The 72,089-nt window shown below is 38.1% G+C and overlaps 3 protein-coding genes across 8 annotated transcripts; 1 reads left to right on the top strand and 2 right to left on the bottom strand.

Moving 5' to 3' along the window:
• The first annotated feature begins 34,558 nt into the window (after positions 1-34,558).
• LOC107823940 (uncharacterized) lies at positions 34,559-38,424 on the top strand. Of its 3 annotated transcripts, none has more exons than XM_016650652.2 (5): positions 34,559-34,789; positions 35,670-36,282; positions 36,433-36,576; positions 36,938-38,089; positions 38,175-38,424. In XM_016650652.2, the coding sequence occupies exons 1-4, from the start codon at positions 34,676-34,678 to the stop codon at positions 38,062-38,064; spliced, it is 1,998 nt and encodes a 665-aa protein (XP_016506138.2). In that variant the 5' UTR covers positions 34,559-34,675; the 3' UTR covers positions 38,065-38,089; positions 38,175-38,424. The 3 variants fall into 3 exon arrangements, with proteins under 3 accessions (XP_016506138.2, XP_016506137.2, XP_016506136.2); XM_016650651.2 differs by having other exon boundaries at positions 36,854-38,089; XM_016650650.2 differs by having other exon boundaries at positions 36,845-38,089.
• An 839-nt stretch (positions 38,425-39,263) lies between these two features.
• LOC107823941 (uncharacterized) lies at positions 39,264-46,763 on the bottom strand. 2 transcript variants are annotated; one of them, XM_016650654.2, is made up of 8 exons: positions 46,516-46,692; positions 45,022-45,166; positions 44,418-44,508; positions 43,474-43,589; positions 42,861-42,920; positions 42,710-42,775; positions 39,730-39,929; positions 39,264-39,651 (listed from the first exon to the last, which is right to left on the bottom strand). In XM_016650654.2, the coding sequence occupies exons 3-7, from the start codon at positions 44,500-44,502 to the stop codon at positions 39,738-39,740; spliced, it is 519 nt and encodes a 172-aa protein (XP_016506140.1). In that variant the 5' UTR covers positions 44,503-44,508; positions 45,022-45,166; positions 46,516-46,692; the 3' UTR covers positions 39,264-39,651; positions 39,730-39,737. The 2 variants fall into 2 exon arrangements, with proteins under 2 accessions (XP_016506140.1, XP_016506139.1); XM_016650653.2 differs by lacking the exon at positions 45,022-45,166 and having other exon boundaries at positions 46,516-46,763.
• Positions 46,764-48,760: 1,997 nt separating this feature from the next.
• On the bottom strand, positions 48,761-57,565 carry LOC107832607 (ERAD-associated E3 ubiquitin-protein ligase HRD1B-like). 3 transcript variants are annotated; one of them, XR_012704453.1, is made up of 9 exons: positions 57,292-57,565; positions 55,106-55,709; positions 54,213-54,389; positions 53,908-54,057; positions 53,630-53,820; positions 51,654-51,807; positions 50,205-50,310; positions 49,440-49,713; positions 48,761-49,147 (listed from the first exon to the last, which is right to left on the bottom strand). XR_012704453.1 is itself a non-coding variant. In XM_075242132.1 (8 exons), the coding sequence occupies exons 2-8, from the start codon at positions 55,636-55,638 to the stop codon at positions 49,573-49,575; spliced, it is 1,452 nt and encodes a 483-aa protein (XP_075098233.1). In that variant the 5' UTR covers positions 55,639-55,709; positions 56,157-56,318; the 3' UTR covers positions 49,222-49,572. The 3 variants fall into 3 exon arrangements, 1 of the variants encoding a protein (XP_075098233.1); XR_012704452.1 differs by lacking the exon at positions 57,292-57,565 and adding an exon at positions 56,157-56,318; XM_075242132.1 differs by lacking the exons at positions 48,761-49,147; positions 57,292-57,565 and adding an exon at positions 56,157-56,318 and having other exon boundaries at positions 49,222-49,713.
• Between the last annotated feature and the right edge of the window lie 14,524 nt (positions 57,566-72,089).

Genomic DNA, 72,089 nt, shown 5'->3' with positions numbered 1-72,089 from the left:
GTAAGTTGATGGGTCATTAGTCAAACCAAAAGACATCACCAAAAGCTCATAGAGGCCATAATGGGTCCTTAAAGTCTTATTAGGAATGTCCGAAGACCTAATCTTTAGCTGATGATAAACCGATCTCAAGTTAATCTTTGAGAACACCCCGACACCTTGAAACTGATGAAATAAATCATCAATAAGTGGAGGTGGATATTTGTACTTGATGGTAACTATGTTCAATTGCTTGTAGTTAATGCACATCCTCATCAAACCATCCTTCTTCTTCAAAAATAATACCGGCACACCCTAAGGTGAAACACTCACCCTGATGAAACCCTTATCAAGCAATTCCTGTAATAGTAGGATAGATATGGGTCGAGTTCCCGACAAAAGATCAATACCAAAGTCCTTATCCCTATCAAGTGGCATGGTCGGTAGGTCTGCAAAAAACATATCTGGGAACTCCCTTACTATTGGAACTGACTCAACAGTTGGATTATAAGCACTAACATCTCCACAAAGTCCAAATACACCAAACATTCATTCTCAACCATCTGCCGAGCCTTCAAAAATGAAATAACTCTATTAAGAGCGTGACCAAGTAAACCCCTCCATTCCAACCATGGCAACCCCAGCATCGCCAATATCATAGTCTTAGCGTGATAGTCAAGGATAGCATGGTATGAAGATAACCAATCCATACCCAAAATCACCTCAAAATCAACCATGTTGAGCAATAGAAGATCAACATTCGTCTCATCACCTCAACGGTAACCATACAAGATCGAAATGCATGATCTACCACAATAGAATCCCTAACAGTTGTAGATACATAAATAAGAATATCAAGAGAATTACGAGGCATATCCAAATAATGAGCAAAATATGATGAAATATAAGAATATGTGGAACCAGGGTCAAATAATACTGAAGCATCCATGTGGTATACTAAATTAATACCTGTGATTGCGGCATCTAAAGCAACTACCTCCAGTTTGGCCAGGAATGCATAACAATAGGAATGTCCTCTACCTGACTGACCTCCCCCTCTAGGATGGCCCCAAATAGATTGAGCTCCACCCCTAACTGGTTGTGTGGTTGGTGTAGCTGTTGGCGCTAGAACCATGGACTGCGTGCCCTGATGTGGTATACTACTCAGAAGCATGGTACAATCCCTATTGAGATGACTCAAGTCCCCCTACACTCAAAACAACCCCTCCTCTAACGAGGCTGTTAACTCTGCGACTAACCCTGAGGACCCAAACATCCGCATGTCGGACCCTAAGAAGATGGAAAACAATATGAACTCTATGTTGGCAATGCACTGAATGATGACTGGCTTAGGAGAGAACTATATGAGTCGTGGCTGACTAAAGAAGCACAAGAAATTTGATGAGTTGCCAAAGCGATCCCGAAATAACGGCCTCTACTATAATTTGACTGTCCTCCAGACGAGGCTCCTCTAAAACCACCCAAACCACGGGTCCTCTTGTCCTCCCGCTCCTGCCTACGAACATGCTCTAAGCGCCTGCAATTTAAATTACTTGGTAGAAGCTAGTATCAGTCTTGGACTCCCAGGACATACCATATCGGATACCATAGATGAGGCCCTCAATGAACCTCTTGATTCTCTCTCTCTCTCTCTCTCTCTCTCTCTCTCTCTCTCTCTCTCTCTCTCTCTCTCTCTCTCTCTCTCTCTCTCTCTCTCTCTCTCTCTCTCTCTCTTAGTACGGACCAAAAATATGGCATGACGAGCTAACTCCGTAAACCTTATCTCGTACAGAGTCAAAGTCAATCCCTCCTGGCATAGGTACTTAAACTCAATATGCAACTTATCCCCGGGAGTCTGGGGTATTAACTTCTCCAAGAAGAGAAGTGAGAACTGAGACCAAGTAAGTAGTGCTGCGCTAGTTGCACTACCCAACTCATAGGTTTGCCATCACTTGTAGGCTTGTCCTATTAGCTGGAAAGTAGTAAAGTCAATCTCATTAGAATCCATTAGACCCAATATGCAAAGAATCCGATGACACTGATCAAGAAAATCTTGTGCATCCTCTATAGGCTCTCCACTGAAATGAGAAGGATGAAGTCTCTGAAATCTTTCTAGTCTCTTCTGCTCCCCAGCAGTCAAAGATGGTCTAATCTCGAGCTGAACCACAGTAACTAGCCGCACAAGCAGAACCCCGATGTTTGATAATCACGAGCCATTTGCTCTGGTGTATGTGCGGTGGGAGTCTGGGCTCCTCCCTCAGCCTGTGCGGTAGCTGGTGCAACAGGGATCATGCCAGCCTGAGCCAAACTTGTATACACACTCAAAATCTCAGCCAAAAGCTCCTGAAGACCAGGTGTAGTAATAGGTACCTCTGACGCCTAAGCTGGTCCTACCGGGTCAACATAATCCAGAACCTGCTCCTCAACTGGAGAAATAGGTGGATCTACAATTGCTTCTCTAGCAGGGGCTCTAGCTGTGGCGTGTGCCCCACCTCAGCCTCTACCTCGGCCCAGCCTCTTGTAGCCTTAACCTGGGGTATTGATTCTTCCCACCCGTATCGGAAGATGGTGTCTTCACTAAATGTGAGAGAATAGAAGAGCAAAAATTAAAACTTCAGGATAAACAAATTCGTACGATAGAGAATGAAAGAAATAGAAGTTTTCCTAATTGCCCTCTAGCATCTTGAAGATAAGTACAAATATCTTTGTACCGATCCGCAAGACTCTACTAGACTTGCACATAACTCGTGAGCCCTATGCAACCCAGGGCTATGATACCAACGTGTCATGATCCAAAACCACCATCGGTTGTGATGGCGCCTAACCCATTTTCTAGGAGAGCCAGTCATAAAGTAAAAATGAAAATATGATAATGAATTATATAATAGATAAGTCTAAAAGACCAATAACCATAAATAATATCAAATCATAATGTAACTCCCCAAAACTGGTAACACTGAGTCATGAACTCTATAATATGGATACAAGTATGAAATACATAAATACTATCTGAACAATAAATGCCAAGGATTGCGATGAGGAAGTAGCTCTACCTCGGTCTCCAAAACTCACCAAACAGCTCCGCTCACAAAGCTCGATTGGGTCCAAATCCTGAATCTGCACAATTAAGTGCAGAGTGTAGTATGAGTACAACCGACCCCATGTATTTTATAAGCATCATGACTAACCTCGGCGAGGTAGTAATGGCAAGAATAACCTGTCGTTTTTAAAGCGAAAAAGCACATTCTTTTAAAAAAATGTATACATAAACTTTCTGGAAATCGATAGGGCTACGCACCCAACTCATAAATTATCAAATAAAGCTATGAGAGGTCTTGAAACATAGAAAAGGAAGCTACTACTAAAAATGACCTATCAGGTCGTCACATACTATTTCTTTTTTACAGCATCATTTAAATGTTCTCAGATCCCATATTATTTCTTATTTGTTATACTATATTATCCTATAGTGTTCATATGCTTTGGTATGATTTGTTGCTCCAACTGTATTTTATGGTTTCAATGGTAAAATTTCATATTCACATGTAGTATTAGTAATTAAGTGATAAGGAAGATTATTGCTTTAGTTTGTGTTTGGTAAATATTTCATTGCTGTGTTTTAGTTTGTTTGAGGGTGAACCAATTGTGATATTTAATTGCTTCTTTAGATTGACGGGGATGAATATTTGCAGTACAATGAATATTCTTGATATTTGATTAGTAAAAGAATTTGGCTCGGAGAAACAACTTCATGAGGTGCCGTTCTTTGAAATATTTGGGTTGTAGTATTCTCTCGTAAGAGATTGGCCTTTTAGATTAACAGAAAAGAAATGAATTTTAGACCCAACACTTTAAGTCTAGCTGTCCAAAGCCAATAGTAAAAGCTAGTCCAAAGTCAATCACTTTTAGCTGGCCCAAATCTTTAAGTCTTTAGTTATTAAACCAATTCCGAATCATTTAAGCACGTCAGCATGCTTTTAGGTGTGTTTCTAAAATTTAACTAACGTGACTATGTACACGTTTGCGTGACATAGTCATGATCTACAAGTTAAAGGCAAAGTACGCGTTCGTGCGGCTTGACAAACTATTTTTTTAAATAATAATAAAAATATTATTAATTATGTACACGCACACGTGGCATGATTTTGATACACGAACAAGACAAATACACGTACATCTGACTTATTTCAAGATAATTTTCATAAAGCGATAATTTAGCAATTAAAAGCAAAAATGCATAAGATCCCCAATATATAGAATATCCTGAAATTAGATTATGCCAAGTGTAAAATGTTAACCGACCGTACTAATACTGCAGAACTCGGGGAGTGTCTTACACCTTCTCCCCGGTTAGCAGAATTTCTTAGCCGGTCTTCTGTGTTAGCAGACTATAAATAGAGTCGAAACTTGCCTTGATTAGGGATTAAATAAAATGGTGACTTGGAACGCCGAAAATAAACAATTCCAAGTGATGACTCCTAAAACTAAAAAAATAACCCCTTTTCAAATAATATCACTTATATTAGAAAAACTCCTTTCCACTCGGAAAAGGGAGGTGTGACACATGGATGAGAAGCCCTCTACGAAACAGCGATAATATCCGGCCAAACCAAGAAAACTCTGAATCTCAGTAGCTGAAGACGGTCTGGTCCAACTCTAAAATGCTTCAAACTTCTTTGGATCTATCTTGATCCCCACACTCGACGCCACATGACCCAAATCAGATGCTGCTCATGATCTTCCCAACTGCGGGAATATACAAGATGTCATCAATAAACACAATGACGAATGAATCAAGATATGGTTGGAATACAATGTTCATTGGGTGCATAAATGTTGATGGGGCTTTGGTCAGCCCAAATGACATCACAAGTAACTCGTAGTGACCATACCAAGTCCTGAAAGCAGTCTTCAGAATATCCGGATCCTGAATCTTCAGTTGATGTTACCCTGACCTCAAATCAATCTTTAAGAACACCTTAGCACCCTATAGCTGGTCAAATAAGTCATCAATGCACAAAAATGGGTACCTGTTTTTCACTGTAACCTTGTTCAGCTATCTATAATCAATACACATGCGCATATAACCATCTTTCTTTTTGACAAACAGAACCGGAGCACCCTAAGGTGACACACTAGGCCGGATGAAACCCTTATCAAGCAACTCTTATAGCTGCTCCTTTAACTTCTTCAACTCTGCTGGTTCCATACGGTATGGTGGAATAGAAATGGGTTGAGTGTACGGCAACAAGTCAATACCAAAATCGATATCTCTATCGGGAGGCATGCCCGGAAGATCTGCTGGGAATACATCTGGGAAGTTTCTCACTACTGAAACTAACTCAATGGTAGGAGTATCAGCACTGACATCTCTCACAAAGGCTAGATATGCATCACACCCCTTCTCAACCATCTGATGTGCCTTAAGGAAGGACACAACCCTGCTAGGAACATAATCCAATATACCCCTCCACTCTAATTGCGGAAAACCTAGCATAGCCAATGTCACAGTCTTGGCGTGACAGTCCAGAATAACATCATAGGGCAACAACCAGTCTCTGCCCAAGATAACATCAAAATCTACCATACTAAGTAATAATAGATCAATTTTGGTCTCAAAATCACCAATAACAACTAAACACGATCGATACACACGGTCCACAACAAAAGTATCTCCCACAAGCGTGGACACATATACAAGAGAACTCAAAGAATCACAAGATATATCCAAATACGGAGCAAACGTAAGATGATACATATGAGAAAAGAGAGCCGTATCAAATAAGACTGATGCATCCCAATAAAAAATCAGAACAAAAGTGTGATAACTACATCTGATGCGACTACCTCTATCCTACCCGAAAAAGCATAGAATTTGGCATGGCCTCCTCTTCTAGGGCAACCCCTACCCGCCTGACCTCCACCCCTAGCTGGCTATGCAGTTGGAGAGGCAACTGGAGCAGCAACCACAACCTAAGAAGTCGGTGGACCCTATGGAATACGTGGAGCCTGAGTATACTATAAAGGCGCACCCCTCCTGAGTCTAGGGCAGTCCCTCACCATATGTCGGGTATCACCACACTCAAAGAAAACTCTTGGTGGACGTGGCTGCTAAAACTAGCCCTGGCCTAGTCAGCTAGACTGACCACTGAAGGCACCCCAGGTAGGAGGTGCACTAGATAGTGGCTAAGCAAAATGGGCAAACTGAGACCTCGGAGTAGTCGGAGCACCATTAGAACCTGGAAGTGCTGAATGAACTGTACAGCTCACATAGCCTTTACCATGGCGGGATGTAGCTGCAGCATGGCCACCACTAAATCCTATAGTACCTCAAGGCCTTTTTGTCCTCCCTATTCTCTATCTCATGGCCTCACATACCCTCCAACCTCCGCGCAATATCTACCATCTGCTAATATGGGGTATCTGTCTCTAACTCTCAAGCCATGCTGAATCTAATACCTTAGTTGAGCCCCTCGACGAATCGGCGGACTCGCTCTCTACTATAAAAACCAATGAAGGTGCATGTCTGGACAACTCACTAAATATGACAACATACTCTGACACTGTCATAGCACCCTGGCGCAGCTGCTCAAACTCTGTGCGCCATACATCCTGAAGGCTTTAGGAACAAACTCTCTTAATAACATCTCTAAAAACTAAATCCATGTAAGTGAAGCTGCACCGGCTGGGCTACTCTCCTCGTAAGCCTGCCATCTCTGACATGCTGCTCTTGACAACTGAAAAGTATTAAAAGAAATGGTGGCACTTCTCTAGAAAACCCTGTGCATCCCTATAGCTAGGCTGCTGAAAGTAGGAGGATGATACTTCTTGAACCTCTCAAGTCTAAGCTACTCCTCCTCAAATGACACTGCCCTAACCTCAGGCTGAACGGGAACAATATGTTGCGCTGGCATAACCTCTGGAACCTGATCATTATGGACTCGCTGCTCTAGAGTACGGGCCGTGGGAGTCTAAGCTCCTCCCCCGTCCTGAGATATAGCTGGAGCAAGTGGAATCAACCCCGCCTGAGCTAAAGTACCGAACATGCTCAAGAAGTTTGCTAGGGTCTCCTAAAGTGCATGGGTGACAACATGCATCTCGGGTGCCTGCCCCTCAACTGGAGCTACTGGTGGCTCCTCAGTCGCTGCTCGGGCATGTGCTCTAGCTGCACTATATGCCCCTCCTCGGCCTCTGCCCCGGTCTCTCGCGGCTCTAGCAGGGGGCGCGAGTGTCTGATCGTCGGATCCACCAGTGCGTGTCCTCACCATCTGTGATAAAATAGAAAGACAAAGATTCAGAATTTTAAAGTCAACAAGTTCGCACTATAAGAAATCAAAGAAGTGAAGTTTCCTAACAGTTTCATAGCCTCTCGAAGATAAGTACAGATGCCTCTGTACCGATTTGTAGGACTCTACTAAACCTGCTTATGAGTCTAACAACTATGAACCTATAATTCTGATACCAACTTGTCACGACCCCAATTTCCCACCGAAGGATGTCGTGATGGCACCTAGTCTCTAAGACTAGGTAAGCCTAACATGCATGGAGAAATACGGAAATAATAATAACACTTAAAATCCAAACCATCTAAATTATCATATTTGAACTCAACAGTACAACTGACAATAACTCTCAAGATCTGGTGGAACAGAGTCATAAGCTCTACATGAATATACTGTAAAATCCCTAGTACAACACTGTCTAGATAAGAGTAAACAATAACAAAATAAGGACAGAAGGTGACTCCGAGGCCTGCGGACACCGAGAAAGTATACCTTGAACTCTCCGAACTGTATGATCCACTCCCTAATGCCTAGACTAAGCTGAGGTACCTGGATCTGCACAAAAATGTGCAGAAGCATAGTATGAGTACACCACGATGGTACCCAGTAAGTATCAAGCCTAACCTCGGTAGAGTATTAACGAGGTCAGGTTAAGACACCTACTAGGATAAGAAAAGGAAACTGAACAAGTATAGTATACTCTAATAATAAAAATGAGGAAATAATGGCAATAAAGCAATACTACAAAGTAAGCTACAACTGAATTTAAAGCAATTAAGGCAACACAGAAGGAACACAAAATAAGAACATCAAGAAAACAATGCGGACTAATACACGTGAGGTAAATAAGAGATAACAACAAGAATCACAATCGAGGTACCACCTCATAATCTCATTTCAATATCACAATCACAATCTTTCCTTATACCGTAACGTGAGCCTTACATTTAGATAGTTTTGAAAATATTTTTACCGAAATAGCTACACGCACTTTAGCCCATCTTATGTCGTGGCTTGGCTTCAAGTAATTCCCTTACCAGCAATATGCACATAGACCCCACCATATGTCACCGCTTGCACATTAACCCTGATCCTTATACCGTAACATGCACATCAATATCACAACATAATCACAACTTGCACCACAAGTGCACATATGCCACAACTTGCCAAAATAATCAACAAAACCAATGTTTTCCAAATAAATAGCCCATGGCTCAACCACAATGTGTACAAGAGTCGCAACAATAATAATATAATAGAGAATAGCGGAACAAGAACGATATCTCAACAATTAACAACTTTGCCTCAAAGTGATAATGGCTTTTACAACTTCAATACCAAATACTAAACAAGAAGATATTCCATGAAATAACAACTTCAAGTAATTAATTCAACAATTAAAGAAGTAACAATATAATAAGAAAGGCAATAACTTCAACTAAAGCATATAAGAGCAAAATAACAAGTAAGAGGTGAAACAAGTGTTAACAATGTCAAATAAAGCATATGAGGGTAGATTAACACGTGTAACGGTAGATTAACAATGAAAGATATAACATGTTATAACAATTCAATTAAAGGCATATAAAGAGTCTAAATAGCCTAAATCGTTCAAATACCACATATAGCTTGTGTACCCACTCGTCACATTACGTACACAACTTCCACATATCACAAATAGCACAATCAACCCAAATCCTAAGGGGTAGTTTTCCCACACAAAGTTAGGCAAGATACTTACCTCAAACAAGCCAAATCAATCCCCTAATAAGCCTTTCTCGTGAAAATCCAACTCCGGACAGCTCGAATCTAGCAAAAATAACTTAATACCATAAATACTAACCATAGGAAACTATTTCGGATAATAAAGTTGAAATCTTTAAAGAAAGTCAAAAAGTCAACTCAAAAGGTCAACCTCGGGCTCGCACCTCAGAACTAGACCAAACTTATAGAATACGAACACCCATTTACTAGTGAGTCCAACCATACTAAAATTATCCAATTCCGACCTCAAATCGACCTTCAAATCCTCAATTTATAGTTTAGGAGGTTTTCACAATATTTCCCAAATTTTCAACTCAAAATAATAATTAAATGATAAATAAATGATGAATTCATAAATAATAATCAAATCAAGAGTCAAAAACACTTACCCAGATCAAATCCTTAAAAATCCCTTCGAAAATCGCCAAAAACCAAGCTCTCTAACTCAAAAGATGAAAATAAACTCTAACCCTCGATTTAGCCCCTTTGGTGCCTAGTTATTCCACTTTTGTGGTCATAGGGTTTCTTCTGCGACTCCGCACCTACGGAAAATCAATCGCAGGTGCGGCCTCAACTAAGTTAGGGACATTCCACTTCTGCAGAACAAAATGCGCATATGCGCTTCCGCTTCTGCAGACAATTGACCGCACATGCGGTCCTGAGGCTGTTTACCAAACTTTGCTTCTGTGGTGGGAAAACCACACCTGCGTAAGGATGTCCACACATGCGGACCCAGCATCAACCATCCCATTACACACATGCGGCCACTGGACCGCTTCTGCGGTGTCGCACCTGCAACCAAAAGTGCGCAGGTGCGATTGCACCAGAACTTCAGCTGTGCAGAAATCCTTCTAAGCCACAAAATGGACCCAAACCAATCCAAATCATACCCGGGGCCCCGTCCAAACATACCATCAAGTTCCAAAACACATAACGAACCTACTCGAGGCCTAAAATCACATCAAACAACATTATATCTACAATTCGCACCCCTTTTAAAGCCTATTGAATCCATGAACATTCAACTTCCAAAAGTAACGTTGATTCATACCAAACCAACTCCGATTGACCTCAAATTTGTACACAAGTCACAAATGACACAACAGACCTATTCCAACTCCCGAAATCGAAATCTAGACTAGATATCCATAAAGTCAACTCTTGGTTAAACTTCTCAACCTTCCAAACCTTTAACTTTCTAACTACGCCAATTCAAGACAAAATGACCTACGAACCTCCAAATCAATATCCGGACACACTCATAAGTTCAAAATCACCATACGAAGCTATAGAAATCATCAAAACTCCATTCTGGGGTCGTCTACACAAAGGTCAAACTCCGGTAAACTCTTTCAACTTAAGCTTCCAACCTTGGGACTAAGTGTCCCAATCCACTCTGAAACTCACCTGAAACCAGACCAACTACCTAGGCAAGTCACATAACCACTATATAACATAGATGAGGCAATAAATAGGGGAATTGGGCTAAAATACTCAAAATGACCGGCCAGGTCTTTACATCCTCCCCCTCTTAAAACAAATATTCATCCTCGAACGAGTATAGAGACATTCCTGAAGTGGTAAATAGATGAGTATAACGGCTACGCATATCATGCTTGGTCTCCCAAGTCTCTTCAACTGGTTGACCCTTCCATTGAACCTTCACTGAAGCAATATTATTTGATCTCAACTTTCGAACATATCTGTCCAAGATGGCCACCAACTCCCCAACATAAGTCAAATCCTTTTCTAATTGGACTGAGCTGAAGTCTAAAACATGGGACGGATCACCATGATACTTCCGGAGCATGAAAACATGGAACACCGGGTGAACTACAAATAAGCTAGGTGGCAATGCAAGCTTGTAGGCGACCTCTCCCACTCTCTCAGGGGTATCAAAAGGACCGATATACCTAGGGCTCAATTTGCCCTTCTTTCCGAACCTTATCACACCCTTCATAGGTGAAACCCAGGGCAAAACCCTCTCTCTAACCATGAATGCAACATCACGATTGCAATTGGGTCATGACATACATCCTACATAACGTAGAGGCTACTCAAGTAACCTCGGCTTAATCAGAAAAACAAATTGAAATCCTAGGAATTCAGAGTTAGCAAAATAATCATATCTGAGAAGAAATGGTCATATCTTGGGCCATATTAATAACTTTTGGGTAACATTTATATATAAATAGTAATACAACTCTAACACTTTAAAAATATTTTCCTTTGCAATAGAAACTATTTATTTTATTGATTGATTATGAGAAAATAAATAAGTTATTTTTCGAAAAAACAATTCATACCAAACACACCCAAAGGGGAAAAACTCTATCATTTTCACGAACACAATAACAACATCAAAAATTGCAAACTAAGAAAAGAAAGGGTAACATAAAAACCAAAATATCAAGAATAAAACAAGGAGAAAAGGTCTTATTCTAGGCCTTATCAATACTAGCTTAAGGTGCCACAACCCAAAATCCAACTAGCTGTGATGACACCTAACCCGACCCGCTAGGTAAGCCAAATAAAATTCAATACAACCCAACTGAGAATAATAAGAGTCAATAAATAAAATAACTAAATTTCTATACAAAATTCCAAGGATTGGTAGTACAAGTCATGAGCTACTAAGACTTCATATTTACAAAACTGGCATGAAAAATAACTACAATGTCTGTTTGAATATACATAAACAGAACTCAAATCTAGAACTACCAAGAACAGGTGGTAGCCATGTTCGGACAATGGGCACATATTCAATTCAACTTCCACCTTGTGCAACAATATCAGCTCCAAGATCTGCACGCAAGGTGCAGAAGTATAGTATGAGTACAACCGACCCTATGTACTCAATAAGTAACAAACCTAACCTCAGGTTGAAAGCAGTGACAAGCTTGGAAGAAGGCCAGTGTACAACACCAATAGCCAATAACAACTCGTAGTAATATAATGAGATTAGTAAAGGTAAATAACTCAAGAGATATATGCTCAGCTCATTCATAGTTACTCGAAAGTAAGCATGCTTTTCAATTATAACAGTCAGGTCCAAATCTTACCACTGAAAATCAACTAAACATCAGTTTATCAAAGACTGTATTCCAAATTCACAACACAAGATAAGAATCTCTGTTTATCAATTAGCATGAGGAAAGTACATATATATGCCTACATGTCAATATACATGCCACGTCATCAATTATCATATACCGTCTATCATGAGGAATATACATCTCTATGACAACATGTCAAATATGCATGTCAAATGAATGATTTCACGGTGATATCCCTAGGTACTTTCACTCTCAACATACTCAAGTTGTTTATCCCAAATGTCCACTTCATCACACACATACAATCACTCAACACTGTATGGGTGCCTTGCATCAATGCCCCTCACCAAAGCACGTGTATGTATGTCAATGTGCTTGCGTTCACTGCTACTATGTTAGACTCTAGAGGGTGGATCCTGCCCTAGCGCTAATCAAAAGCTAATAAGGCCCGCAGTAGCGTGTAGCCCGATCCACAATAAGGATCCCGCCTAAGCGCTAATCAAAAAGCCAATATGGCCTGCTGCGGCATGCAGCTCGATCCATAATAATAATAAAGCCAATAATAATAATAATAATAATAATAATAATAATAATAATAATAATAATAATAATAATAATAATAATAATAATAATAATAATAATAATAATAATAATAATAATAATAATAATAATAATAATAATAATAATAATAATAATAATAATAATAATAATAATAATAATAATAATAATAATAATAATAATAATAATAATAATAATAATAATAATAATAATAATAATAATAATAATAATAATAATAATAATAATAATAATAATAATAATAATAATAATAATAATAATAATAATAATAATAATAATAATAATAATAATAATAATAATAATAATAATAATAATAATAATAATAATAATAATAATAATAATAATAATAATAATAATAATAATAATAATAATAATAATAATAATAATAATAATAATAATAATAATAATAATAATAATAATAATAATAATAATAATAATAAATATGTAAATGAAGAACCATGATTGAGTGTATAATTACGGTTAAATCAGATAATTCAAAATAATAGAAATAGCCTCATTAGGTCTCGACCGAATGAGCACATAGCCTAAACGTGACTTCTAACATGAATCACAGCTCAGGTAATCAAACAAGTAGGAAGCATATGTATAAAATAAGACATGATGGCAAAACAGTACAAAAGTCAGCCCGAATCATGATTATCTGGTGCACGCCCACACGCCCGTCACCTAGCATGTGCGTCATCCCAACACATCACAAATAACATGGTTCCCAGGGATATTTACCCTAAATTCCAAGTTTAGAAATGTTACTTACCCTGAACAAGATAAATCCATTAGCGAGCAAGCCAAACAATACTCTAGAAATGTCATCCCGCGCATATCAACCTCAAAACGGCTTGAAACTAGCCAAAAGCAACTCAAAATAATCAAATAATGCCAAAGGAAACAAACTCAAACGAAAAAGGTCGAATCTTTAATCAAATATTCAAAGTCAACCAAAAGGTTAACCCCGGGCTCGTACCTCGAAACCTAACAAAACTTACAAAATCAGATAACTCATTTAATTACGACTCCAACTATACTAATTTCACTCAAATCTGACTCCGTATCGATATTCAAAACTCAATTATTCACTTTAGAAATGTTTTTGATAAACGAAAACCCCCAATGCTCCAACAAAAATATAGATTAATTCACAAATGAACTACTGTAATCATGTTTAAAATATAAAAATTAAGGTTAGATATTGACCCCCCATGAAAATACCTGAAGAACGCCGCAAAAATCACCTCAATCGGAGCTCTAGAACTCAAGATATGCTCAAATTACCAAAAGAACGTTATCTGATTTTTTTATACACAGGGATTTCCGCTTTTGAGCCCAAAAATCCGCACTTGAGGTTTTCCAGCTGTCATTTCCGCTTTTTCGGACCATTCTTTACACCTGCGGGGTCGCAAATGCGGACCCAACTTCGCATCTGCGAAGCACGGGCACTAGATTTCTTCTACGATACTAAAATGATCATAACTCCCTCATACGATGTCCAAATTTGACAATTATTTTTGCTATGGATCCGTAATTATGATATGGATCCAATGCTTCAATCAAAACATAATTTAGAGCTCGTTTTCTTAATGGGGTCCCACTTATGCTTGAAGAAACGATGCCAAAACATCAAAAACGAGCGCAACACAACCTAAACCTATCCGAAACTTACCCGAGCCCCTCGGGACCCCGTCCGAACATACCAATAAGTCCCAAAACATAATAAGGACTGCATGAGGCCTTAAATCCAACATAACAACATCAAAACCATGAATCGTCTATCAAGATCAATCTCTTAAGTCCATAAACTTCAAAATTCGAACCAAGTATCTGATTCAAGCCTAACCAATCCAAAATGAACCCAAATTTTGCATACAAGTTCCAAATGACATATTGAACCTATTCCAACTATCGAAACAAAAATATGATCATGATAACATTGAAGTCAACTCCCCGTCAAACCTATGAACTTTCCAAACCTTCAAATTGTCAACTTTCGCCAATTAGCGCCAAAACCTTCTAGAAACATCCAAATACAAATCCGAGCATACGCTTAAGTCCAAAATCACCATCCAGACCTATCAGAACCATCAAAACCCTGATCTGATGTCAAATACACAAAAAGTAAAACTTGGTCGTCTCTTCGAACTTAAAGCTACCTAATTGAGAAGCATTCCTCCAAATCAATCACGAATCACCCGAAAATTAGAACCGATAATACACACATGTCATAATATATTATACGAAGCTACTGATGCCCTCAAACCACCGAACGGAATGCAAATGCTCAAAATGATCGATCGGGTCATTACATTCTCCCCCACTTAAACATATGTTCGTCCTCGAACGTGCCAAGGGTCATTTCAAAGCCATAAAATCATCGTATAACCTCCTCTTACACATACCCGTGGGTGATCCCACATCACCCCAATACTTATAAGCCTGAAAACACAACGTAACTGAAGATCCTTATATCAACCTTAGTCTATAAACCTTAGAATCAAATCTCCAACATCTGGAACTCATTATAAGACCTGATTCTCGCATCTATGCATAGGGCAAGTCTGAACAAGCCGTATCAATTCATAACCATAACCCCAGATAAAATCGCATGATATACTACATAACCCAAATTCTCATAGCAATAACTTCCTACCACAATAGCTGCTCAATAATAAACCCGGTACCAGTAACAAACTTCATATAAAATATGTAATGATCCAACTGGTTGATTTGAGCATTTGTATTCCGTTCAGTTGTTTGAAGTCTTGAGTAGCTTTATATGATGTATTATGACTTGTTTAAATCATCGATTTTTGGTTTTCAGGTGATTCAGGATTGATTTGGAAGAATGATTCTCAACTAGAAAGCTTTAAGTAGGAAGAGTAGACCAAGTTTGACTTTTGTGTATTTGACCTCGGATCGGAGTTTTGATGGTCCTTTTAGGTCCAGAGGTTTATTTTTGACTTGGGCATATGCCCGGATTTGCATTTGGAAGTCGCTAGAAGGTTTCAGTATTATTTGGCAAAAGTTGGCAATTTGAAGGTTTGAAAAGTTTATAAGTTTGACCGGGAGTTGACCTTAATGATATCGGGTTCGGATTATTATTTTGGGAGTTGGAATAGGTTCTTTATATCATTTGGAACTTGTGTGAAACATTTGAGGTCATTCCAGTTGATTTGATATGGTTCGACACGAGCTTTCGAAGTTGAAAGTTCATAAAGTTTGATTTGAGGTGCGATTCACGATTTTGATGTTGTTATGTGAGATTTGAGGCCTAGAGTAGGTCCATGTTATGTTTTGGGACTTGTTAGCATGTTCGGACGGGATCCCAAGGGGCTCGGGTGAGTTTCGAATCATTTCCATGTTCTTTGGTACTGCTAATTTCTGGTGTTTTAGGCCTTCTCCGCGATCGCGAAGATTGGATCGCGTAGTGTATCATGGGAGCTGGGTATTTCCTTCATCGCATTCACAACTGGTTAATACATAGAACACATCAGAACACGAATAACATTAACTCTAATCGATGACAACACCCGCTATAATAATTGCGCTGAGTAAACAAGTTTGTCCCGATGTAGAATATACATTTTCATTAGGCCTACCAGCGGCCTCCAAATGAATTCTGATCCTTCCAAAATAGCTGGATAGCCTCTGAAAATCCCACAATAGCATATCTATAACACATATCATCAGTCTCCAACCTCTTAACATACATTTACCGCCCGCAACCGTGGAATAAGTTAGCTCTGAGAAACTTCTTAGTCTTCTTATCCTTAGAGTGCAAGAATCTCCTTATCCGATCCCAACTGCACTACTAAAATGACTAACACCTTCCCCATACACGATCATCCTATGATAAATATTCCATAATTTGTTCGTGCCATATAGAAAAATTTGAACATCAACGGTCGATCAATTAGGCAATTACCGTAATACTAGTCAAGCATCCGTTAGTCGAAGCACAATGTGCCTTCTCGAGTAGGCACCCTTCTCAGGTGGTACCAAATGATGCTAGAATTCTTCTAAACATCTGAAATTGTCCATGTTGTCTTCAACTTGTGACCCCATCCAAACAAAAATCATAACACGCAACATGTTCCTTCTGCCGGTAGCAGACATCTAGTTCAAGCCATGGTCGACACTATCAAGAACTCTTCGAGACCCGTATGCCACAACCAAGCCATTAGAACTGAACTTCCTCAACTCAACGAAGTCACGCAAGCCATCAAACCCAAGAGTACTGCCACAAAAATGCTGGTAAGGCATAACCATACCAAGAGAACCAATTACCTTTATTACCATGCTGACACAACACCACCAAGCTGACCCACTTCCTATAATCTTCCCCGACTTGTCTTCAAGTTAACACTTCTCCTCGTCGGTACACAATGATTCCAAATCAAAGCTCGCTGCAGGAGATACTAGCACGAACCACGTCGTCTGAAGGACCATAAATTTTTGTATTTCCTCTGAATCACCCAACAATGCTACAACTGAGATACCCACTCTGAAGAGACCTTCTATGAATCTAAAGATGCTCATCTAACCTCTCTGATACTGAAATGTAGATTTAGCAGTAATACATATATACCGCATATATACCTCAGACCCAAAGCTGATATAACACTTGTCCATGCAATATGATTGTCGATAGTTAACTCTCCACTTGGCGCGAAGCCATAGGACAAAACATCTGATGATCCACAATACCAACCTTCATAAGCTAATACAGCACCAGTCAAATACAAAAACCCGTTGCATCGCACACATGAAGAACTGATGATCAACAAAAACCCGTTGCATCCCACACATGAAGAACTGATGATCAACCAAAACGTACGTGTCCTCAGTCTAGACAACACCTTTAGACAATGATCGAGCATCCATGGACCCCTCGTATCCCATCCGTAGTATTCAGAATCATCGAAGCATAGGTGATACCGAGTGCGCATCATCATAGACGAGTGGATATAAAGGTGTTACACCCCATGTTTTCGTACGTAAAACTTTGTTGCAATCAATTTATGTAAGTTATGAAATGAGATCATCTTTGAAAGTACATAAATTAAGTTAATCATGTTAACTTGGAGGTTACAAACACTTAAGATCATGAACTGCAAGTACCAAGAGGGTTGGAAGGCTTAGAAGCTATATGAATTGAAGAAAATAAGTTTTGTCAAAAGTTGACAAGTTGGGAATGTTATAACATGTACTTTGGGGGTGAGACTAAGGTTCTCAACGTGATAAGGAGGTTATGTTATGAGTTATTGTAGTCTTTATAGTCTTGTGTTATGTTTTGAAGTTAAGCGAGTTGTGGAACAAAAGTTGGCAAAGGTCATCACAAGTTACATTCATAAATGTGCTGAACATTTGGTCAAATATAGTTGAGATTTTCTCACATTGTACTTAGAATTAGGGGATTATCTACCTATATCATTGAATATCTACGAGTCTAGTTTCTAACTCATTAAACCGTTCATTGATACGACATTGGAGTAGAGAGATATTCGCATTTGTGTGAGACTGCGCAAGCAACTCCCTTGGGACCCACAAAGTCGATAGAAAAGTCCATCTCTTATTTAAGTCAATTTTAACTCATTTAAACTCATTGTTTCTCAACCAAAACAGTTCCAAAACAGTTTCAAGGCAAACTACAAGTGTTTACACACCAACTTGAACACCAAAAGTTGATTCAAGAAGAGAATACAACACTTATAATGTTGTGGTGCCATTGAGGATAGTTGTGGGCTGTGTTTAGCTGCAATTTCTTGTTGTTTCTACTGTTTAAGGTGAGTATAACAGCCTACTACATGTTCTTGAAGTTTTTTGTATGTTGGTTGCATTATTTGTGCAAAATACTATAAGAGGAGACTTGAAATAGTTTGAGATGTTATTGTTTTTAATGGACTGTTTTGGAAAGGTTGTTTCCATGAAGTTTAAATGGTTTAAACCTTGGAAAATGACTTTATTATGATCTTTGTATTATAAATATATCGTCTACAAGTAAAACTTGTTGTTGGTACTGTGAATATGAAGAGAAAGGACAACATAATAATGGAAAGTTATAATTGTTGTTGTTGTTACATTGTTGGGCTGTTTGGGGGAGAATTAGGAGATGAATTGGAGGTTAGAAGACCTCCCATTATACTTAATATCATGCTTGATATGTTGTTAAGTTAATGAATTTGCGGTTAAAGGGTTCAAAAGATATTCAATCCGAGCTTGTCGTTCGTCGTGTTAAATAGTGATTTCGTTGGTGTTGTTTATGCACTTGTTATTGTGTAGCTTGATTTGTGTTATGGTGCTGAAAGTATATATGTGAAGGTTGTATGGGTTCTTGTTAGTTTATGGACTTGGGAATGCAAGAAAAACAGGGGAGATGCCGCCCGTTTTAATACAAAATAAGCTTGTCGTTCATTGTTTGATAGTTGCATCTTTCGTAGCTTAACGATAGCATTATTATCGTTGCTGTAGATTGAAGTGTGGCGAGACAATTTCAACATGGTTATTGGACATCGTGTGATAAGGTATGTTAAGTCTAAACCTTTCCTTCATTTTGGCATGATCCCATAACTACATGCGTTTGATAACGAGACATAATGAGAAGTTCGTATTCATGAATTTATGAACATTATCCTTGTCTTATAAGTTATCGTATTCTCCCTTATCGGGACTTTATATTCAGTTAAGTATTGTCTTCTTCCAGTCAAGAGAGTAGATGGTCTATAAATAAACATACAGTATTACAATATTTTCACCACCATTGAGCTATAATCGGCGGGCAGACCCCTATTGGGCGTATTACAATATTTTTGCCACCATCGAGTTAAAATCGGTGGGCAGGTCCCTATTGGGCAACCTCTAATTACATAGTAAGTTATATACCGAGCCTACTGTGGCTGAGCGCCTATGAGAGAGCCCAGAATGGACGAGATACCGAGCCTAGTATGGCCGAGCGTCTATGAGCAAGCCTATTATGGTAGAGCAGTTATACGTATCGAGCCTTAAAGGGTCGGACAACTATTTTACTTACTATATTGAGAGAGTTGAGTCGGTATCAGCAGGTAAGCATATCTTCATTTCATCTTTGACTCCTAGTTATTTTCAGTTATTATGTTATCAATTCAGTCTCAATTTTCAGTTATTCTATTGCCTTACATACTCGGTATATTATTTCGTACTTACGTCCCTTCTGTTGGGGACTCTGCATTTTATGCCTGCAGGTTCTGATAGACAGCTGGATAGACCTTCCCAGTAGACAGATCCAAACATAAGCTTGGTTAGTAAGCTCCACTTTCCCGGAGTTACCAGGTCTAGACGTTAGAGTCCATTTTATATATACGGGTTTGATGGGTAGGTCGAGGCCCTGTCCCGACCATGATATTGTTCAGTTATCTCTAGAGGCTTGTAGATGAGTCCTGTATATTTTGTATATCAGTATTTTAGCCTTGTCATCCATGTGTACATGTTCAGTTATGTATTGTTGGTTGTAGACGTTCATGGTGGCCTCGTCGGCCTACACAATTTTGTATATAAGCTTTTAGGTATGTTTACCCCTCATATGAGAGAGACGTTATATTTAGATGGTTTAGAATATGGTCCCATCAGCCTTGATTGGTATTGTCAGCTCGTATGTAGGCTTCATCGGCCTAAGTTGAGGGTTACCCCTCCAGAGTTCACAATTACAGAGTGGTATGCTCAAGCAAACCACGCCTCCCCAGGTTTGGGGCATAAAAAAGGAATATAAGATGTATGCTTCAAGATGAATCAATACCACACGATAAGGAATGAAAGAAGTTCAATTTCCTAATAGTTTCGTAACCTCTCGATTATAAGTACAGATATCTCCATTCCGATGTACAAGACTCTACTAAACCTGTTTATGACTCGTAGCACCTATGAACCTAAATCTCTGATACCAACTTGTCACGATCCTAAATTCCCACCTTAAGATGTCGTTATGGCACCTAGTCTCTAAGACTAGGTAAGCCTCCTATCACATGATGAGTTAATAACAGAATTGAACTATTTTATCATTAAATCATAAACCAGTAAATGACATACATAACTGCAATGGCCAATAGTTATACATTTCCCAAAATCGGTAGTACGGAGCCATAAGCTCTGCTGAAATACACTGGAATTTCTAAATACTATATTGTTTCAATTTACAATTTAACAGTAGCATAAGGAAGTAAGATGGTGACTCCGAGGCTTGCGAGTGTCAAGCAGGTATACTTTGAAGTCTCCATCGCGCAGACGCAACTCTCAATATCACGATCAGAAATACCTGGAGCTGAACAAAAATGTACAAAAGCATAGAATGAGTACACCACAACGGTACCCAGTAAGTATCACGCCTAACCTCGGTATAGTAGTGATGAGGCTAGGTCAAGATACCTACTAGACATAGAAACCTGTACAAGATATGCATGAAGATAACAATGGAAAGAACACCAATGTAAGGATAACAGCGAAAAGATTATTGATTTTTAACCAACAACAAAATAATAGAAACACAAATGGCAGCAAGTAGTAAATAGGTAATAGAGAAGCAACATAATAAGAACACCGATGAGATATGAATGAACTCAAATAAGGAGGAACCAATAACAGCTCAAATAATCAAATCGTTCCCAATGCATGGGCCTAAACCAAGAATTACTCTGAGGCACCACACCTCGTAAATCACAAATCATGTACCACAATTTCCAAATCTTACACGTATGGCACCTCGTGCCCACAATAACAATTACCTTCACACGGGAAGGCCCATGTGCTACCATGTATATTGCAACCATAACAAATATCAATTAAAATGATTGAGAGTTATATTTAGACACCATAAAGGAAAATAGCAATCTTGAATAAAGTAAGGCGTCAAATGAAATAATGAGTTTATTTTAGAAATCAATTAAAGTATACAATTTATATAAAATGGGGTATCATATGGTTTTAGTTTAGAAATCAATAAAATTGAGTAAAAAGTCATATTTAAACAAAGTAAAACATCAGTTAAATTAATGAATTAAATATAGAATTTGTTAAAAGAGAAACGTGATAACAATTTTAAGTAAGGTAACCAATCAATATGGTGTTGAGTATAATTTGAGGACCGAATTATAGTAAAAGGGAGATAACCATTTAAAATAATAAGGCACCTAGTGAGATAGCAAGTTCTATCTTAAGAGACACATAGAATAAAGCATATCAATAATTCTATTATTTAAATCGTTATGCTACCAATAACTCAATAAAATATGATATAATGACTCCACACAATTAAACTGACATTTACAATCAATTTATCAAGTTATAACGGAGGCACAAATTGACATGTTAAAGTAATACAACAAATCACGTAGAATGCATGACCCACACAAGAAGCCACAATCGTTCCAATACCAAGATAACAACGAATAACCAAACACAATCAAAATGCGGATGAATGATTGAATGAAGAATAATAACCATTCAAATGAACAAGTTGTCCCAGCCTAGAATGTACAATAAGAATTACAACTGAGGTACCGCCTCAAAATCACATTTCACAAGTCATAATCACAATTTTTCCTTATATCATAGCGTGAGCCTTACATTTAGTTTTAAAAATCATTTTCCCGAAATAGCTACACGCGTTTTAGCCCAACTTATCTCACTGTGTGGCTTCAAGTAGATCCCCTACTAGCAACATACGTATCAAGCCCACCTTATCTCACCTCATGCGTATCAACCTCTAGCCTTATACCACCGCATGCGTATCAATATCAGAACACAATCACAATTTGCACCACAAGTGCCCATATGCCAAAACTTGCCAAAATATCAACAACACCAATGTTACCACAACAAATAGCTCACGGCTCAACCACAACATGTACAAGAATCTCAATAACAACCAAATGAACGAGGAATAACTCAACAAATAAAGGTATTCCAATAACCAACAATTTCAACCACAAACGTGTCAATAACTCTCAACAACTACAACTTCCATAACTCAACAATGAAGGTATTTCCATTAAATTGCAACTTCAAATTCAAATGCATAACATAAGCTCAACAACAAGAGAGGTAGCATGAAATAGCAACTATGATTAAATGCATAAGAATAACTCAACAATGTAAAGAATAGCATGTAACAACAACTACTAATAAATGCATATAAGAGTAACTTCGACAATGGAAACTAGAACATGTAATAACAACTTCAAGTAAAGCATGTAAGAATAAACTTGACAACGAAAGATTGAACAATTAATAACAACTTTAATTAAATGCTTATAACTAACCTAAGAGTCTAAACCTGTCAATTTTCACATATAAGCCCGTGTACATACTCGTCATCTCATGTACACGTCTTCCACATAATTAAAATAGTACAATCGAACCCAATCCTAAGGGGTATTTCCCCACACAAAGTTAGGCAAGATACTTACCTCAGAAAGAAGCTAAATAAATACTCTAAGAAGCCCTTCCCGAGTGAAACAATCTCCAGACGGCTCAAATCCTGTCAAAATAACTTAATATCATAAATAAAAGTCATAGGAAATAATTTCGAATAATAAAGCTTCGATCTTTAATGAACCCTGGGCCCGTACCTCGAAACTCGACAAAGCTTACAAATTCTGAACACACATTCCGAGACGAGTCCAAACATACTAAAATCATTCAATTCCGACCTCAAATCGGCCTTCAAACTATCAATTTGTGTTTTAGAAAGTTTTTACTAAAATACCCACTTTCTCCAATTCAAATTATTAATCAAACACTAAAATCGAGGTTAGAATAATGAAATAATAACAAATCTGAGTCAAAAATACTTACCCCAATCTAAGTAGTAAAAATTTCCTCCAAATTCGCCCAAATCCAAACTCTAAAACCTTGTGAAAAAGTAACTAAATTCTGAAACAAGAAACAAATGCAGTCCCAGATCGAGATCCTATCTCATGACCCAAAACCCACTATAGGCCGTGTTGGCGACTAACGTCACTGTTAGGCAAGCCAATGGTGAACTATCACGTCAATTATTCATTTTATTACTTTGAAAATCATAAATTTTATTAACTAAGGATATTTACACCTTTAAAATCACGGGTACATACATAATTAGTATTTCATAAAAAAAGTGATAATAATATGCAAATATGTAAGCATCAACTAGAATATCCCCAAAATCTGGTGTCACAAGTGCATGAGCATTTACTAAGGAGTATAGTAATAGTACAACATCTGTCTGGAATGTAATGAGACAAGATATAGTAAATAGTACGATGGAGACTATGTGGGCTGCGATACGTAGCCTGGAATGCAGCTCACCATAAAGTCTCCCCAGCAGATGCGCCTATGCGCCAAGATGACCACCAATGAACCTGTCAGATCCTGCACATTTAGTGCAGAAGTGCAATATGAGTACGTAAATCAAAGAGTACCTAGTAAGTATCTAGCCTAACTCCAGAGAAGTAGTGACGAGGGGTCGACATCGACACTTACTGTCCAATAAATCAGTAAGATAAATCATAAACAGATATGAAGCACAACAGTAATAATGGGGTAAAACTGTAATTTACATAATCTTCCAAAAATTTATTTTAAAGATATAAATTTCTCAATCTCGTATTATATCTCAACAGCTCATATATATCCAGTACCAGTATCAAACGGATAAGGAATACCATATAAAATGTGAGGCGTCAGTGGAAGGATAATCTCGTGAATATTCGAACGTGTAGCGATATAACGCACGATTATGCCGAGGTCATATGGCCCGATCCAGAATAATATGTACACTATCGAGGGTCGACCGACACGAACCATAGATGCATCTACTATATTGCCGAGGTGTTCGGCCTGCTCCACAAGAAAGGAAGGAACTTATCGAATTACGAGGCATGTACTTACAATATAGGTACAGGAGCATAAAGTGGATATAACCTTTACCGTTTCTCAATTAAATGACCAACAACTCAGGGTGAAAAAGCTCGGCCTAGTATATGTGTATTTCCAAACAAATTTCAATTATGAATTCAACAATTATTTAAGCTAGCAATGGAGTTCACACAATTAAGGCATTATGTGAATCTAAGTCTACCAAGACATAACATAAATATAGCTACGTACCGACTCTCGTCACCTCGTGTGTACGTAGCACCCATAACTAGTAGCACATAAGAATTACATCATCTAGGAGGTAATTTCCCCCTCACAAGGTTAGACAGGAGACTTACCTTGCTCCGAAGTTCCATAACCGGCTCCCATGCCTCTCTAACTCTTCAACTCAAAGCCAAACGATCCAGAACTAGTCAAACAATGTGGAAATCAATCAAAATATACTCTAATGCGTATAATTTAACCATTTATAGTGATTTCCAACTCCGCTTAAAAAGTCAACAAAGTCAACCCTCGGCTCGACATGCCCGAATTTCTAAAATTCTTGAAGACAATCATTACCCATAATGCCACGAACTCAAATATACAATTTCTTCCTAATTCCTTGTCCAATTTCGTGGTCAAAATCCAAAAATAGCATTTTTTTAGGTTTTCTACTAAAATTCCACATATTCTACCGATATCCATGTTTAAATCCATATATAACTCATGTACTTAGCTCACAATGTGTAGAAATTCCTTACCTCAAGGTAGATGATGAAGTTGGCTCCTCCAAATCGCCCTAAAAATCGCCCAAGCAAGAGAGGAATGAGGGAAATGAGAAAACAATCCCAATTGAGCAACATATATTTTGCCTAGGCGTCTTCGCACCTGCGGGCACCCTAGCCGCACCTGCGGCTCCGCTTTTGTGGAAAAATGTCTGCTCCTACGGAAGTCACTTAGGCCTCGCTTCTGTGCTTCTGCTCCTGCGGAGCCCATCCGCTTCTGCGAAGCTAGCCACACCTCTCCAACTTGGCATCTGCGGAGCCTCGTCGCATATGCGGGCTCGCAGATGCAAAAATCCTCCTCACACCTGTGACCACTACCCAGCTCACCCATAACCACTTCTGCGACCCCTTGGCCGTTTTTGCGGTCTCGCACCTGCGGCCAAAAACCTCACAGGTGCGATCACACTAGAAGCCTTAAGCTTCAGCAATCCCTTAAGTCCAAAACTCGACTCGATTCCAATCTGATTTGCACTCGAGGCCCCCCGGGACCCCATCCAAACATACCAACACATCCCAAAACATAATACGAACTTAGTCGAAGCCTCAAATCATGTCGAACAATATCAAAATTATGAATCGACGATCGAAACCTTTCTTTAAACTTACCAACTTCCAAACTTTGTCGAACACGTCCGAATCACACTTAAACATCCCGAAATGATGCCAAACTTTGCGTGCAAGTCACAAATCACGATACGAATCTATTCCAAGGCTCGAAACTCCAAACGGACATCGATAACACCAAAGTCCACTTCAAATTAAACTTAGGAAATTCTAAAACCTCCAAAATGCCAACTTTCCATATTAAGCACCGAAATGCCCCCGTACTACTCGATACTCAATCCGAACATACGCCCATGTCTGAAATCATCTTGCGAACCTATTGGAACCTTCAAATCCCGATTTCGAGGTCGTTTACTCAAAAGTCAAACCTTAGTTAACTCTTTCAACTTAAAGCTTCCGGATTAGAAATTTCTATCTAAATCAACTCTAAACTTTCCGAAATTCAATTCCGACCACACGTACAAGGCACAATACCTGAAGTGAAGCTACTCAAGGCCTCAAACCGCCAAACGACGTGCTAGGGCTCAGAACAACCGGTCGGGTTGTTGCATCCTAGATGATCCCAAAACTTATGTTTGATAAGCCTTACACGATCTTTGCGAGATTACACCCAAGATAGCCTCTTGAATCACCCAATTTGACCTTAAAATGAGGGAGATATGATATTTTTGAAGTTTTAAAAGAAATCTGAAAATTCAATGGAATATTCGTAATTATTTACATCAGAAAAAAAACGAGCAATAAGAAAATCTTCGTTTTAACACCCAAAACTTATTCGGAACCTCCCCAACACAAACCATATATGCATTTCAATCATACAACACGCTACAAACCTGCTCGAGCACTCAAAACATCAAAAAGAGGTCATCTTGATCCGATATTGACCATGGTCAAACTTCAAATCCTTAACTAGTTTGTCAACCAATGTTCCAAAATACATCCGAGACCCCGGGACCCCATCCAATCATATCAACAAGTACAAGTACGTCATACAAATTTATCCAAATCCTCAAAACACCAACGGGAAAATCACAACAAAGAATCGAGGCTCAAACACTTCGGATTACTTTCAAACTTTGCTCACAAGTTCAACTCAACTATATAAACCTTTCCAAAGTCTCGGAATATCAATTGGAGTCCAATAATATCAAAGTCAACTCTTGGTCAAACTTATGAACTCTTAAGTTTTTCAAATTACAACTTTCGACAAATAGTGTCGAATTCTTCTAGGAACCTCCGAAACCAAATCCAAACATACGTACAAGTTCAAAATTATTATACAAACCTATCAGAATAATCAAAACCCGATTTCGAGTCTGTTTACCCAAAAGTCAAACCTTGGTCAACCCTTTCAACTTAAAACTTCTAAGACGAGAATCATTCTTCCAATTCATTCCCGAACCGCTCGAAAACTGAAACCAACCATACACACAAGTCATAATACATAATATGAAGCTACTCAAAGTCTCAAAACACCGAATGGAATGCTAAAGCTCAAAACAACCATTCAGGTTGTTACATTCTCCCGCACTTAAATATACGTTCGTCCTCGAACGTGCCAAGAGTCCTTCCAAAGCCATCAAATCGCCATATAACCTCACCATACACATAACCATGGGTGATCCCACATCATCCCAATCCATATAAGCCCGACAACACCACCTAACAGAGGATCCTTACTTCAACTGTAGTCCATTAACCTTAAAACCCAAATCCCCAACATCTAGAACTCAATATGACCCTATTCTTGCATCTCTGCACCGTATAACTCTGAACAAGTTGTATCATTCCATAACCGCATCTCAAGACATAATCACATCATATACCACATAACTTAAATACTCATTGCTATAACTTCTGACCGTAATAGCTGCTCGATAACCAACCCGACACCGGTAACAAACCTCATATCAACTAAAACCTTGTTCTGAACCTTTGTACACTATCAATGATGAAAGACACATATAGAAACTCATAACCACCCATCAGATCAACAAGTTATGGATCTCTCTTGCCCGATAAGAACCATAGCCAAAATCTAAGTCGACTAGTGATATTTTTCTTCCAAACATACCTTAATCAAATCCAATGGCACTCATTTCAAGCCCAATAACCTCACCTCATCTAGTACAAGATACTCGACTGACCTGTCATACAAATGCTACTTAGAGCCACATACCATGCAATCCATGCACCAACGAACAATAACTCGAATATAACAATTATGGAAAAAGAATGAAAATGAAGGAACCATCCCGCCAGCTCAACAGACACCACTATGAAGCGCAATGCTATCGATCCACCACACAAAGAGAAACATAAAACACGAAATAAGAACAAAGGAGCATATCCTAACATAACGTCATTGTGGTGCATGACCCAATCCGACACCGGTCCACCTGGAATACGTTGAGCCATGATACTCACAATCAACAACCATAAGCATATCAACAGCAAACATACGAAGTGCGTGACCATAACCATGGAGATACAGATATCATTATATACCAAAAACAGGAAGACCATAACCAAGGAACAATCAACCATTCAACACCCCAAGAGCAATCTCGCTCAAATTTCGCTACAAAGCCCAAACATAACTGCATCATAGGTAAACAGTCAACAGTCTCACAACCTGTCGTGGTGTAGAAGAGTAACATATAGAACACATCAGAACACGAATAAGGCCAATTCTAATCGATGACACCACCCATAACAATAACTGTGTTGAGTAAACAAGTCTATCCCGGTGTAGAATATACATTCTCATTAGGCCTACCATCGGCCTCGAAATCAATTCTGATCCTTCCAAAATAGGTGGATAGCCTCCGAAAAGCCACAATAGCATATCTATAGCACATATCATCAGTCACCAACCTCTTAGCATACCTTTATCGTCCGTAACCATAGAATAAGCTACCTTTGAGAAACTTCTTAGTCTTCTGGTCCTTAGAATGCCAGAATCTCCATATCCGATCCCAACTTCACTACTCAAACGACTGACACCTTCATCATACACGATCATCCCATGATAAATACTTCCATAATTCCTTCATGCCATATAGCAAAATCTGAACATCAGCGATCGATCAATCAGGCGATTACTGTAATACTAGTCAGGTATCCGCAAGTGGAAGCATTGTGCGCCTTCTGGAGTGCGCACCCTTCTTAGGTGGTACCAAATGATGCTAGCATTCTTCTAAACATCTAAAATCCTCCATGCTGTCTAAAACTTGTGACCCCGTCCAAGCAAAAATCGTAATACACAACATGTTCCTTCTGTCGGTAGCAGACATCTAGTTCAAGTCAAGGTCGACACTATCAAGAACTCTTCAAGACTCGCCTGCCACCACCAAACCATCAGAATTGAACTTTCCCAACTCAACCAAGTCACGCAAGCCGTCAAACCCAAGTGTACTGCCACAAAAATGCCGGTAAGGAATTACCATACCAAAAGAACTAATTACCTTTATTACCATGCTGAACCAACACCACCAAGCTGACCCATTTCCTCTAATCTTCCTCAACTTGTCTTCAAGTTAACACTTCTCCTCGTCAGTACACAATCATTCCAAATCAAAGCTTGCTACGGGAGATCCTAGCACAAACCACGTCATTCGAAGGCCCATAAACCATTGTATTTCCTCTGAAGCACCCAATAATATTGTAACTGAGATACTCACTCCAAAGAGGCATTCTATGAATCTGAAGATGTTCCTCTAACCTCTCTGATATTGTAATGTAGATTTAGCAATAATATAGATATACCGCATATATACCTCAGACCTAAACTGACATAACACTTGCCCATGCAATCTGATCGTCGATAGTAAACTCCCTCACTTGGCGCGAAGCCATAGGACACAACATCCGATGATCCACAATACTAGCCTTCATAAGCTTGTGCAGCACCAATGAGATACAAGAACCCATTACACCCCACACCTGAACAACTTAAGATATACCAACACGTCCATGTCCTCAGTCTGGAAAACAGCTCGAGACAATGATCGAGCATCCATGGCCCCCTCGAAGCCCATCCGTAGCATTTCGAACCGTCGGAGCATAGCTGATATCGAGTGCACATCATCTTATATGAGTGGATGTAAAGGAATGTAAGATGTATGCTTCAAGCTGAATCAATGTCGCACGATAAGGAATGAAATGAGTGGAATTTCCTAATAGTTCTGTAGCCTCTCGAAGATAAGTACAGACGTCTCCGTACCTATATGCAAGACTCTACTAAACCTGCTTATGACTCGTAGCATCTATGAACCTAAAGCTTTGATACCAACTTGTCACGACCCCGAATTCCCACATTAGGATGTCGTGATGACACATAGTCTTTAAGACTAGGTAAGCCTAACACATGTTGAGTTAATAGCAGAATTGAACTATTTAATCATTAAATCATAAACCAATAAATGACATACATAACTGCAACGAGAAATAGTTATACATTTAACAAAATCGATAGTACGGAGTCATAAGATCTACCAAATTATACTGGAATTTCTAAATACTATATTGTTTTGATTTACAATTTAACAGTAGCATAAGAAAGTAAGATGGTGACTCTGAGACCTGCGAGCGTCAAGAAGGTATACCTTGAAGTCTCCACCGCGCAGACGCAACTCTCAATATCACGATCAGAAATACCTGGATTTGTACAAAAATGAGCAGAAGTATAGTATGAGTACACCACAACGGTACCTAGTAAGTATCAAGCCTAACCTCAGTAGAGTAGTGACGAGGCCAAGTCAAGACACTTACTAGACATAGAAACCTTTACAAGATATGCAAGAAGCTAACAATGGAAAGAACATCAATGTAAGGCTAACGACGGAAAGATTAGTGATTTACAACAACAAACGAAATAATAGAAACACAAATAGCAGCAAGTAGTAAACGGGTAATAGAGAAGCAACATAATTAGAACACCGATGAGATATGAATGAACTCAAATAAGGAGGAACCAATGACAACTCAAATAATCAAATTGTTCCCAATGCATGGTCCTAAACCGAGAATTACTCTGAGGCACCACACCTCGTAAATCACAAATCATGGACAAATAATTTTCAAATCTTACACGTATGGAACCTCGTGCCCACAATAATAATTACCTTCGCACGGCAAGGCCCACGTGCTACCATGTATATTGCAACAGTAACAAATATCAATTAAAATGATTGAGAGTTATATTTAAACACCATAAAGCATAATAATAATCTTGAATAAAAGTAAGAAGTCAAATGAAATAATGAGTTTATTTTAGAAATAAATTAAAGTAAAATAAAATACAATTTATACAAGGTAGAGTATCATATGATTTTTGTTTAAAAATCAATAAAATTGAGTAAACTTTCATATTTAAACAATGCAAAATATCAGTTAAATTTATGAATTAAATATAGAATTTGTTAAAAGAGAAATGTGATAACAATTATAAGTAAGGTAACCAATCAACATGGTGTTGAATATAATTTGAGAATATAATTATAGTAAAAGAGAGATAATCACTTAAAATAATAAGGCACTGAGTGAGATAGCAAGTTCTATATTAAGAGACACATAGAATAAAGTACATCAATAATTCTATTATTAAAATCGTTATGTTACCAACAACTCAACAGAATATGATATAATGACTCCACACAATTTAATTCACATTGATAATTAATTTACCAAGTTATAACGGAGGCACATATTGGCATGTTAAAGCAATACAACAAATCACGTAGAATGCATGACTTACACAAGAAGTCACAATCATTCCAACACCAAGATAACAACGAATATCCAAATACAATCAAAATGTGGATGAGTGATTGAAGGAAGAACAATAACAATTCAAATCAACAAGTTGTCTCAACATAAAATGTACAACAAGAATCACAACCGAGGTACCGCCTCGAAATCACATTTCACAAGTCATAATCACAATCTTTTCTTATATCACCGTGTGAGCCTTACATTTAGTTTTGAAAATTATTTTTTTCGAAATAGCTATACGCATTTTAGCCCACCTTATCTCACTGCATAGCTTCAAGTAGTTCCCCTATTAGCAGCACGCATATCAAGCTCTCCTTATCTCACCGCATACGTAACAACCCCTAGCCTTAAGCTTGCAATAACAGTGATTTTAATGTTGAAAGCCCATGAACTGCCTACAGGTGCAAAAGTTTTAAAAAGATGGTTGCACTTGAATGGCATTATGCACATAGGCTACATGTAAAAATACTTCCGGGGAATATTCAGTTGTAGGCGGGCTTCTTCCGAAATAATACATGAAAGGCCGGCCCATTTAATAAGATGCTTACAAAAAAATTTACTTGGATGTCCCCCTAAGACTGGTCTTCAAATATTATTCCTTTTTTATTTTTGTAACAAAAAGAAGCTTCTTTTTCATCAAGAACACTATAATTCTTCAATATTAGAAGCTTTAAATTCTTATTTGTGGGTAAAAAATGGACGTTAATTTTTGATTATTATTAAAATTATTTGGATATTGATAAATTATGCTTAATTTTTTAGTTCAAAGACTAATTTAGTGATTTACTTTAAAAATCTCAAAATTCCATTGTTGGTCTTTAGAAAGTATTGAAGAAGACAAAATGGATCATCTTGATTTGGCGTCTATTTGACTACATTGGTAATTGAGAATCGTTTGTGTCGGTATTTGGAGGTTTTGTTTCTAATTTAAAATCATTTGGAGCAGAATTGAGGCGATTTCTTCAAAAGTAGAATTATAATTTTGAAGAACACTTTGTTGAATAAGACAAAAAACTTATGATGATCGAATAGACTTTGATGAACAATTTAATAGATATGTCAATTGTAAATAACATAAAATCATATTAATCTGGTAGAGTTTGGTGAACAATTGAACAAGTACAAAATCATGCCAATTTATAGAGTTTATGAATGATCTAACAAATAGGTTGAATGTAGTTAACACAAAGTCATGCCAATATGGTAGAGTTTGGTGAACAATCAAACATAACACAAAATCATGACAATCGAGTAGAGTTTGTGAATAATTAATAATATAGGTAAAATAAAAGCAAAATACATAGTTTACCCATCCACCTTGCACCCAAATTCCGGTTACACACCTGTTGACCATGGGTTTAACGTTACACACCAAACCTTTCAAAAGTATTATGTTTTGTAAAGTGTTGCTATGGACAACAAATGCTATATTTTGTAAAGTGTTGATATGGACAACCAAGTGGTATATTTTGTTAAGTGTTGTAAATTCACAAATTCGTTTTGGTGTCTACTAATGAATACCTATTTTGTGGAATGAAGTATATTTAGGTCTTCGTTTTATACTGGTATACTTTGGTTATACAAAAGCTGCATTACCCATATTTGGTTACCAAAGCCAAATAGGAACATAACATAACACAAGAGAAGATCAATAACTTCAATGATCTAAATAGGAACATAACACAAAGCTTGAATACATCTATAATAAAATAGAGGATAACCCTCATAGATAACAACAACTTCAATCAGCCAAATACATGAACACCCAATACAGGGGAATATCATTACACTATATAGTAGTGCTCAGAACTACCAAATACAATGGCCTTAAGGATGATTAATCTTAAAATCAGAAGAAGAAAAAAGAGTCTCCTCCAATTCCTCGGTTTTTCGGATTCCTGCAAATGCACTTCAAACTGCTTATTCTTCCTAAGCAGACCCAAAATCACTGGCTTCAAGTGTTCATGAGTCGGGGGATCAAACCATGCGAAGTACTTACACCCAGTTTTCTTATCTTTCTACAAATCCAAAAATAAATTAAAATGAAGCTTATAAAATCTTGAAATAACGATTATAACAAACTAAGCTTACCTCGTAATTTTTACAGCCGTAGAATCGACGACCAGGGTTATCTATGCTCCATGAAATTACTAGTTCAGCTGCATATCCACATCGACAAAATGGACCTGAATTCTCCATTCAATATGAACCCTAATACGAGAATTGACAGAAGAATAATTATCTTACCTTATGAATTGTACTTTAATTTAACAAATATAACGAGCTTGAAAATATTAGATGTGGAAGGTGAAGATGGGGGTTGGATTTTTCGGTCTGAAAATGGTTGCCAAATAGCTTTTAATATAGGAAGGTGAAGTGGGCGTTAGGGTTAAGTAAATGGGCCCAATTCCAGTAAGTAGCAGTTGATATTTGTCAAGTGAGGCCAAAATTATCTTTTCACGTGCCGCATTGTTCGTGTTTCACACGTCCAAGATACTGGTCAAAAATGGTGTGTCATTGACACACTTTTGAAAGGTTTGGTGTGTAATATTAAATATGTGGTCAATATGTGTGTACCATAGATTTGAGTGGATGAGTAAACTATATATTTTGCCTAAAATAAATGAGTGAGTGTGGGACCAGGCTCATTTTTTAAATACTCTAAAAAAGGAGGACAATATTTGAAGATCAGCCCCTTATAGGCCAATTCCCATGCTTAGGGTTTACAAAGTCTCTCTCGGCGCAGCCCAAGGTTCAAAATTTTGAATCACGCTCCAACGGTCATTGTCATATTCACAAGAGTTCCTTCCTTCTCTGCCCCTACACAAGTAATAATATATATACCCCTTCTTTTTCCCCCCATGTTTTCCCTACTCCCCCCTCCCCCCCCCCCCACACACAAGTAATAATATATAGAGTAGATACCTCTCCTTTTTCTCATCACTCTCATCCCTACTGCCCCCCACACAAGTAATTCATTGGGACGAGTTCCAGTTTCATTTCAAGGGGAGAGATGGATTTCCACAGCCTTACAAGGAGAGAACTGCAAGCTCTTTGCAAGAAGAACAAAATCCCAGCTAACCTCACCAATGTCGCCATGGCCGACGCTCTTCAGTCCCTCGAGTTTGTAAGTTTCTTCTTTCAATTAAAAAGCTATATTTCCTGTTTTGTGAAATTGTTTAAATAAGATAGGCAGCATTTTAATTTCATTTCTGAATGATCTGAAAGGAATATTAGTAGTATCTCTTTTAAAATGTAAATAAGATAGGCGGCATTAACCTTTGATATTAGATTGAATCTGAGATTGTTAGGAAGCTCCAGTATGTTGATTTAATAATTTTGGGATTAATTATTGCTTAAAGTTAAAGTTAAAGTTAATTTTTATTTATTTATGTATTTAGTCTGCAAATGATTTATTGGTATCTAATTTCTATATTAACACTCCTTCATGTTTGTTGGATTGTGCCAACCACCAATTCTAAAAGCATTAACTATTGGAAACATTTTTTTAAATATTTGCTTATGTGTGCAACACCAATGATTAAGTTACGATATTGGAATGGATTAAGGCCCGAGGTTGGTTCTTAAGTGTTTTGTGCAACTCTCTATTGGAATAGCAGAGGCGGATTCAGGATTTGAATTTTATGAGTTCGAGTTCGAAATTCTACCACAACCCATTTGATTTGCTTGGTTCGCAATCTATTAATTGTATGTCGTATTTAGTGGATTCTTAAATACTATAAAGGTTTGAGCTAAAGCTAATGTGAACCCTTAAACTTATCAGTTAAGTCCGGCCCTGTGGAGCAGTATGGCTAAATCTACTCTTCTCCATGCCCCAAACCATAAACTTTTTTAATTATGATTCTATGTTCCCAAAATTATTGCCTAAGCTGTGCATGATTAGTACTTCCACAGTTGGATATCTATAGCTGCTTATAACATGTTCATGTAGTTGTACGTTGACATTGTACAATAGAAAGGAAATTCAGTATTATTTTTATATACAGGTTGATGGTATTGAAGAAATCTTGAGTTCATGTGAATCTGAAACCGCAAACTCATCCATGGAGTCTCCTGGGAAGTCAGAAATAGTAACAAGTGTACCTCGGACTTGTCGTCGAGCTACACAACAAAAGGCAATCAAACATGACCCAGAAACTTTGCAGACCTTGACTAGGAGTAGCTGCAGAACGAGAGGAAAGGTGGTCAGAGATGTAGATGAAGCCAAGAACGACCTGCATGAAACTCCTGCATTGCCGACTACCAGAAGAAGGGCTGCAGCAACTTCAGTTCGCGCTAAATTGGAATCCGCAATGAAGGAATGTGAACCAAAAGAGAAATTTGGGGATCAGATTGAGGGAAAAATGAAAGATGTGCCAAAGACACCAGCAGTTGTTCTAACTAGCCAAAGAAAGGAATTGAAGGCAAGTTCAGTTAGGCAAGTGTACAGTACTCGTCGATCAGCAAGGATAGCTGGGAAACCAATGCAGGAGAGCCCACAAGAGAATGAAATGTCAGGAACCCTTACATTTGATGCTTTTCCTGAAGAAACTGAGGAAAGTTTGGAGGTGGATTCTGAGCAGTATTCTATTCACAAGAATGAAGAAGTAGACAAAAATGGTAATGTCCGCAAGCACAAGTAATCCTTAACCTTTTTCTTTTCCTGAACATTACTTGGTGTCTAAGTTCTGACTGACAACTGCAGTACATGTATTGAATTGAAAACGTTAGAAAGTTTGGAGATCAATAATGTATCAGATATTGTATCAGGTCAATATTCATATACCTTGGTACAAAATGAAATAGAAACTGAAGATGTTGTTCAACAAGAAAGTAACAATAACCTGGTTGTTGCGTTAGATACAAAAGCAGAAGAAGGCTCAGAGGAAGTACCACTTGGTCACAACAACAATGGTATGTATTGCTCTGTTCTCAGTGTATGTTGTTGTTTGCTCCAGTCTTCTGCATTACTATTTATATGAATTAACTTGTAGTCTATTTATTTTGATGGCTTATGTATACTGCTCAATTGGTAGAAAGATTCAAGAAAATGGTATCTGTTCTTCTGTCTACTTTTTGTATCAATTGTCTTATCACCATCTCTGTTGTATAGACAATCTTATTTTACTTAGTACAGTGAATTGTTTCTTGCTTTGTGATAATTAAACAAAATTGTTTCTAGGATCTGAAGATGTGCATATGTCAATAACGGAGGAACTTGAGAATGGAAAAGAAATAGTATCTGAAGGAATGCAGTCTTTGAATGATGTTTCAGGAGCTAAAATAGAAGATTTTGGTGAAGAATCCATGGAAGAATCTGAAATTGATCAAGCTCAGGCTAAAACTGAAAAAGATTTTCAGAACAAAAGCCATAACTTGGGTGAAGATACAAAGAGAAGTTCAGATATCACTAGTGTGATCCTGATGAAGCAGCCGCATAAAAAGGACAAGCCCCATTGTGAAGAACCTGCAAGTGTCAATGCAGACACTAACATAGATTTCCATGAGGTGAATTCGTTGGGGCAATTCAACGATGAGGGGGAGGCTAAGGTGAGTGGAAGTCAGCAGTGTTTGAAAGATGCTTCCGAAGCTAACACAGAAGATGCTGGAGAAGAAGAGCCCATGGAAGAATATGAAGTTGATCATGCTGACGCTAATGTGGATAGTGCAGCTCATGGTCTGGAAGTTGCTGAAGAAGAACCCATGGAAGAATTTGATGTTGATCAAGCTGAGGCTAATGTAGATAGGGAAGCTGATGCTCTTGAAGTTGCCGGGGAAGAAGAATCCATGGAAGAATCTGAAGTTGATTATGCTGAGGCTAATGTGGATAATGCAGCTCATGGTCTTCCACCCTTGGCTTCTCTCACACCTGATGCTGCTGCCCAGGAAGGTGAATGTGAGGTTAAGGTGAGTGGAAGTCAGCAGTGTTTACATGTTTCAGAAGTAGTTGCTGGAGAAGAACCTATGGAAGAATCTAAAATTGATCATGCTGCGAGTAATGTGGATATTGCTGCTCATGCTCTTCCTCCCCTAGCTTCTCTCATACCTAATGCTGTCCCAGAACCAGTCTACAAAGGCATTGCTGGTAATGACAGTAAGCAATCTTTGCAAGATTTAACCTTGAGGAAGCTTACAAAGATGTTGAAAGAAAGAGCTACAGATCACAAAAGATCCTATGGAGAAGAACCTATGGAAGAATCTGAAATTGATCATGCTGCGATTAATGTGGATATTGCTGCTCATGCTTTTCCTCCCCTAGCTTCTCTCATACCTAATGCTGTCCCAGAACCAGTCTACAAAGGCATTGCTGGTAATGACAGTAAGCAATCTTTGCAAGATTTAAGCTTGAGGAAGCTTACAAAGATGTTGAAAGAAAGAGCTACAGATCACAAAAGATCCTAGTGGAAAGGAGGTTGCTAAAATCAAGGTAAGAACCATCAACTGATTCTTTTTAATTTGTGTGTTCCTTTCTTAAATGTGAAGTACAATTAAAGTGTTTTTTTGGTTCACAGGCGCCAAGCTCAAGATCAGCCTTGCAAACACTTCCAGAAAATCGTTTGATCAGTGACACTGAAAATTAAACGCTTATTAAAGGCAGACAACTCCACCTGCCAGTGAATGAACTTTGAGCACGATGTTGGATCAGCCTTGCAAACCTTCTTGGTTTGCTACTTCAGAGATATATCAAAATTTTGATCGCTCTTGTTTTTGTATTCCTAGAGTTTTTCAAACTTATATATGGAAAGTAAAACTATTCATACATATTGCTCTTTGTCAATATCTCAACTACTTATGATTGATAACCAGCAAAATATCTATGAAACTAGTGTGAAGGAGGTGATATAACTTAAAGTGCACCCTCTAACACTAACAGTTGCAATCTTTCTTTGAAGGAAGATTGGATCCCCTATTCAAACTTGATAAGTTGTTTCTCCAGATGAGTTAAACACTTAGCATATCCGTTCACGTTGCATCCAGACTAGAACTGCAAGAAACATTGCCTTTCTTCTTAATTTCGACTTTTGACAGATTATATCAGTAAAGGGCGCCTGCAGAAATCAAACAAACTACATGTTTGGTGTGACATTGCTGAAAAAGACTTTTCTTTTACGCACTTCTTATAACTCAATACTCGTCTAGTAAAACCATCACCCAAAATCACATGAAGCAAAGAAGATTGTTGAAGGAAGGAAGAAGTGAAGTAAGAAGGAAAAGATGCGGCATAGTTAACAAACGCAATCCTAAAACAAACTCTCGACAAGGTTCAAGAAACTCATCGCCAAGCATAGAAAAGAACCATGTCAAATAAGTTGAAAATCATTTTAAGTTTCTTATAAAAATGTAAAGATACATTATTAACATGCTCATCCATAGCTATTCCTTGACAATCAAGATTTTAAATGCCCTTCAGGTGGTCCTTTCATAAAACCATATTCCGCCAAAACAACTTAAGCAAGGGCAGAGCTATATTAGGAAATTCATCAAATATAAAACATTTAATTGTGAAATAAGTAACTAAGACGAGCTATGTGTTTAGTTCAGAACGCTTAATTGAGAAATGTTGACTTCAGCACATGAGTCTTTTATGAAGCATAACAGGATGACAAAAGGACTCCATTCATAAAAGTAGGAACATTTAAGGAAGAACTGGAATGATACATCTATAGGCACAAATTATTTTGGGAGCAGGGTGGATAAATTTGGCATGCTTTCAGTGTGGAATTACATACTGAAAATACTAAAAGTAGGCATCAACAGACACATTTCTAGTGTACGGGAAAGACCAATTGCAAGGCCCGTATTTCCGCATACAAAGAACCAAAAATCAAGCTTCACCTAGGCCAGGAATCAAGTGCCTAGTGTACTCCACTGCATCAGAAGCACAGACCCAAAAGTAAAGATTGTCAATGAGAGTTCAGGCGTTTCAATTTACAGACGACAAGGTATTCAGTTTTGTCCCTCAAAAGGGGAGGTTCTTCTTTTGTAAGCCTGCAAAAGCATATGAAAGTTAGATTAGCAGGTTATGGATGCCTGCAACACTCTTGAACATCCAGGCTAAGTGCAGACCTGATCAATCAGAAGGATGAAGTGCCCACTGAAGAGTACCCAGCGGCCTTGAGATCTTTCAGAGTGCTCGATAACCAGTCCAGTCCCTCATATAGGCCATCCCCACGAAGAGCACACGTGCCTTGAATATGCCATTTTCGGCTTTTTAGATCATAAAGACCAAGGCCTTCACACACTTCCATTGGGGTCATTGCTCCTTTCTGGACCAAAATTTGGAGAGAAAAAAAGTTCAAGATTATAAAACTATGTGGCACAAGTGGAGAAGATGGAAAGGGGATAGAGGGGTGTGTATACACACACACATACATAGACTAGGAGAGACTTGAAGAGATTCGCCTCATTTCCACAAATTCTTTTAGATAGAAAACTGAATTATGGGCAAAACCCCCTCCAATATCATTTCCTAATGACATGAGAAGGAAAAAAATTGGATGCTTATCCACCCAACGAAAAAGAGAAAGAAGAGAGGATTAAAGGTGAATGACAGTCATCCTTCTTTTACTTCACCTCCTACCATACACCTTTTTACCCAGCAGTCATAATGCAACAGAAAAGTGACATAAGCAGAAACCACAAGCATAATAAAATTGGCATGCAGATTATGTATGAGATGGAAAGAGAAAGTGGGAGGTGGGAGTGGCCTCCGTGGTGGACAAGATGCGGGAAGCAAAGGCTGAGATGGTTCGGACATGTGAAGAGGAGATGCACAAATGCCCCAGTGAGGAGGGTGAGAGGTTAGCTATAGTGGCCAAGGAGAGGTAGAGGTAGGCTGAAAAAGTATTAAAGATAGATGATTAGGCAGGACATGGCACATCTTCAGCTTGCCAAGGACATGACCCTGGATGGGAGGGTGTCGAGATCGAGGATTAGCATAGAGGTTAGTGAGTAGTCGAGCATAATTCTTTTTCGTACCTGTATTGCTTTTCTATAGATGTAGTACTAGTGTATTCTCGTATTTCCTATTCTTAGATTTCTAATACTACATGTTTTCTTTTGCTTCGGCTATCATTTTTCTGGTTGTGATTACTGCTTCTCTTTAATACAACTGCAATACATTTTCTTTGATCCTGCAGTTGCTAGTTGGTTAATTGTGGCAATTCGTTATTCCTCACCTGCATGTTTGCTTTGTTACCTGCCACATCATCTTATTGCTAAAGTTCATGGTCATGCCTGGACTAGCTACATGAAAATTCTCATTTGTCTTTTTGCACCCAGAATTAATAAATAAATAAACAAAAACTAGTATAGATTCCAACCAAGAGTAAAACTTGGAAAAATATGCTGGAATCCATATTATCCTGCTCTTTTTTGAGAAAAATAACATTATATATCAGTTGCAAAAAGGTTGTGTAGAACCAATTTACATTCCAAATGAAGCAACAAGATGTCCTTGCTCTTCTTACAAGGATTCTATAATTATAATCAAAGATTCAGCATCATCTAGGAATTCTTACTTACACCAAAAAATAAAATAAGAGCAGACAATTCATCTTAATTATTTTGCACCTAATTACTTTCCATATTATTCTGCTCTTACAAGGCCAAGTAATATTTCCTGCCAAACCATTATTGCTTGTTGGAAAAATTCCATTAGGTCATAGCCCTTCGCACCTTTCCCACCATTCCCTTTGGATCAACGTAGGTAATCTGTTGCTAAGACTCAATCGATCAATCAATCAACTAATACTCAATCTCAAAACTAGTTGGGGTCGGCTACATGAATCCTCTATATCTATTTTGCTTTGATCAAACCCATTTCATTTCAATTACTATTAATTTGTTTTTAGGGAAATTAGAGGTTCTCTGAGTCCCACACTTGTCTCTATACTGTCCTACACGACTTCAATCAAACAAAAAGGACTTCTGGCCGCAATGAGGGGTTCTCCGAAGCTACATAATCTCTAAATCCCCTACTTATATCTATACTAATTCGTACAAGTCTCTGACCATATTATAAAGACTCCCTTTATGAATATGTTAAACCTGAGGCCGAACTTTCACTCCCATATAAAATTGTTGGTCTCACAACCGTTTCATAGAACTTCCATTTCACTTTATTAGGCATCTGCCGATTGCATAACACTATGGTAGCACTCATCCATTTCAGTCATCCTATTCTAATTCTATGTATTACATCTTTATTTATTATACTATCCTTCTGACAGATGGAATCTAGATATCAGAATTATAATTAGGAACTGCAGATTGACTCCTAAGAAGCAACAGTTGCAGATGTTGCTTTTTCTGCTGGCAATTTGGAGTTAAAGAAGAGGTAACGCTATATAATGATGTGAAACTTTCCCAAAGTAATGACATAGTCCTTGTGAATGGGTTGCATTGATAACCATCGAGGGTTAATACTTCAAGAAATTCAGCTTGACTTTCCACTTCAAAGAACCTATTCTTCATGAAAAAGTCATATATCTTCTATAATTGATCAGTCACGAGAAATAAACATTTAGAGTTGCAGACCAGTTAGGCAGAGCCCAAACAATTCAATGGTTATGAAGGTCTACTTTCGGAAGGTTTTGGTCAGAAAGGATAAGGAAAGAGGAGGAGCTGCTTCTTAGTTCTCGTATTAGTATGCTTTGGTGAGGTAAAATAACACGAGCATCTGCCTGACGAGATACAGACCACACCAATTTGTTTTCACTAACCAAGCACCAGAATACATCACATGCCAGCTCTGGATCACGCACAGGGAAGTTCAATAAACAAAACAGCATGTTAAAGCTTACAGAGGCCAGGACATAAGATATGCAAAATCTTTGAGTATCTTCTGTTATCTTTAAGAAATGTAATTATATCGTAAAAGCAGCACTAGGAAAGTTGAAATCTTTGAGTATCTATTGTCTTGGATTTATTTAGCAGTTTTCACCTATTAGTTTATGCTCCGACATTACATAAAGAGAGAAAATAAGATAACAAGCAACTAATTGTGTTTTGTTGATGCACAAGCCAACTGATATGACAAACTTACCATGTCCTGCTTATTAGCGAAAACCAAGATCACAGCATTAAGCATAAAAGGATCTCTGATGATGGCCTGAGAACACATTAAGAATGAGATTTCATTAGGTAAGTCACCAAGAAGTACCTGAATCAAAGAGATAAAGGTTCAAAAAAGGAACCTGAAACTCTTGCCTCGCCTTTCCGATTCTCTCTCGATCCAAAGAGTCAATGACGTAAATCTGTACACAATAAAACAATTCGTAAACAGATATAGTTACCATTTTACAGAGACAGGATGTGCAAGCAGTTAAAGATAGGATAGTTCATATAAAAGGGAAGATGTAGGTTTGGTTTTTGATATGGGAGTGGACTTACGTATTAGTAATGACATGTTCATATGATATATCACATTCACACATTTTCTCATTTAGAATATCTTCTAACTCTTCGAGGAATTAATCTTCCTATTTGGCTTTTAGGTAGTACTACCTGTGAAGAAAAAGAGGAGGGAAAATTCACCCTCTTTTTCTAACTAAAAGAGGGAAAATTCACCTTTCCCTCTCGCATTTAATTATACTAAAATTAAACTCAGCAGTAGATGCATAGAAGTCAGCAGCAGCAACAACAACAACAACAACAACAACAACAACAACAGACCCAGTGTAATCCCACAAGTGGGGTTTGGGGAGGGTAGTATGTACGCAGACCTTACCCCTACCTTCAATAAGGTAGAGAGGCTGTTTCCGAGATGCATAGAAGTCGACGCAGATACAATATAATATACATAGTTACCAGTCCATCCGTGTTATTAAAGTAATGCCTCCAGAGTGGCCTTAATTTCTCTTGTCCACCAACGTCCCACACAGTAAAAATCACATTCTTGTACTGGACTTTTTCTACATTGAAACCTGCATGCCATGCATATTCAATCAGCTATTACATAGACAGACATTCACTTGATGTCACAGTGTAATTACTCATTTCTGTAAAACTTTGCAATATTCCAAACAGGAAGGAATTTCCATTGCTAGATTTGAGATTCCAATTTGTGCCTTCTGCAACCACTACAATGTCATCTTAAGTGACGGCCTAAAAAGTACCTTCTTTGAGTGTTGATGTGGTTAATGAAGTTTTTAACTACCTCTAGCATGGCCTATTAAAGTACCTTCTTTGTAACAAGTGTTGATGCAATCTTCAATGAACTAAGAATACTTCTCAGACAAAAGATTGCACATGTAGTTCTTCAAGTAATAGAGATCTACTTTACTTTGTGAACCGAAATAGTGCAAAATCAACAATACTCAGCAATCCCTACCTTACACATCTATTAACATCAACCATATCCTAGGTAATGAAAAAATCCCATTTTCTCTGACAATTCATTAATAATCTACCAAGTATCTATTTAATAAGGAAAAGCATATTTATTGCCACAAATTCGGATATACATTCTGAATATTGAAGGAAACAACCCCCTATTAGCTATGTAGGGTGCTCATAAAATCTATCATATATTTCAGATCTTGGTGCTTTTTATATTTTTTACATTTGACATTGATAGGTCATATTACAGTTAGTTAAAACCTCAAATTCGTCAAGCAATCAAGAAATTTAAAAAAAATACAAATTGTCTAGTTGAGAACAATGTTGATGCAAGCAGATCCTGAATTGAAGCTCCAATTACACATTTTAATAACCAAGTGCCACACCGCTGAGATTTAAAGCAATTTGCATACCAATAGTAGGAACTGTAGACAGAACTTCTCCTATATGCAGCTTGTATAATATAGTTGTTTTTCCAGCCGCATCCAGCCCTAACATTACAACCTATGCCAAGCAAATCATAGAAAACATAGCAAAAATGTATAAGATATTGTACACATACGACAAGAATAATCTGCTAAAAAAATAATCAGAGACAAAAGTCATGCAGTGAACATAAGTCCATGACCTATGAAAACTGATTGCATGGATGATAAGAAATAAGCATCACTTGCATATTTAAACCTGCTACGAAATCTACCAACTTCTAGTAATTATTCTCAATAGAGGGGGTAAAAGTCATTGGGGAAACAAATTGGTTTTGCCTCCAAGAAACTCTTCCATTCCCTTCCCCCAAACCCCTCCCTATGCTGTCAACAATGTGGGCACTGCATTATAGACTAATAACCTAAGGCAGAAGATTCATGTGAGATAGAACCTCATACAAAAATTTTGATGATTACCTATTTGAAAAGAAAAAATTAAGGATGATGGCAAAGACCAGATCATATCTGACAAATTGAAGGTGTCTAATGATCTAAAGATGGCCATTTTAGGTTCTTTGCATGTTTACTCAACCTGCTTTAGAGGTCCTTTGCAGAACTGGGAGATCCCTCAGCAATATCAAGCCACTTGGTAGCTGGCACTCTGCACTATGTGGAAAATCATCCTAGAGGAAAAGGAATGGTATTGAAGGGAGCAGGACTATAACTTTTTATTCCACCTACATAGGACATAAATGGGTACCATTAGATTATTCTCACCGGTTCTTACTGAACTAGCTTCAGTGCATATTATTGTCTATTTTAATGAATTCAATTTTAGTATTTAGAGAAAAACATGTAATTTAAGTAACTTACAAGACCGGGTTTAAACATTAGTTACAGCAGTGCATTTAATTGAAGTCAGAAAGGAAGCAACCTGAGAAGCACAGCAACTGCACTAATGAACAAGAACCACCACTAACAGCAACGTGCCAAAAGGAAGAAAACAGTAATGTGCTAATGAAGAAAAGTTGATAAATGGAAGTTGTCCCCCAAAAAAAGAGAATCATAATTGCCATTTGTTATGAGGGCTTCCTTTATCTGTTTCCAACAGACAACTTTCTGTTAAGGCACCAATATTTAACTTTATCTTCTAAGTACTTATACTCAATTTGCTCCCTCAATGGCAAGTCTTTTAACCCTCAGATGTTGGGATAGGCGATAAACAAAGAAATCAACCCCAAGTTCTCCAACTCACGTAGACACATACAAAGAACAAATCATTTCACAGATTGGTGAACTCTATGTATGTCAACCATCACAATATACAACTATTATGAAAACCCAGCTGATAGTTTCTCCATAAGCCGCATGAAGACGCTTTAAAGCTAAATTCAACCCTGCATATTACATTCATTCCTCAGCAACCTCAAACATGTTAATACTTTATATCACTCAATTTCCACAAAAATATATAGCCCGTGTGTTATATACTTAAGATTGTGAATGCCAAGATTCAAGTTGTAGCATCCACTCAGGAATGACCAAGCAAAAAAAAAGTATAAAATGTTGGAGTGGGAGCTATTAAATAGTAAGGAAATTGAAGAACTCGTCCTTAATACCTTGAGAACAGAAAATCCCAAAAAAATGGAGTAAAACCTCAAATTAATAATCATAAGAAACCTTTACAACAACTATATATAACTCCTACCCCAAAATTCCTAACCTAGACAAGACTCTTAATTAAGGTAAGACTAAAAGAGGTATTTTCAAGACCTCTTTTCTTGCGCGCACCTCCACTGATGACTGGTCCATAAGGTAACTGCTTCTTAATTAAGGTAACAGTCCAATAGCTAAAAAAGAAAAACTAAATATAGCTAAAAATAGAAAAAATTATCGTCTCTTAACTCAGACACGGATCAAAAGTCACGGTCACTTAAGATTAACACAATCATGAACCAAAGTAAGTGGAATTGGGAAGTATATGGAACTTAAATTGGCAAAAATCATAAGTGATGAAATTTAATTACAAATTGGAAAAATAAAAAGGGGAGTCGGAAACTATAAAAGTGTGTGCTTGGGCATTTACCCTCATCTCAGAGTTGCCGAAGAAGGTATCAAATAACTTGCGAAAGGCTTGTCCCATTCCGCCTTATGTTTTCTCCAAAAGCGAATCAGATGAATTGGAGAGTGAGACGTGAAGGATCCAAGCTATTCCATAACTATAATTTGATGATCGATTTGAGAAACAGAAGAAACGCTCCTTGTTGAGAAGGTAGCGCTCTTTTTCCTTTGTTTTTTGAGTTTCTTTGATTCTTTCTTTTCCTTTTTTTATTTATTATTATATTCCTTGATGCCATTGTTTTTTATTTCCGTCATGGAAATGGATTACTTTTGCAAGTTGCAAATATGGTCTTTAACTAATACTCGTACTACTTTGGATCAATTATTTGTTATACATTTCCATGTCACTGTACATTTTTGAGGCGTTAACATTTATATTCCCCAAGTAAAAATATTGTACTAATATATAGTCATATGATGGGGATATAATTTCATTTCATATTACTTTTCTTAGAGTCATGTTATAAATATAATAACCAATATTCAACTCATTAGGATAATAATATTCGGCTGTCCACTATGGAGAAGAGGTTACATTTGAACCTTGCACTAGTGTGAATTTCAGTTATATCATGATTATTGTTGTTCTATTTTACCTTGAATTATTCAAATTATCAAAATTTAATGGATTTCTTTACAAATGATAATGTTCTAGTTGTCTTGAATCTTAGGATATATTCCTTCTTTTGAAAAGGGTCAAGTCATTGAACTATTGACTTTGGATCAAATTTACCCTATGTCCATCTATCGGTCCAAAAATGCCCATAACGTTAATTTTTTAGTTTGTTTATGCCCTTATGACTAACCGTCAACTCTCAAATAAAAATAATATTTATTTAATTATAACATGACAACTTCCTATTGGCTCTGCTTAAAACTTCATCCCATATCTATTTAATAACCTAACCACTGAAACACTAACCCGCCCTGGCTGATCCTTATTTGGGGTGTCCTTGCTAAGATGACAATGCGTTGTTTTAATTCCTCTATGGCATATTCCATAAACTACAAGCTTCTAGTAACTTCTGTTGAATCGATGCAAAATTGAAACTTCAATGGAGTTCTGAGAACCCAAATGAAGGCCTATGTGATCATGCTGTCCTTTTCCTACCAATTTCTCTTTACTCTTTAATCCAAGTATGGACTTGACCTTCCAGTATGGAGGTCTTCTGTTTTATTAATTAACACGTACATCACTTTTATTTTTCACGCTAAACTAGAGTTTGTAAAGAATGACAATCGTGTGAAGCTCGGTCTTAATGCTCAAGGTGCTCTAGGCGATGCTGGTTGGTACTGCATTCGCACGATCTTGTTGCTAATGGAACCAAATTACCAAAGGAAATATGTAGATCAATGACTTTGTAGTTTTGTATCAAGAAAATATTGCTCCATTTTACACAGTGGAAAATTCGGTATGAGGTGAATGTTTGTTAGCAATTGGTCCTACACCATGTGAGCAAAAAGTCAGCACACATCTTCTCCTCAAGAGGCTCTCATGGTAAAGGAGTTCCCGAACTTGGTTGGAAGTATCAAAGGGGAAGGTTGTAAACCTGAGAAGAAGTGGCCAACAGTTAGTAGAAAGACACCCCAAAATGATTTTCCCGGTAATATTGTGGAATTTTCGGGTTTTAGTCGTGGGTAGGTTATTAAATAGATATGGGATGGAGTTTTAAGCAGAGCCAATAGAAAGTTGTCACGTCATAATTAAATAAATATTATTTTTATTTGGGAGTTGACTGTTAGTCATAAGGACATAAGCGAGCCAAAAAGTTAATGTTAGGGGCATTTTTGGACCGATAGGTGGACGTAGGGTAAATTTGACCCTAAGCCGGGGACAGTTTTGGCCCTTTTCCATTCTTCTTTAATAAGATTAACTCCCTACTTCCAAGAATTGTATACATCCTGGGTTCTTGGTGCTTATTGTTCTAGTTTCTTAACTATTATATATGTGATATAAGTTTGAATTAGCCCTTGCAGCCAAACACTTCAAGCCTTGTTTTTTAACTCCTACATATCCTATTTTCCCAATACCAATGAGTTGTGTTCGAGTGACACAGTAAGTTTAAATCCAACTGAAAATTTTAATCAATAGTCACTTGTACAAAACTGTCATTTTCTATAAGAGGAAAACGAAGGCATTTTATTATATATATTAAAAAAAAAAGAATTAGTGGAATATATATATAGTAACTGCGTCTACAGGGAACATGTTGGGAAGCAATGGGACCAGAATTATTATTGCATAGAAAATATCCATTAAACTATATAGAACTACATTCAACAAGTTGACTGCAATAAAAGCGAGTTGGGAACAAGCTAGAGGAATCACCAACTTATACATTATTCTGACAAATAAGATCTCTGAATCTGCAGAACAAATGAGAGAGAACCATTTGCTTTCTCAAAAAATGAGTTTGTGCCAATTTCCCTTGCATATCACTGACCAAATATCATACTTACTGCATCTCTATGAGAAAATACACCACTATTTCCACCAGTAAACAATCATTATTTCCTCACAACAAGCCAATGCCCTGTACATATAACACCTATTCCTGGTGCTGAAATAAGGAGGCCAATTCAAGAACCTGTCTGACCTGCAAGACAGTTTTGGTTTGAAGTTGGCATTTATGATAAAGATAGCACAATGGAAGTTTGCTGTATGTTATGAGTTTAAGGATGAACAAATATTATTAATGCGCATTTGATACTGATAATTTCAGCTTTCCTGATCTTGTGCTAAAATATAAACATTCCTGACACCTGTTTACCTAGTTTGCTAATGGACCAAATTCAGTTAAATGATAAGTGAAGTGGAGACTCTACAGGGATGCAAGAGGAGATCCTCGAGAACCAAATACATCACAAGACAGAAATCATCTCTCTTACCAGCAATATAACTATTTCCAGATCGCTAGAGAAAACACAACTGACAGATCCTCTAACAAATAGCATTGTTCAGCTGCCATTCTAACTGAATGTCCACAATTCAACTTGCACTTTATATACAGATGATCAAGCCTTAAGTATCTGCACCTTCAGCCTGTCCTTTTTGAGAACTCTCAAACGAAATTGCTTTTCCCTTGACATCTGAAGCTCCTACAGCAGCAGCTGCTTTCTGTGTCTTTGAACTCCGTAGAAGCATGAGCTGGCTTCGCAGAACCTGGATTCACAAATGAAGTTTCCTTACATATATGATATAATAACAAGGCTTTCTGTGAAAGATCAAATAAGAAAAAAGTTTACCAGAAAAAGAAAGGCTAAGAAGAAACAATCTTAAAAAATGAGACTCTAATCCGCTACAATGTGACCTTATACAGGCTGAAGCTATACATCAATTTCATTTCTGATCAAGAAGGCTATACATCAAATTTCTTTTTTGATCAACAAGGCTATACATCAATTTCAAGGCTATTCATCAATTTCCAGCGCTCTATGGTCCACGCTTATCTCAACAAGGCTATACATCATTCCACAGATAATAAATTTCAAGAAGTTCAAAATACGGTAAGACAAACAGAATATTGAACTACACCTAGAAATTATCTCAAAAATGATTAGTGCATATAGAAATTAGCAATCCATCAGAGTAATAGGAGCACGATATTACAAACATAAAAGAGAGAAACCAATCAACCAGAAAAACTTCCTTACCTCAATCTGCTGCTGTAAGAATATCCTATGGGCCTCGAGTTGAGTATCTGAAGTACTAAGGTTGTTCCAAGAACTATCTCCAAAAGGCATGTTAGCACCAAGATAGCTGAGTATTGAGAACATTAATTAGAGGTCTTGCACTATGTTTATAAGAACTAAGAAATTTACTAGGAAATAAAAAAAGAGAACTACTGATGTGTGGCTATAATTATATATTTTTAGTGCATTACTTACTTTACATTTTAAGTGCTTTAATGCTAAACTATACTATATTTGTGCTTAATTGAGTTTATTTTATTTGTAGGTACGTTGAACACGAAATTGGGAGGAAAGTAGAGATTTTATGTGTATTTTATGCACTACAAGAATGGCTCATGATTATGTCCATGCAATTGGAGACAAAAGAAAACAAATATAAATTAAAAGAAGCAAAAGAAGACAAAAGAACAAATTGAAAAAAGAGAAAACGTGAATGGGAAAGTTTGGCAGAAAGAATCAAAATTCAAAGTGAAGCAGAAAGCAGCAGGCGACGCGAAGGGTAAAGCTCGCGTTAGAGCTTGCGTCGCCTTGTCTCCAATCCTTATCCTTGTTAATTGATAGTTTTACTGCTTTCTAGTATTTGTTAGTTAATTAGATAAAAATAAATATTATAATCTTTATAATTAGGAAATTGTTTGGACTTGTGTTTCTTAGCGATGTTGAACAACTGTAGCTAAGCCTTAGTTCTTTGTGGGATTCGACTTCGGACTTGTAAACCGGATTATATTTGCAACGACCGCTTAGTCCTTTTTATAAGGCATAGTTGGGCGTGATCAACCAACCCCTCGTCAGCTGCCAAAAAAAGAGAGAGAAAAAGGGGCGGGATGGTACACTATCAAAAACTAGAAGTGGTAACCACCACTCTGCATCTACCACCAGTTCACACCACATGATCAAGGAAATACATATTGGAAGTCATTTCTCATGCGAGTTATGGACAACTTAATTAGCATTCACCTGCTATAAAGTTAAGGGTTCCATGACAAGCCAAATCTCCAATGGAACGCATTCAATATAAAGCAGACCCACAACATGACAAGTGCTTATGTGAATATCTTCAAAGGGATGCGAATGACATACGTTAAATGACAACTCATGATTCCCTTCTCCCTTCATTTCAAATGGACCGCATACTTTTGAATTTGCAGAGAGTGTTATTCGTTAATGTTAATCAAGAAAACAAGTGGAGCAAAACGAGATTACCGATTGGAAAAAATTACTTTGATTTGTTAGAAATAGAAAGGAGACCATGTTCCATTGAAAACATGGAGAAGTGTCAATTTAACTATGCTTATCAAGGAAGATAGTCAGGTAGGTTTCACCATTTACATGCACTCCTGAGGGAAAGGTCTCATAAATATGCAAAGAAAATGAGCAATACAATGTTGACGTAGAAGAGATAATTAATACCAGGGTAGCATCTGTGCAGAAGGATAAACAATGGACTTCTCATAAATTGCAGCAGCAGCAGCTGCAGCTTGGAGTCTAGCCTGGTGCTGGCTAACATGGCTGTTTGTCCTGGGATCTGCTTGCGAACCTTGAGATGTAAAACTTGTTCCTGGGCCTATTAGAGATTACCGGAGTGTTTAGTGAATAGATACCAGAACATTCATCACTTTGTACAAAGAAATACCCAAGTTTCCAATAGCTATAGATGAGTTTCTATAAGCACGACATCTTTTAAGAAAAGAAATAACAGATGACAATTAACAAGTAGGGACACAATTATTTAGTGTGCATCAAAAGAACTATTCCTTTTAAAATATAAAACAATTTATTCCACTACAATCACGTTATCTTCACTTATAATCAACAAATTTCAGCTGAAGTTTAATGCTCAAAACAGCTTATCATACTACATTATAAGTATGAAGCCCCAAAGTGAAAAGTCAAAAGACTAAAAAAAACCTTTAGATATTGAAAGATATTTTTGCCCTTGAAGTAAGTATTGTTTCAAAAATATTTTGACAAAAAATGTAAATACACATTTAACAAAAATAATTAAAAATAAAAAAGAAAAAGTTCAATAAAGATAACAAAAAATAAACTAAAATAGGAAGTATGCAAAACGTAGGCCGTTCAGATGACCAAAAACGTGAACCTATTCAGCTGGCCAACTTTTAATAAGGCCATCTATATTAATAAGACCTTTGAAGGTGTATTAAAGCTCAAGAGTGAAACAACCAACTACTAAGAACAAAAGAGTCAACCGTTACCCTTCAGTGCGTTAGTCCTTCAAAATTAGTATACAAATACGTTAAAAAGTATTTCGTAGGAGTAAATAATAATGATTGGTAAATTTCCCCAACCTTTGAACTTTCAGGTGACCCATTTTGGCTATTAATTTGTTCGGGTTATACCTTCGGCTCTTCTAAAAGCTCATGTTTCAGTAATATTTTTCAACATACTTCTCTATGCCTTACTTAATGTTGTGATCATTACCGTTGCTTGCCTTTTAGCCTAGAGAAAGGTTTCCTTGGTACTAAGACTACAAGACATTGTAGATCCTCTGTCATGTTTCAATTTTATCTTTTTATGCCTGCTAAATTGCTAGTGCATTACATATGAAAGATGACAGTTTTATATCCTCTGAGCATATTGTATCGAGGCTTCTTATTTTTCCTGTATTATTTTGAGTTTTTGGAGATTCAGAGATGTCTAGACTGATCTTTTTTCTTTCAGTTGTTGTATCTTCTATTTTTACTTAGTTTGTTCTATGTGTTGCATGGACCCCCATAATTTTCTTCTTATTTTCTCATTTTAGTCAGCTGGCAGACATGCCTCTTCGCTTCCTTTCAGTTATTTCTTTTGCAAGAAACTAATTATCGGTGTCAAATCTCAATAGCCATAAGAATATAATCATGCTCAAGAGCCTCTAAAAAGTTTCAGCCAGTTGAAACCTGAAATCCATATCACGCGATTCACTAGGTAGAATGCAGCCACATCTTAAGAATGCATGGTTTAGTCCAGTTTCAGCAATGGGGGTTGTTGGGGTTGCCACCGTAGATTGATAGTTCTCTTTGAAACTTATTAGCAGCTAAATATACAAAAGCGCCAATCTGAGGACTTCTGAAAGTTACGGTTACTTCCTGAATTAGTTATACAGAATTAACATTCATCATCTTTGGGAAATTAAATTTTTTCCTTAAATTTTATTTTGTAACTCACACGCAATTTTTATTTGGTTCTCAAAAAGTTTGTATTCATTGATAAAAGTGCCCAGAAACTAGTTACAAGGAAATGGGTAATTTAAACTCGATTCTACTATAGCAAAAAGCCATGTTGAGCAACATTTTAGAAAACTAAGCATCAATTTCCAGGCGTCATTCAAACTTACTTATTACAGTTGATACACAATATAAAGAATGGCAAATTATAGGTGATACCTTGCTGAGCATATCGAGATCCTGCAACATCAGTCCCATTTTCAGGTGGTACAACAAGGGCTCTGCATGTAGGACATGTGTGCTGACGTTCTAGCCATGACCGGAGGCAATTAACATGAAAGAGATGTCCACAAACAAGTTTCTTGGCAGTGGTCATCTCCTCACGACAAATGATACAGATGGTATCACCTCTGCAAGAGCATTAAATGTAACCATAATGATGAAGAAAGTGATGAAGAAACCATATGAACCAAGGCTCCAATAAGTGAGCAACTTACCCATTGAGCTCTTCCGGTGTAGCATCTGGAAAACGATCATTCATATTTGAAGTGATTTTTCGATAGCGTATGTAATCAGCAACTCGACTCTTGAAGTTGCGGAATGTCTCATAAAGTTCCCGAATCAAGTGCAGAGGCACACCATAATTGCTGAAAGTTCAGGAAAATAAATAAAAATAAACGAAGACAACAGGAAGAAAATGACCTTTTTCTCTATTTTGGACACTCTCCTTAGACTAATCAATCAAACAGGAGGAAGAAAGGAGGAGGGGGAGCAGAAGAAAATAAAATAAAATTTGACTTACATGAAAATCATGAGGAAGAAGCACATGTACATGGTCAAGTGGAGCAAGTCCCGAATAAGCTCCAAGTAGAAAGTATATACGGCCTTCCTCTCCCATTGTCCTTCCATAAGCATGTCACATACATGGAATGTATATTTCACAAATGTTGCAACAGTTGTTGTAGTGAGTATCATGTACCTGAGAGATAATGACAAAAAGGTAAAAGGTTAAACTTCACTTAGGAGCTGGATATGGGATACAGATAATTAATATGATCAAACTGTACTTGGTAAAACGATAGCAGCTATATGGTCAAACTGCACTTGGTGGCCAGAGTTACTAACGTGATTCCAGCATACATCAGGTGGAAAAACCATTTTGAAGTAAGCACACCCGTGAAAGGTCCTCGTGATGGATCTTCTATTGTCACCATAAAAGGTAAAATATGCACAAAAGCTATGATGAATGAGCCAGGAATGACAATTGACTAGCATTAATGATTAACATTCAGGTCTGAAATGATACCTGCTTTAATGGTGAATTTCAAAGCTTCTATGTCTAGTTTGAATATAAACAACGAAAGAACTGCATCAAAAAGATAAACAGCATTTGCAGGTGCAAAGATCCAACACCCTCCCTTTACCAAACCCAGTACAAATCAAATTATCTTTGAAAAAGTGTCATATATCCCCATGCCCCCAGCCCAACTAAGTGTTTATTTAAGGCAAAGGCATGAAACGTGCTTGTATAACTCGATCTAATGGTATCCAGTCTAATGAAGCTCTACACTGTCCCCTGGCATGTATCTAAATGTGTCCAAAAGCACGACTAGACTAGCAGTAGAACTTTAAGAATCATAGCACAAATTCAGATGGAAAAAAAGACTAGAAATAAATTAGAACAACATGACTTACTCAAATGCAAAGAAGAGAGAAACAGAAGCCTGTCTTGTCTGTATCAAATGGTTCATGTAGTTGTACAAAAAGATACTATCAATGAGGAGGAGGAAGCCCATGAAAGAGACTATTCGAATGTGGGACAACTTAGTAACCGCTGGAGTTGTTTCAATATACTCAACCCGTTTCTGAGCCAACCAATGCAAAGACTTGATAAACAATAGTCCGGTAACCATGGCAAGAAAAATCACAGAGAAGTCTTGGCGGAAAATAGTAATTGCAAAAAGTATTTCCATGAGTTCCCGCCATGATTGTTCATTTAGCCTCTCCACCTCTGCCTCCCGAAGAGTACCAAGGAAAACTTTCTTGGTTAGCTGCCATAAAATGCACATAATGGCCAGACCCATGTTGAGGAGAAGCACCAGACTGATCTTAGATGTCGATAAATAAACCATTGCTGGGTAAAACTGGCCTCTACTGCTAAAGGGATGATAAATGACAGCTAGTGTAGCCATTACACTAAGCCCCGCATAAGTTTGTAGTCTCATCATTTTTTCTTAACCCTGTCACACAAACAGCCGACCCCAACTTTATTTGGGACTAAGGCGTAATTGTTGTTGTCCTGTCACACAAATACTATTCTGTCAATTAACAAGCTTTCAAGATGGATACAATCTTATTACTTTCTTTATCTCAAATGTCAGACCTATATATTGTGGGAAAACAAGCATAAATGTCAATAGATAGCCTTCAACATATATACACGCGCAAAACTTATCAGTCTGATAATTATTACTGGTGATCTTCGTTTTCTATAACCAGAACCTGAATAAAGTTGATATCGTTTAATGAGGTTTACCATATTTAAGTTCAAATGTAAAGTTTTCTAAATCGACCCCCTCGTAATTTAGGACCTAATGAGAAATAAATACACAACTTAGGAACACATGTGAGAACTCCGAAATAACTTGAAAATAATAGATTACTATTACAGAGTTTTAGAAGAAAGGTAAAGATGATGAATTAATCTATAAAATAAATCCTCGTGTTTATGTCAAGTAGAATTTACCTGTTAAGTTGCCTTATCTTCCTAGAGATTGTAAATTGTTTCTATTGGTATTTATGAGATAAATATGATTGGTTAGCGATTTCAACTTTTGATAGCCATAGCAGGGGAGTGGGAGAAGGAGCAACGAGTTTTATGTGCTATTCAACTTTTGATAACCATAGCAGGGGAGTGGGAGGAGGAGCAAGGAGTTTTATGTGCTATGTGCGTCATTGTGTAAGAACTACCCAATTGTTCTTTGCCACGTATGTGCAAAAAAATTACTTTAGTTTGTAAAAAAAAAATCGCAATTACAATTTTATTCTAACCAAATTGGATAAACTAATCTCAAATTTCATCCCTTATAATTTACAATATTACAGGTCATCCCTTATTTTAATTACGGAAAAGGACCAGATCTGTCCCTTTACGATCAGAAATTAGTTATGAGTAACCTAATTTATATTTTCCTTCACTATCCACCCATGTTGTTACCCATTTTAATATTTTTATCCCTACAACTAACGGACTCTTTTAGTAAGACCCATGGCACGATCTGAAATAACCTAACCATCTACCCATTTACCCCACCCAATCGGCCCGACCCGATAGCCCCAATTCAGCAACACCAAGAGAGGTCCAATAATGCAGTCGCCTCCCTCTTCTCTGATTCCACTGGGGCATCCAACTGCCCCCAAATTTTATTTTAACATATTTCACCACAAGCTGCAAATTAGAGTTCAGCCATTCATAAATTATTTTTAGATCCTAAGATATAGAGCAATAACCAATTATATCCTAAATCTATTTCAATCAATGTGATCTCCTAGTTATTTATTTTCTAAGCTATTATAAACCTTTCCGTTCTAATTGCTCTTTCCCGGTTATACTTTTTTTTTCATTGCCACCACCTCGTCGTGGCCTTCTCTCCCCTCGTGTACAAACATGACAAATGTGTAACCACACAATTTTCATAAGTCATGGTTTACCAGTACCTTCCATGAAAAATAGAGAATTCACAAAAATATTGAGCCAAAATTCTATCTTGGGGAAGAAAGATAGAAAAAGAAAAAAAACACAATCATGGAAAACCATACAATTACAAAGGAATCTTCTCAGGGAGGAGGGCGGGATGTGGTGGTGAAAAATTTTGTTTTACCTCACTCTCTCGAGTCTAATGAAGTCTGGTAGTCTGTTTGTACTGATTATGCTTTTATATTTGCTACCAAAAAAAGAAATAAAAAAAATACTCATGCGGGCCGTTGGAGGTTTAAGCTTCAATCTCAAATTCTTTCCTCTATACAATACATTGCCTTTCTTTGCTAAAATTTGTTTAAATAGAATTTGGGGGCAGTTGAAGGCATCGGCGGAATCAAAGAAGAGGGAGGCGATTGACGTTGTTGAACCTCTCTTGGTGTTGCTGAATTGGGCTATCGGGTCAGACTGATTGGGTGGGATAAATGGGTAGATGGTTAGGTTGTTTCATATCGTGCCACGTGTCATACTAAAAGGGTCTGTTAGTTATAGGGGCAAAAATATTAAAATAGGTAACAATAGGAAAGTATAGTAGAGGAAAGTATAATGGATAACTAATTTCTGATAGTAAAGGGATAAAAAAGATGACAGTTTTGTTTCCGTTTTAATTATTTTATAATAATTTTCTTAATACATTTATTTTTAACCCTTAAAGAGTGTGATATGATTGATTTGTCCTTTCTAATACACTATTTTCATTAATTAGTTCTGCAAATATTTCTTTTTCTATAAAAAAAAATTCCTTATTCTTCTTAGTTCTCACCATTGATGATCTTATTATTCCGGCGCGCTGTCGAGATTAATCACCATTGTCGGTTACCGTTATGGAGACTATCTATTTCCACTCTCATATATTTATCTTTATATTTCCGGAGACCATTTGTTTCCCCAAGCCAGTTTTTCCCTTTAATTTGTTCTTTTCATCCAATGAAACAATTTTTTTCCCTTAACATTATTCGAAAGGAAATCAACAAAAACAATCTTATACTTATTTCAATCATCATGACATCCACTATTACTTTCTTGTGGTATGTGTATGATCTGGTGCTTGGAGTTGCTTTTATAGTGTGTATTGATTTAGTCTTTTTCAAATAAAATCTTTTATTAGACAAAAGTGTTTGCAAAATTAATTAAACAAAAGATTATATTACAATGGATAAATTAGTCATATCACACTCTTTAAGAATTTAAAATAAATATCTTAAAAGAATTGTTACAAAAATTTTAAAATAAGGGAGGTACCCGTAATTAGAGGTGTCAATGGTTCGGTTCAGCCGATTATTTTGTATAAAATATGTACCTTACCAATTTTTCGGTTATTCTATTTTGTATAACCAAAATTAAACTTTTCAAAACCGTCCTAATCATCTTTTCGGTATCGGTACGATTCAGTTAATTTTCGATATTTTTCTTAAAATGTCATGTAAGAGTCGCTAATAAAAGTTAGAACGCGATAAAATGCGTACTTACTTTGTGTCGCGATCCAAAATCCCAACATGTCGTGATGACGCCTAACACACTTGCTAGGCAAGCCGACAATCGCATAACAACTAAATATTTGAATAAAACACGTTTTAATAAACTCAACAATGAAAAAATCTCATAAATATATGAAACAACAACAACCCAGTATAATCCCACTAGTGGAGTCTGGAAGGGTAATGTGTACGCAGACCTTACCCCTACCCTGGGGTAGAGAGGCTATTTCCGATAGACCCTTAGCTCCCTCCCTCTAAGAACTCCTCACCTTGCTCTTGGGGTGACTCGAACTCACAACCTCTTGGTTAGAAGTGGAGGGTGCTCACCAGTAGAGCAACCCCCTCTTGTCCATAAATATGTGAAACAAATAACTGAAATGCTACTACAACCACCCCAAAATCTGGTGTCAGCGAGTACATGAGCACTACTAAGTATCAGCATAACCAAAACTCTAGTACAATTGTCTGAGTAATAGAATAATACTGAAGAAAATAAAAGAAAGGAAAGTCAAGGTTTGCGAGCGGCATAACAGCTACCTCAAAGTCTCCGAGTAGGTACTAGCACGGATCTAGCAATCACCTTGTCCAGATATACCTAGATCTACACAGGAAGTACAAAGTGTAGTATGAGTACAACCGACCACATGTACTCAATAAGTAATAGAACTAACCTTGGACTGAAAGTAGTGACGAGCTACAGAATGATACAGTCAGAACCAATATAATGACAACACATGTAGAATAGTGACAATGACAATAAATAACTCAAAGAAATTTCCAAAATCAACTTGTTCATAGTATAGAAATTTAAACATGCTTTCAAGTTCATAATTAAAGACCAACACTGATAAGAACATGCCAAGTATAGCTAACATGAGGAACGGTCTATCTCTATGCCTACATGTCAAATGTATGATTTCACAGTGATATTCCCAGGTACTCACACTCTCGGAGTACTCAGTCTGTCTGCCAAATGCTCACACAATCCACACACAATCACCCAGCACTGTACGGGTGCTTGGCATCAATGCCCCTCACCAAAGCACGTGCATATATATCATTGTGCCTGCGCTCAAAACTGGTATGTCAGACTCCATAGGGGCGGATCCTGCCCAAGCGCTAATATAAAGCCTATAAGGCCTGTTGCGACGTGCAACCCGATCCACAAAATAATCATAAAGTCGATATGTCCTGCTTCAGCGTGCAGCCCGATCCACAATAACAGTCACAACTTAGCTCTCAATCCCACCTTATTCATCAATCTATCAAGTCTCAAGTGATCACAATCTCGTACTACTCAGCCCAAATAATAATAACATGTGATGTAACAATAAATGATAACAGAGACTGAGATATGATATGCAAATGAAGGATCATGACTGAGTACATAATTGCACTTAAAGCAGATAACTCAAAATAACAGAATTAACCTCACTAGGTCTCAATAGAATAAGCACATAGCCTAAAAATGATTTCTATCATGAATCACAATTCAATTACTCTAACAAGTAAGGATTTCACGGATAGAACAAGACTTGATAACAACACAGTACAAAAGAATCAACTGGATCATGATTACCACGGTGCACGCTCACACGCCCGTCACCTAGCATGTGCGTCACTCCAACACAACACAAATAACACATTTTTCAGGGATAAATACCCTCAATTCCAAGTTTAGAAATGCTACTTACCTCAAAGTATGCAATTCAATGCTACAAAAAATCCTACCCACGCGAATCAACCTCCGGACGACTCGAATCTAGCCAAACAACTTAATTCCATCAATAATAGCTATAGGAAATAATTTCAAAAGATAAAGCTAAGGTCTTTAATCAAAATCGAAAAGTCAACTCAAAAGTCAAACCTGCGCCCATACCTCGGAACCCGACAAATTCACAAAATCCGAACACCCATTCAGTTACGAGTCCAACCGTACAAAAATCATCCAATTCCAACCACAAATCGCCCTTCAAATCCCCAAATCTCACTCTCTAATACATAGTCCAAAAATTCTCAAATTTTACCTCAAGCACACATAATCTAGGTGTAAGAATCAATGAGTGAACAATATTTAATCAATAAAAGTGATGAATCTTCACTTACCTCTTTAATTGTAGCCAAAACCCTCTCAAAAATTGCCTCTAGACGAGCTCCACAAGTCCAAAATTAGAGAAAATTATGAAACCCTTCCTTTTAACATTCTACCCAGCACTATCACACATGCGCCCCCATTTTCCGCTTCTGCGGTCAAGGGGTCCGCTTCTGTGGAACTCACTTAATGCCTGACCAAGCGCACCTGCGACCCCTCATGTGCACCTGCATGACCGCTTCTACTATCCTGCCTTCGCTCCTGCGCGTCCGCACCTGTGGAGAACCTCCACTTTCTCCGCTTCTGTGACTCCGGCCTCTCCTGACCAAATCCACTTATGCGCCCATCTGCCCGCACATGTGAGCTCACGCGTGTGGAATATTTTCTCGCACCTGTGCATCTACCAAGCTTCTGCCAAAACGCTTCTGCGACCCCAGGGCCTCTTCTGCGGTCTCGCACCTGTGGCCAAATCCACGCAGGTGAGATCACACCAGAAGCCTTAAGCTTCAGCAATTCCTTAAGTCCAAAACTCAATCTGATTTCAATCTGAATCATACCTGAGGCCCCCGGGACCCATCCAAACATACCAACAGTTCCTAAAACACGATACGAACTTAGTTAAAGCCTCAAATTACATCAAACAATATCAAAATTACGAATCGCACTCCAATTCAAGCCTAATGAACTAATGAACTTCCAACTTCTAAAACTAATATCGAGTCATACCAAACCAACTCCGATTGAACTCAAATTTTCATGCAAGTCATAAATGATACAATGGGCCTATTCCAACTCTCGAAACTGATATTCGAACCCGATATCAACAAAGTCAACTCTCGGCCAAACCTCTCAACCTTCCAAACCTTCAACTTTCCAATTTTTGCCAAAATGCACCAAATCAACCTACGGAGCTCTAAATCTAAATTCGCACATACGCCTAAGTCTAAACTCACCATATGAAGCTGTCAGAACCATCAAAACTCTTTTCCGGAGTCATTTACACAAAAGTCAAACTCGGGTCAATTCTTCCAACTTAAGCTTACAACCTTAGGACTAAGTGTCCCAATCCACTTTGAAATATCCCCGGAACCAACCAACCACCCCGGCAAGTCACATAACCACAAATGAACATAGAATAAGTCATAAACAGGGAAACGGGGCTACAATACATAAAATGACCGGCTGGGTCGTCACATTGTCCCCCTTTTAAACAAACGTTCATCCTCGAACGGGTCTAGAATCATACTTGGAGTCTCAAATAGGTGTGGATATCTGCTCCGCATATCCCACTCGGTCTCCTAAGTATCCTCCTCGACTGACTGGTCTCTCCACTGAACTTTAACTAAAGCTATATTCTTTGATCTCAAATTTCAAACCCGTTGATCCAAAATGGCCACTGGCTTCACATCATAAGTCAAATCCCCATCCAACTGAACCGTGCTAAAATCCAAAACATGAGACAGGTCATCATAATACTTATGGGGCATAGAAACATGAAACACTGGGTGAACATCTATAGACTAGGCGGTAATGCAAGCTTGTAGGCCACCTCTCCAATCCTCTCAAGCACCTCAAAAGGGCTAATATACCGAGGGCTCAAATTTCTTATTCCCAAACCTCATCACACCCTTCATGGGCGAAACTCTGAGAAATACCTTCGCTCCCACTATGTATGCAACATCACGAACCTTCCAATCAGTGTAACTCTTCTGTCTAGACTGTGCTGTGTGAAGCCGATCCTAAATCAACTTGACCTTCTCCAAGGCATCCCGAACCAGATCAGTGCCCAACAACCTAGCCTCTCCCGAGTCAAAGCAACCAATTAGAGATTGACACCGCCTCCCATATAAGGCCTCATAAGGAGCCACATGAATACTCAATTGGTAGTTGTTGTTGTAGGAAAACTCTGCAAGCGGCAGAAACTGATCCCAAGAACCCTCGAAATCCATAACACAGTGCGTAGCATATCCTCCAAGATCTAAATGGTGCACTCGGATTGTCCGTCTATCTGGGTGTGGAATGTTGTACTCAACTCAACCCGTGTGCCCAACTCTCACTGCACTGCTCTCCAAAACTATGATGTGAACTGCGTGCCTCGATACAGAAATAATGGACACCGGCACACCATGAAGATGAACAATATCGTGGATATAGATTTGAGCCAGCCGCTATGGAGAATAGGTAGTCATAACTGGAATGAAATGTGCGGACTTAGTCAACCAGTCCACAATCACCCAAATTGCATCAAATTTCTTCAAAGTCCGTGAGAGCCCCACAACGAAGTCCATGGTAACACGCTCCCATTTCCACTCGGGGATCTCAAGTCTCTAAAGCAAACAGCCCCGCCTCTAATGCTCGTACTTCACCTGCTGACAGTTTAAGCACTCAACCACATACTCTACTATATCTTTCTTCATTCTTCTCCAACAATAGTGTTGCCTCAAGTCCTGATACATCTTGGCGGCACTCGGATGAATGGAATACCGCGAACTGTGGGCCTCCTCAAGAATCAACTCACACAACCCATCCACATTGGGTACACAAATCCGACCCTGCATCCACAACACCCCCATCATCACCAATAGAAACCTTCTTAGCATCACCATGCTGCACCATGTCCTTAAGGACAAGCAAATGGGGGTCGTCATGCTAACGCTCTCTGATACGCTCATACAAAGAAGACCAAGAAACCACGCAAGCAAGAACCATGCTGGGCTCCGAAACATCTAACCTCACAAACTGATTAGCCAATTCCTGAACATCTAATACTAGCGGTCTCTCACCAACTGGAATATATGCAAAGCTATCCATACTCACAACCTTTCTACTCAAGACATCGGCCACCATGTTGGCCTTCCCGGGATGATACAAAATGGTGATATCATAGTCTTTTAACAGCTCTAACCACCTCCGCTGCCTCAAATTTAGATCCTTCTACTTAAACAAGTGATGTAGACTCTGATGATCTGTAAATACCTCACAAGACACATTGTAGAGATAATGCCTCCAAATCTTCAATGCGTGAACAATGACTGCCAGCTCTAAATAATGAATGAGGTATTTCTTCTCATGGGGTTTCAACTGGCGTAGAGCATACGCAATCACCCTAACCTCATGTATCAAGACACACCCAATACCAATCCAAGAAGCATCACAATAAACCGTATATAAACCCGATACTGAAGGCAGAACTAGAACTGGAGTCGTGGTCAAGGCAGTCTTGAGCTTCTGAAAGCTCTCCTCACACTCATCAGACCACCTGAATTGGGCACCCTTCTGGGTCAATCTAGTCAAAGATAAAGCAATGGACGAGAAACCCTTCACGAAGCGGCGATAATATTCGTCCAAGCTAAGAAAACTCTGAATCTCAGTAGTTGAAGATGATCTGGGTCAACTCTGGACTGCCTCAATCTTCTTCGGATCTACATTGATCCCCTCACTAGACAGCACGTGCCCCAAGAATACCACAGAATCAAGCCAAAACTCACATTTGGAGAATTTAGCATGTAGCTTCTTCTCTATCGACGTCTGGAATATAATCCCCAGATGCTGCTCATGATCCTCCTGGCTGCGTGAGTACACCAGTATATCATCAATGAATACTATGACTAAAAAATCAAGAAATGGTTGGAATACACTGTTCATCAAATGCATGAATGTTGTTGGGGCATTGGTCAAGCCAAAAGACACCACAAGAACCTCGTAGTGACCATAGTGGGTCCTGAATGCCGTCTTCAGAATATTCGAATTCCGAATCTTCAATTGGTGATACCCAGACCTCAAATAAATCTTAGAGAACACTCTAGCACTCTGAAGCTGGTCAGGTAAGTCATCAATGCACGGTAGTAGGTACTTGTTCTTAATTGTAACTTTGCTCAACTGGTTGTAAATAATGCACATCTGCATAGTACCATCCTTCTTCTTCAAAAATAGAACCGGTGCACCCCAAGGTGATACACTAGGCCTGATGAATCCCTTATCAAGTAGCTCCCGAAGTTGTTCTTTCAATTCTTTCAACTCTACTAGTGCCATACGATATGGTGGGATAGAGATGGGCTGAGTGCCCGACACCAGATCAATACTAAAATCGATGTCCTTGTCAGGTGGCATGCCCGACAGGTCCGTAGGAAACACATCTGGAAAGTCTCTCACTACCGGAACTCACTCAGTGGTAGGAGCATCAGTGCTAACATCCCTCACAAAGGTCAAATATGCCGGACATCCCTTCCCAACCATTCGTTGGGCCTTCAAATATGAAATCACTCTACTGGGAACATAGTCCAGGAAACCTCTCCACTCAACCCTAGGCAATCCCGGTATTGCCAATGTCACTGTCTTTGCGTGACAATCTAGAATAACGTGACATGATGACAACCAATCCATGTCTAAAATCACATCAAAATCAACCATACTAAGTAGTAAAATATCAACTCTCGTCTCCAATCCCCCAATAGTCATCACACATGACCGATACACATGATCCACAGTAATAGAATCACCCACTGGTGTAGATACATGATCAGGCATAACTAAGGAATCACGGGGCATATCCAAATAGCGAGCAAAGTACGATGATACATATGAATAAGTGGAACTAGGGTCAAATAATATGGAAGTATCCTAGTGGCACACTGAAACAATACCTGTGATCACTGCGTCTGAAGCAATTACCTTTGGTCTGGCGGGAAAAGCATAACATCGAGCCTGACCACCACCTGATCGACCTCCCTCTCTAGGGCAACCTCGAACTGCCTGAGTCTCACCCCGAGCTGGCTGAGCGGGCAGTGTATCTACTAGTGTTGGAATCATAGGCTGAGAACTCTGCTATGGAACCCTACCCAATAGTCTGGGAAAATCCTTCTTGAGATGACTCAAGTCTCTGTACTCAAAAGAACCTCTCTTCTGGCAGAGCTGCTGCCTCTGATAGTATGAATAACTGCTCGAGGAACCCTGTGCAGATGAAGCATGGTAAGAACTCTATGCTAGAAATGCACTAAATGATGACTGAGTTGGGCGTGCACTATAGGAACTGTGGCTAACTGAAGAACCACGAGGAACATGGCGAGTTGCCTGAACGGGTCTAGAAGAAAGACCTCTACTGTAATGGGACTGGCCTCCAGATAAGGCACTGCTGAATCCACATGAACTATGAGGCCTCTTGGCCTCTCACTCCTCACCCTTCTACCTCCGTACTAGCTCTAAGCGTCTAGCAATATCGACCACCTCGTCAAACCTCGCACCTGTCACAACCTCTCGATCCATAATGATGTGTAATCCATAGTTGAGGCCATCAATGAACCTCCTAATCTTCTCCATCTCAGTGGGAACCAACCATATCGCGTGATGAGCCAACTCTAAAAACCTCATCTCATATTGAGTCACGGTCATGACCTCCTGGCGTAGCTACTCAAACTGCCTGCGCAACTCCTCTCTATAAGTCTGTGGAACAAACTTCTCTAAGAAGAGAACTAAGAACTCATTCCACGTAAGTGGTGCAGCTCCGGTTGTCCTGCTGAACTCATAGGCCTCCCACTATCTATAGGCTGCCCCTGTCAGCTGAAAAGTAGTTAATGCAACCCCACTAGTCTACAAGATACCCGTTGTGCAAAGGATCCGCTGACACCTATCTATAAATTTCTGAGCATCCTCTGACTCTTCCCACTCAACTCCGGAGGCTTGAGCCTCCCAAATCGCTCTCGTCTCTTCTGCTCCTCATCACTCATAGGTGGGCCAACCTGGGCTTGAGCAGCAATAATCGACTGTGCTGGTAGTACCCCTGGTGTCTGGAGTCCGTGAGCTACCTGCTCTAGAGTATAGGAGGCAGGAGTTTGTGCACCTCCCCCGGCCTGTGAAATGGCTGGTGCAGTTGGAACTAAGACTGCCTAAGCCAGGCTAGTGCACACCGTCAAAATCTATGCTAAGTCCTCTTGAAGGCCTGGGATCACAATGGGCACAATTGGTGCCTGAGATGGTCCCACCGGCTCAACAACATCTTGTATTTGCTCCTCAGCTGGAACAACTGGTGGCTTCATAGGTGCTGCTCTAGCTATAGAACGAGCCGCACCTCGGCCTCTGCCGCGGCCCCGAACTTGCGGCCCTAGTTGGTGGTACTGGTGGCCATCCGCCTGATCCGGTCATATATATCCTCACCATCTGTGAGAGAATAGAAGAGTAGAAGTTTAGATTCAAGAATTAACAAATCCGCATGACAAAAATACAAGAAAGTGAAGTTTTCTAACAGTTCAGTAGCCTCTCCAAGATAAGTACAGACATCTCTGTACCGATCCGCAAGACTCTACTAAACTTGCTCATGACTCGTGAGACCTAAGCAACCTAGAGCTCTGATACCAATTTATCACGACCTCAAAATCTCTACATGTCGTGATGGAGCCTAACACACTTGCTAGGCAAGCCGACAATCACATAACATCTAAACATTTGAATAAAACATGTTTTAATAAGCTCAACAATGGAAAAGTCTCATAAATATCTGAAACAAATAACTGAAATGCTACTAGAACCACCCCAAAATCTGGTGTTAACGAGTACATGAGCACTACTAAGTATCAACATAACAGAAACTCTAGTACAATTGCTTGAGTAACAGAGCAGTACTGAGGAAAATAAAAGGCAGGAGAGTTAAGGTTTGCGGGTGTCATAGCATCTACCTCAAAGTCTATGAGCAGGTACTAGCACAGATCTAGCAATCACCTCGTCCAGATGTACCCGGATCTTCACACGAAGTGCAGAGTGTAGTATGAGTACAACCGACCCTATGTACTTAATAAGTAACAAAACTAACCTTGGTCTGAAAGTAGTGACGAGCTCAGAAGGATACAATTAGAACCAATATAATGACAACACATGTATAATAGTGGTAATGATAAAAAATAGCTCAGAAAAATTTCCAAAATCAGCTCGTTCATGGTACAGAAATTTAGACATGCTTTCAAGTTCACAATTAAAGACCAACACTGATAAAACATGTCAAGTGTAGCTAGCATAAGGAATGGTACATCTCTATGCCTACATGTCAAATATGCAAGTAAAAATTATGATTTCATAGTGATATTCCCAAGTACTCACACTCAATCTGTCTTCCAAATGCTCACACAATCCACACAGATTCACTCAGCACTATACGAGTGCCTGATATCAATGCCCCTCACAAAAGCACGTGTATATATCTCATTGTGCCTACACTCACTGTTGGTCTGTCAGACTCCCGAGGAGCGGATCCTGCCCAAGCGCTAATATAAAGCCTATAAGGCCTGCTGCGGTGCGCAGCCCGATCCACAATAACACTCATAACTCGACTCTCAGGCCCACCTCAGTCATCAATCTTTCAAGTCTCAAGGGCTCATTAGCTCGTACTACTCATCCCAAATAATAATAACATATGATGTAACAATAAATGATAATAGAGACTGAGATATGATATGCAAATGAAGGATCATGACTGAGTACATAATTACAGTTAAAGCAGATTACTCAAAACAACAGAAATAGCCTCACTAGGTCTCAATAGAATAAGCACTTAGCCTAAAAATAATTTCTATCATGAATCACAGTTCAATTACTCTAACAAGTAAGGATTTCACGGATAGAACAAGACTTGGTAATAACACAGTACAAAAGAATCAACTGGATTGTGATTACCACGGTGCACGCCCACACGCCCGTCACCTAGCATGTGCGTCACAAATGTTTTTCAGGGCAAATACCCTCAATTCCAAGTTTAGAAAAGCTACTTACCTCAAAGTGCGCAACTCAATGCTCTAAAAATCACTATCCACACGAATCATCCTCTGAGCGACTCAAATCTGGCCAAAGCAACTTCATTCCATCAATAATAGCTATAGAAAATAATTCCAAAAAATAAAGCTAAGATCTTTAATCAAAATCAGAAAGTCAACCCAAAAAGTAAACCCCAAGCCCATACCTCAAAACCCGACAAAATTCACAAAATTTGAACACCCATTTAATTACGAGTCCAAGCATACCAAAACCATCCAATTCTAACCATAAACCAACCCTCAAATCCCCAAACCTCACTCATCAATACATAGTCCAAAAATCCACAAATTTTAACTCAAACCCAATACATAGTCCAAAAATCCCCAAATTTACCTCAAACACACATAATCAAGGTGTAAAAATCAATGGGTAAATTATATTTATCATTAAAAGTGATGAATCTTCACTTACCTCTTCAATTGTAGCCCAAACCCTCTCAAATATTGCCCCTAGCCGAGCTCCACAAGTCCAAAATGAGAGAAAATCATGAAACCCTTCGTTTTAACATTATGCCCAGCACTATCGCACATGCGCTCCCATTTTTTGCTTCTGAGGTCAAGGGGTCCGCTTCTACAGAATGCACTTAATGCCCGACCAAGCGCACTTGCGCCCCCCCCCCCCATGCGCACTTGCGGGATCGCTTCTGCGGTCCTCCCTTCGCTCCTACGCGTCCGTACCTGCAGAGAACCTCCGTTTCTGTGACTCCGGCCTCTCCTGACCAAATCTGCTTCTGCGCCCATCTACCCGCATATGCGAGCTCGCAGGTGCAAAATATTTCCTCGCACTTGCACATCTACCCAGCTTCAGTCAAAACCGCTTCTGCGACCCCAAGGCCATTTCTGTGATCTCGCACCTATGACTAAATCCACGCAGGTGTGATCACACCGGAAGCTTTAAGCTTCACCAATTCCTTAAGTTCAAAACTCAATGCGAATCATACCCGAGGCCTCCGGGAACCCATCCAAACATACCAACAGGTCCTAAAATACGATACGAACTTAGTTGAAGCCTCAAATCAGATCAAATAATATCGAAATCACGAATCGCACCCCAATCAAGCCTAATGAACTAATGAACTTCCAACTTCTAAAACTAATGCCGAGTCATACCAAACTAACTCCAATTGGCCTTAAATTTTGCACACAAGTCCGATTGACCTCAAATTTTACACACAAGCCTCAAATCACAAGTCATAAATGAATCAACGGGCCTGTTTCAACTTCCAGAATCAAAATCCGAACCCGATATCAATAAAGTCAACTCTCGATCAAACCTCTCAACCTTCAACGTTCCAATTTTCACTAAAATGCACCAAATCAACCTACAGACCTCCAAATTCAAATCCGGATATACGCCTAAGTCCAAAATCACCATATGAAGCTATCAAAACCATCAAAACTCTATTTCGGAGTCGTTTACACAAAAGTCAAACTCCGAAAAACTCTTCCAACTTAAGCTTCCAACCTTAGGACTAAGTGCCCCAACTCGCTCCGAAACATCCCTGGAACCAACCAACAAATGAACGTAGAATAATCAATAAATAGGGGAACATGGCTACAATACATAAAATGACAGTCTGGGTTTTCACACTTAGGATTTCGATAAAACTCTCTAGACATTTTTATAGTTTAAAAAATGATGAATCAAGGAAATGTGAAAGATAGCCAAAATAGAGATTTATCCCACTATTCTACTACAACTTAAGGGAAATTGAGCAAAGACAAAAAAAATTAGATCACATGAGTTGGAATATATTAAGAAAGATTGGATTCAAGAATAGAGTATATTAGAAGATTAAGTATACAATAAGAAAAGTCTTAAATCATATAAGAGGAAAGATATTCAATACCTTATGGTTTGCTACTCAAGATCGCTAGAATACCCGTGGCTTGCTACTCAAGATGATAGCTAGATCTAATTTAGTTTCAGTAGAAGTAGTATAATAGGTTTGAGAGTTGAGACTTTGGACTTTAATTACTTGTTAGCTTGTAAAATTTTCCTTAATCTCAAGGCCCAAGGAAAAAATTAGGTTTTGTTATTTTTAAACTTAATATATAAAATATATTTTTCTTATATAAATATTTCAAGATGGTTCGGCATTTTTTTGATTTATTTTTATAAAATTAAAAACTTACCCTAATTATCGGCACAATTATAGTTTTATATAAAAACCTACGGTTTTATTAAAATAAACCTAACAATCGATTTGATTCGGTCAGTTTAGTCAATTTTTAAAGATCAATTGACACTCCTACAAGTAATATTACAAACCACTAGGGAAAATAGTGCGATGAAGCCAAATCTGAAGGAAGGTCTCTAAAATTAACCCTTAACATAAAGTATTTTTAAAGTTTGTGGTTTTAAAAGTTTATAGGATAAAAGGTTTGTGGGTTATAATTTTTGTATGGCAATCTTCTCATTAAAGGGTAAAATAGATACAGTGAAAAGTTAAAAGTTAAATTGCTTTCAAATATAAAAAGATGTCATTATTTTTGGAATAAATTAATAAGAACAATATCATATAGATTAATACAGAGGGAGTATAAGATAAAGTTTGAAGACCTACCACAATGAAAATATTTGTTCATAAATATTTTTCCTAATTAAAGATGTCAAATCGACAGGTTACACTAAATCTTGGCGGATTAAATTAGACTCAATTTTCCTAAATAAGGGTGTCAATCTTATATATTAGATAAACAAATATCATCAAATGTTTTTAAAAATTTATTAATTATTTAAACTTGCCCAAATATTCTTTTAATTCTTTAATTAATTAGATTTATGATAATTAATTTGTTGTACAAAAAGTTCTTTTCAAGACCTTTTTTCTAGCTAGGAAGAGTAAGACGACAATAAATATAACTTAGATTTTCTTATGTAAATGAGAATTTTACCTACTTGGTCAGGTTTGTAATTAATTGTTTTTTGTATTTTTAAATAACAATAAAGAAATATCAACTTCATTGTTTACCCGTAAAACGGTACAATTGAATTTATATGTGATTTCTAGACAAATGAATTAATTTGTTCCTGAAATAAGAGAAGAATTAGATAAATATGCAATAGTTAGCCTCGAGATGGGGACGAAATAGCAAAAACAGTAGTTTCAGGAGTAGGGCTTCCGTGCACAACATCAATGAAATCAAAAGGCAAGAAGATAAAATTATATTAAGCTTTGAATAGAATGTAGCGTACGTTTGCCAGAAAATTCGTGTCCTTTACAATGATAACAAAACTCACTATTTATAGATGCACATAGGGAACAAGGTCCTAGGATCAAGCCCTTCTTTAATGTCAATTATGAGGGCCATTGAAGAATGTGTAACGACGGGCATGAATGCCATATTCTTTGTAACTGAAAGTGTACTTAATGCTTTAGAATATTCTTCATTAAATGCTACCAGGTGGCAAGCATTTATTTCATCTTTATGAATATCAATCTCTCCGGTAATAGGCCGAATAGTTGCTTTCGGTTTTAACTATCCTTTGCATTTGGCTCCACGTGTCACTTCCTTATGCGATCAATAAATATAACATATTTTTACCCTATAC

Source organism: Nicotiana tabacum, chromosome 21 (genome assembly GCF_000715075.1).
Source record: "Nicotiana tabacum cultivar K326 chromosome 21, ASM71507v2, whole genome shotgun sequence".
In the NCBI taxonomy this organism is placed as follows: domain Eukaryota; kingdom Viridiplantae; phylum Streptophyta; class Magnoliopsida; order Solanales; family Solanaceae; genus Nicotiana; species Nicotiana tabacum.
This window is presented reverse-complemented; position numbering and strand designations above follow the sequence as displayed.

Coding starts and splice junctions, on each gene's coding strand:
- LOC107823940 (XM_016650650.2), top strand. CDS start 34,676: ATGGATTTCCACAGCCTTACAAGGAGAGAACTGCAAGCTCTTTGCAAG. Junction 34,790..35,669: donor CTCTTCAGTCCCTCGAGTTT/GTAAGTTTCTTC, acceptor TTTTATATACAG/GTTGATGGTATTGAAGAAAT. Junction 36,577..36,844: donor ACTTGGTCACAACAACAATG/GTATGTATTGCT, acceptor AATTGTTTCTAG/GATCTGAAGATGTGCATATG.
- LOC107823941 (XM_016650653.2), bottom strand. CDS start 46,572: ATGGGACAAGCCTTTCGCAAGTTATTTGATACCTTCTTCGGCAACTCT. Junction 43,590..44,417: donor GTCTACAGTTCCTACTATTG/GTATGCAAATTG, acceptor CATGGCATGCAG/GTTTCAATGTAGAAAAAGTC. Junction 42,776..42,860: donor AGGCGAGGCAAGAGTTTCAG/GTTCCTTTTTTG, acceptor ATGTGTTCTCAG/GCCATCATCAGAGATCCTTT.
- LOC107832607 (XM_075242132.1), bottom strand. CDS start 55,638: ATGATGAGACTACAAACTTATGCGGGGCTTAGTGTAATGGCTACACTA. Junction 54,390..55,105: donor TCTCTCTTCTTTGCATTTGA/GTAAGTCATGTT, acceptor ATTATCTCTCAG/GTACATGATACTCACTACAA. Junction 53,821..53,907: donor ACACCGGAAGAGCTCAATGG/GTAAGTTGCTCA, acceptor ATGCTCTTGCAG/AGGTGATACCATCTGTATCA.